Source organism: Physella acuta, unplaced genomic scaffold (assembly GCF_028476545.2).
Source record: "Physella acuta isolate Inbredline_101_S28 unplaced genomic scaffold, ASM2847654v3 ptg000240l, whole genome shotgun sequence".
Taxonomy (NCBI): Eukaryota; Metazoa; Mollusca; class Gastropoda; family Physidae; genus Physella; species Physella acuta.
The window spans coordinates 646,742-710,000 of record NW_026731759.1 but is presented as its reverse complement, the minus strand read 5'-3'; the positions used below and the strand labels follow the sequence as shown (position 1 = coordinate 710,000).

The following is a 63,259-nucleotide window of genomic DNA, read 5'->3' as shown; positions in this document are numbered from 1 at the left end:
ACTCATGTCCTAACTCTGTACCTGATTCATGTCCTAAGTCTGTATCTTACTCATGTCCTAAGTCTGTACCTGACTCATGTCCTAAGTCTGTACCTGACTCATGTCCTAAGTCTGTATCTGACTCATGTCCTAACTCTGTACCTGATTCATGTCCTAAGTCTGTACATGACTCATGTCCTAAGTCTGTATCTGACTCATGTCCTAAGTCTGTATCTGACTCATGTCCTAAGTCTGTATCTGACTCATGTCCTAAGTCTGTATCTGACTCATGTCCTAAGTCTGTATCTGACTCATGTCCTAAGTCTGTATCTGACTCATGTCCTAAGTCTGTATCTGACTCATGTCCTAAGTCTGTATCTGACTCATGTCCTAAGTCTGTATCTGACTCATGTCCTAAGTCTGTATCTGACTCATGTCCTAAGTCTGTATCTGACTCATGTCCTAAGTCTGTATCTGACTCATGTCCTAAGTCTGTATCTTACTGTGGCTAGTGAAAGAAAAGGTGGCTGTGGATACTGCTGACTACCTTTTCATATGACGTGATAAGAAACAAAACGAACACTACGTCACTTCCTTTTGGAATTGACCCTTGGAATTTTTTTAGCCAATAATAATGACTCTCTAGCCGTTCACTATTATCCAGCCTATCGTTACCTTTTTAGGATAAAAATCGTTGTAGAAATTTTTCCTGAAATATTTGAGATATTTTTCTTTGACAGTCGGCTCGTCGTCTGCGGGATCTGCAATAACACAGGCGTCAATCATGCTGCAGTAGCTCTTGTCGTCTGACCAGCTGTTGAGTGGGATGCCCCAAAACCCTTTGTAGCTTTTCGTTGGACATGGGCCGTTAGGGCATCTAAAGAATAAATGTGATGTAAATGTTAATGTTAGACGTGAGCCGTTAAGGCATCTAAAGTGTAAATGTGATGTAAATGTTAATGTTAGACGTGAGCCGTTAGGGCATCTAAAGTGTAAATGTGATGTAAATGTTAATGTTAGACGTGAGCCGTTAGGGCACCTAAAGTGTAAATGTGATGTAAATGTTAATGTTAGACATGGGCCGTTAGGGCACCTAAAGTGTTAATGTGATGTAAATGCTACTGTTGGGCATTTGTCCGTTAGCGTAACTACAAGAAATATTACGGCTGTACACTTACTTCTCCGGGGGTATGGGAAAATCGTATGTGTACGGCCAGACGTGAGATCGACCCTTGTAGTTCTCCATGTTAGAAACACTAGCGTCGTACTTAAATTTTGTAGCATTCAGTACCTGAACATTTAAATTTTGTAGCATTCAGTACCTGAACATTTAAATTTTGTAGCATTCAACACCTGAACATTTAAATGTTGTAGCATTCAGCACCTGAACATTTAAATTTTGTAGCATTCAGTATCTGAACATTTACATTTTGTAGCATTCAGTACCTGAACATTTAAATTTTGTAGCATTCAGCACCTGAACATTTAAATTTTGTAGCATTCAGCACCTGAACATTTAAATTTTGTAGCATTCAGTACCTGAACATTTAAATTTTGTAGCATTCAGCACCTGAACATTTAAATTTTTTAGCATTCAGTACCTGAACATTTAAATTTTGTAGCATTCAGCACCTGAACATTTAAATTTTGTAGCATTCAGTACCTGAACATTTAAATTTTGTAGCATTCAGCACCTGAACGATTAAATTTTGTAGCATTCAGCACCTGAATATTTAAATTTTGTAGCATTCAGCACCTGAACATTTAAATTTTGTAACAACTGGAAAACATCAAGTTACTTAAAGTAAGGTGCAAACTTACCTCAAACATCAAGTTACTTAATTTAAGGTAAGGGGCTCGGAAGCCAACAACCTTGAGGGGGTCGACCTGAGAGTTTTGTTGCAGCAAGTTTCTTACTCCCACAATCTGTCCGGGGGGAAAAAGGGGGTTGTTACTGTGGTGTTGGTAGGGATGTGGTTGTTACTGTGGTGTTGGTAGGGATGTGGTTTTTACTGTGGTGTTGGTAGGGATGTGGTTGTTACTGTGGTGTTGGTAGGGATGTGGTTTTTACTGTGGTGTTGGTAGGGATGTGGTTGTTACTGTGGTGTTGGTAGGGATGTGGTTGTTACTGTGGTATTGGTAGGGATGTGGTTGTTGCTGTGGTGTTGGTAGGGATGTGGTTGTTACTGTGGTGTTGGTAGGGATGTGGTTGTTACTGTGGTGTTGGTAGGGATGTGGTTGTTACTGTGGTGTTGGTAGGGATGTGGTTGTTACTGTGGTGTTGGTAGGGATGTGGTTGTTACTGTGGTAAGAATGTGGTTGTTACTGTGGTGTTGGTAGGGATGTGGCTGTTACTGTGGTGTTGGTAGGGATGTGGTTGTTACTGGGGTGTTGGTAGGGATGTGGTTGTTACTGGGGTGTTGGTAGGGATGTGGTTGTTACTGGGGTGTTGGTAGGGATGTGGTTGTTACTGTGGTGTTGGTAGGGATGTGGTTGTTACTGGGGTGTTGGTAGGGATGTAGTTGTTACTGGGGTGTTGGTAGGGATGTAGTTGTTACTGGGGTGTTGGTAGGGATGTGGTTGTTACTGTGGTAAGGATGTGGTTGTTACTGTGGTGTTGGTAGGGATGTGGCTGTTACTGTGGTGTTGGTAGGGATGTGGTTGTTACTGGGGTGTTGGTAGGGATGTGGTTGTTACTGGGGTGTTGGTAGGGATGTGGTTGTTACTGGGGTGTTGGTAGGGATGTGGTTGTTACTGTGGTGTTGGTAGGGATGTGGTTGTTACTGGGGTGTTGGTAGGGATGTGGTTGTTACTGTGGTGTTGGTAGGGATGTAGTTGTTACTGGGGTGTTGGTAGGGATGTAGTTGTTACTGGGGTGTTGGTAGGGATGTGGTTGTTACTGTGGTAAGGATGTGGTTGTTACTGTGGTGTTGGTAGGGATGTGGCTGTTACTGTGGTGTTGGTAGGGATGTGGTTGTTACTGGGGTGTTGGTAGGGATGTGGTTGTTACTGGGGTGTTGGTAGGGATGTGGTTGTTACTGGGGTGTTGGTAGGGATGTGGTTGTTACTGGGGTGTTGGTAGGGATGTAGTTGTTACTGGGGTGTTGGTAGGGATGTGGTTGTTACTGGGGTGTTGGTAGGGATGTAGTTGTTACTGGGGTGTTGGTAGGGATGTGGTTGTTACTGGGGTGTTGGTAGGGATGTGGTTGTTACTGTGGTAAGGATGTGGTTGTTACTGGGGTGTTGGTAGGGATGTGGTTGTTACTGTGGTGTTGGTAGGGATGTGGTTGTTACTGGGGTGTTGGTAGGGATGTGGTTGTTACTGTGGTGTTGGTAGGGATGTGGTTGTTACTGTGGTGTTGGTAGGGATGTGGTTTTTTGAGAAACAATTATTGTTATAAGTGTAGCTGTGACTGATGGTGTAACAATAGTTGGTTGTTTGATGGTTGTAAATGATGTTGTTACTGATGGTGTTACGTTAGCAATACAAGCCACAAGAAATGAAAGAACCTCTTCCTCGTATGTCTGGAAACTGCCGCCGTCTGCCAAAATGTGATGCATGGTGTGGGAAGCGAACTCGTTGCCTTTATCGTACAGCTGTTTGACCACGCCGAAGTCCGTGTAGTCAGTGGAAAGAAAAAATGTCGCCCTGGTTTCAAATCAACAACAAATTACGTTAGAAATGTTACATTTGTGCTAGCTCCAGCAATGTAGTGGAATCATGTTATGGGGATAACGGCAATAAAATCGTGAGATGAAAAACGACAACTGAAATAATAACGATCTTTGGTAGCCCTCAACACAAATGATCTTTGGTAGCCCTCAACAAAAATGATCTTTGCTGACATACTTAATGGGGCAGCTGTTGGGATTGCTGAGGTTGTACGTGGTGTCGATCAGAAGCTTCTTGTAGTAGTCGTTATTGAAAGCGTTGGTAACAGCGTCGTCAAAAGACAACATCACCATCATCGGAGTTTTCTCTCGCTCCATGTCAGGCGTAGCTCCAAAACAGAAGCAATTGGGTAACTGGCAGGTCTGCTTGTTACATTCTGAAAATCAATGGTTATTGGGGAAATGTATTTATGCTACAGAAAATGTTTCTTTTTATCATCATTAAATATTTGCTGTAATTTTGTTTTGTACTGCCACTAACATGTCAGGTTTGAATGAGACAAAGGGAAGTAACCAAGAACATACCTGTAGATGATGAGGCAGATATTGGCTGTTTTTGCGATTGAGCTACTGATGGTAGCAGTGGCTGTGGGGTTGACGTTGGTGGGGGTTGTGGAGTTGACGTTGGTGGGGGTTGTGGGGTTGACGTTAGTGGCTGCCTGGTTGTTGATGCTGGTGCATTAAGGGTTGGCCACATGGTTGTTGGTTTGGTTGGTTGTGCCGTTGTTGTTGGTTGGGCTGTGCTTGTCCATGGTGCAGGTTGTGGTTGCACTTGTTGGGTTGACTGCTGTAGAACTGGGGTTGCAGTGGTTGCTGACGCGGGCTGTGTGCCTAAGGTAGGGCGTATGGTGGAGGTTTGGGGTTGTAAGAAGCATTTGGGTGGCCCCTCATAGCACTGTATGATGTTTATATCAAACCTGAAGTTAGAAGTAGATTATGTATTCTCTTATAAACTTGAGTCACAAGCATCAACTGCAAGCATTTCCTACTATACAATTATACAACCTAGCCTGAATACTACACAACGTTTCATAAAGCAACGCGCACATAGAAAGGGGTCGTCCATAAATGACGTCACACTCGTAGGGGGGAGGGGGGGGGGGCGTAATTTTGTGACGGTGTGTGATGGGAGGGGTGCGACGTCACACTTTTGCATTATAAAAAAGCAATGTTAGAAACGAATTTTAGACGTTATTTCGCGTTTTAGAAAACTGATTTAATAAAATGTAATATGAATTGATTAAAAATACTCTATTTTGACAGAGTTCAGACAAGATTTTGGGAAAAAATATCGATGTTTTAAAAAAAATTCAACTGCAGTTTTGAGGGGGGGGGGGGGGGGGGTTATAGGCTGAAGTGAGACGTCATTTTAGGGGGTTGGCTTTTTGTGAGGATGTGTGACGGAGAGGAGGGGGGAGGTGACGTCATTTATGGATGACCCCTAACGTGTATATTACAAAAGCTTAAAACTAGAAGATTTCAGCAGCAAACTAATTTTACAATTGTAATAATGTACTTACTTCATATTGTTCAGGCACTGATAAGCAATAAACCTAGAATTTAAGCAATGCAAGAACCGAGATCCATAATCTTGATCGGTTTCATTGAGCCAAGGTCGAATGGGTTCACAGACGCGATCTCCCTCCTTGATGACAACAGGCGGGTTGAGAGGCAGCAGACAGTCGCTGCGGACCAGGTGTAGCCCGGCACATACCAGAACAATGGCCACAACAGCAGACGTGGGCATGGCTGCTTTAGGGACAGAACTTTACACGTGAATTTATGTGTGGGCCTAAATTATTCATGTGTAAATGTCTGTCTGTGTGGGTCTCCGTTTGTCCATGATGTAATAATTACTTTAAATATTTTAAAGAACATGATAGAACAGAAGAGAACAGAACACAAAACAGAGCGCAAAATAACACATCACACAAAACACAACAGTTGGAAACACAAGAATACAATAAACAAAAAGACAACACGGTCCATTTTTTGTATCCAGAAAAGTCAATGTAATCATATTAAATTTGTGATTTTTTTTTAGCGCAATTTCCATTCTGGAGAATTGCGTTTATTAACTCGTCTTTTCTGGGAATGAATGGATGAATGGATGGATGGATGTGTGTCCGCAGCTTTAAGTCGTATCTCCTCCTCAACGAAGCAATATCGAAGACTAGTTCCAAAAGCAATTATGTTAAGCAAGTTACGAGGGTGAACATAGGCCATAAAAATTCCGGGTTTCTTTCATGGATTTCCCGAAAAAGCCAAAAAAACTCGACAAAATGCAGTTTTTGGCCCATATCTCGGCAACAAGACCACTTAGCGACTTAAAACATGTACCAATCGATTTCTGCCATAATTTAGAACAATATTGCCGAAACAAGTTTTCAAAAATATCCTTTCGTTTGGTTACAAAAAAATTTTTGAATTAATTAAAATTTGGACCGAATTAGTAGGCATTTTATGCAACCACACCACACGCGTCATCACGTTCAATAGCTGCGCCATCACGTTCAATGGCTGCGACGTCACGTTCGGTAGCTGGGCGCGCAATGGTTTTTAGTCATGTTACTCTATTGTAAATAAAACATGTAAAATACTGAATTTTTTTTTAAATAAAAAACGTTTTAATAACTAACCAATGGTTTTACTAACCCTGCTCTTGATTTACGCTACGACAGAGCTATTTTTAGATAACACAAGGAAATTGCGCTAAAATTGTCACTAGACTTTTTTTAATTACTTATTTTAATGTGGCAACAAAAAAATATAATTACTTCTGTAAAAATTAAAGCCGTTTGGGAACCATCGATTACATTAATTTTTATACTTTTGTATCGAATATAAGCCGTTGAAAAGCCGTTTAGAATTATTTTATCAATTCAAATATTTTCAAAAATAGCCCTTAACCTATTGAAGTCAACCGGAATGGCCAGGGAGAGTAAAACAATAGAAGTCAGAACAACTGTTTACCATGAAAAAATACACACTAGTAATTTATGTTGTATAGCGTAGTATAGTATTTATATAAATAATATAACATCTCCTATCACCTAAACATCCTGACTCTAGTAATCCAAATTAAAAATTAAAGTGTTTCCAAAAATTTACTATTATATTACTAATAATTATTTCTTTGACTATTTCAATCCTTAATGAAACCGGAAGTAATTTTGTACTTATATGACACAAATGTTATAAAAAATTCAATTTTGGTTGAAAAATGTGCTTTCTGGTAAGGGGTCGTCCATAAATGACGTCACATTTGTAGGGGGGAGGGGGGTCTGTAATTTTGTGACGGTGTGTGATGAGGGGGAGGGGGGTTCAGATTGTTGGACGTCACACTTTTGCATTATAAATAAACCGGGAGTGATCTCCCCTAAACTTTCTCGAATATTCTTATATAAAATAACAGGGGATGGGAACTCGGGCTATAGACATGATTTTTAATCCATTTTAAATACTTTGAGTTTTAAAAATAGAATAAAATCTCGTAGACAAATTAATTGCACACCAAGTGAACGCCCATTAAAAAGCGCATAATAGTGCGCAATATTATTAGTACTTTTAAAATTTACATTAGTTTTTTGAGAAATCGGAAGTAGCGTAAATTACTACTTCCGGTCAACGGAAATTACTCAAAATTTAACAGAAGTTAGAGAATTAGATCTTTTACTTACATGTGAAATTTCATTTATCTATCTGAAATAGTACTCAAGTTATAGGGTTTTAATAAAATTCAGAGTAGGAAAAATACCACTTCCGGTTATCGGAAATCGCTCAAAAGTTGATACGGATCTACGATTTTGATAAAATACTTATATATCAAATTTCATCAACCTAGCTGTAACGGTACTCAAGTTATCCTGTTTACACACGGACAGACAGACAGACACACACACACACACAGAAACACAGACATACGGACAAGATTGCAAAATTATGTTTTTCCGTATCGGTGAGGTGTAAAACGTCGAGATTTGTAAAAATCTCTATTTTTTTTTTGCACGTTTACAATACTTTCTCTATACTTCGTATATACGAGAAAGTAAAAAGCAATGTTAGAAAACGAATTTAGCCGTTATTTCGCGTTTTAGAAAACTGTTTTAATAAATTGTAATAGGAATTGATCAAAATACTCTATGTTGACAGAGTATAGACAAGATTTTGGAAAAATATCGATGTTTTAAGAAAAATTCAACAGCAATTTTGAGGGGTGTTGTAGGCTGAGGTGTGACGTCATTTTAGGGGAGTCTGGCTTTTTGTGACGACGTGTGACGGAGGGGAGGGGGAGGTAAAAATCGTCAAAAAACGCGTTTCGTAATTTATGGATGACCCCTAACAAAAATTTAGAACCATTTGGAACCAGCTTTTTTACTTTCTTGTATAGGAAGTGTAGAGAAAATATTGTAATCGTGCAAAAAACAAATCGAGATTTTTGCAAATATCGCCGTTTTACACCTCCCTGAGTCGGAAAAACATAGTTTTGCAATCTTGTCCGTATGTCTGTGTGTGTATGTGTGTGTGTGTCTGTAAACACGATAACCTGAAATAAGGGAGGGGGGCGTTTTAATAATTTTTAATAAGTTTTTGCCTAGTGTGCTGAATTTCCTGGCGCCGGCACTGTTTCCAGCATGACGGTGATTTTAATTTTTTAAAATACTTTCTCGAATATTCTTATATAAAATAACAGGGGATGGGAACTCGGGCTATAGACATGATTTTTAATCCATTTTAAATACTTTGAGTTTTAAAAATAGAATAAAATCTCGTAGACAAATTAATTGCACACCAAGTGAACGCCCATTAAAAAGCGCATAATAGTGCGCAATATTATTAGTACTTTTAAAATTTACATTAGTTTTTTGAGAAATCGGAAGTAGCGTAAATTACTACTTCCGGTCAACGGAAATTACTCAAAATTTAACAGAAGTTAGAGAATTAGATCTTTTACTTACATGTGAAATTTCATTTATCTATCTGAAATAGTACTCAAGTTATAGGGTTTTGAAAAATTCAGAGTGTTAGCTACTTCAATTGTTATAGCTTTTCTTATTGCAAAAAAAAATTATAATTCTGTAGTATAATGACTGACGTGTTTCGTTTCTCCTCCCTATTTTATAAAAATTGTGAACTAAATTTTCCGATGTATTTAATTTAATATTTCCCCAATTTGCGGAAAACTGTAACACACCCAGTGCGTGTTTATCTTGACCCATATTAACGCTCCTGGAGTTGTGTGACAATGTTATTTTTATGTACCTTTTTTACTTTCTCGTATATACGTAGTATAGAGAAAGAATTGTAATCGTGCAAAAAAAAAATCGAGATTTTTACAAATCTCGACGTTTTACACCTCACTGATACGGAAAAACATAATTTTGCAATCTTGTCCGTATGTCTGTGTGTGTGTGTGTGTCTGTGTGTGTGTCTGTCCGTGTGTAAACACGATAACTTGAGTACCGTTACAGCTAGGTTGATGAAATTTCATATATAAGTATTTTATCAAAATCGTAGATCCGTATCAACTTTTGAGCGATTTCCGATAACCGGAAGTGGTACTTTTCCTACTTTGAATTTTTTAAAAGCCTATAACTTGAGTACTATTTCAGATAGATAAATGAAATTTCACATGTAAGTAAAAGATCTAATTCTCTACCTTCTGTTAAATTTTGAGTAATTTCCGTTGACTGGAAGTAGTAATTTACGCTACTTCCGATTTCTCAAAAAACTAATGTAAATTTTAAAAGTACTAATAATATTGCGCACTATTATGCGCTTTTTTTATTTGCGTTCACTTGGTGTGCAATTAATTTGTCTACGAGATTTTATTCTATTTTTAAAACTTTAAGTATTTAAAATGGATTAAAAATCATGTCTATAGCCCGAGTTTCCATCCCCTGTTATTTTATATAAGAATATTCGAGAAAGTTTAGGGGAGATCACTCCCGGTTTATTTATTTCAGAAATGTCCCCAATTAATAGTTGCATAAGGTTTCTAAAACTGCCCACCTAAAATACTGGTAACAAGATGTCTTAGAACGACCAGCGAGTGATTCAAATGAATCTCCGAAAATGCGCCATTCTCCTAAAATGATCCTATCTGGAGCGACCCCTCCTATTGCTCCCCCTCTCAGCTTACACCTCTGATACTAAGGCAACTCAACTACTTACAATTTTAAAATCAAAAACTGTAAATTAAGAAATTTTTATAATTTCATTGCAATTTTTCCAAAGAAATAACCGATGCATGGAAAGGAAAAAACATTTAAAGAACGACTTCTAAAAGAAGTTAGTTGTATGATAAGAAAGCTAACGTTTAAAGAACGACTTCTAAAAGACGTTAGTTGTATGATAGGAAAGCTAACGTTTAAAGAACGACTTCTAAAAGACGTTAGTTGTATGATAAGAAAGCTAACGTTTAAAGAACGACTTCTAAAAGACGTTAGTTGTATGATAGGAAAGCTAACGTTTAAAGAACGACTTCTAAAAGACGTTAGTTGTATGATAGGAAAGCTAACGTTTAAAGAACGACTTCTAAAAGACGTTAGTTGTATGATAGGAAAGCTAACGTTTAAAGAACTTCTAAAAGACGTTAGTTGTATGATAGGAAAGCTAACTTTGGTATCAGTCATCTTGATATAACTTGATATAACATGACTAAGAAATTTTGTGTTATTTTTAATATATGTTGCAAAATATCGTAAACTGTAAAGCTAAGGGAAAATTTTCATTTTGCTCAGCATTAAATTTTTTAGCAAATTTGAAATGAAAAATTCCTGAAACGTTAAAAATGATAGTTTACATAAAAAGACAAATCACATTCGGAACCATGAGATGACAAGAGGAGGCAAAACCTACCTGGTTATTGGATTCAGTTCGTCACACTGGGGACTGCTGTAGTCGACCCGATAGGTATGGGCAGTCACACGCCCAGATCACCTGATCCTGATTTCTATCGCTCGATCCTATTTTAGAATTTAACGGCAAACTGAGGGCGAAAACTTGAAATAATCTGATAGCTAGTCCTGCGTGGCTGGGGGCGTTTGAAATGTTCGAGTCTCAGCGTTTTCAAGTCCTTTATGATTATCATCTCATTATCATTTGTCACACTCAATTTACAATACCTAAGGAACAAAAAACGTTATAGGGAAAAGTCATATTATACATATATATATATATATATATATATATATATATATATATATATATATATATATATATATATATATATATATATATATATGTGCTATAACAAAGGTAATGATGAAGCATTGTCTTTTAAGTGATGAAATGATGTTCTGGTACGTGTGCCCAGTCTACTGGTTCTTCACGTATTACTTGACACTAGACATGGACGCATCAACCGATAAGTCGAACAGAAACATCTGTGTTTATCTTTGATATCTTTGATCTCAGTTTAGGTTCATCAGGACTGCCCAGCCTTTTTACTGCCTCGGGTCATATATTTTGTATTTAAAAAATCAGGTGGGTTGATGCGTTATTTGTCATTTAAAAAATGTCCAGGTGGGCTGGCGTGTTATTTGTCATTAGAAAATGTACAGGTGGGTTGATGCGTTATTTGTCATTAAAAAAATGTACAGGTGGGTTGATGCGTTATTTGTAATTAAAAAATGTCCAGGTGGGTTGATGCGTTATTTGTCATTAAAAAATGTCCAGGTGGGTTGATGCGTTATTTGTCATTAAAAAAATGTCCAGGTGGGTTGATGCGTTATTTGTAATTAAAAAATGTCCAGGTGGGATGATGCGTTATTTGTAATTAAAAAATGTCCAGGTGGGTTGATGCGTTATTTGTCATTAAAAAATGTCCAGGTGGGTTGATGCGTTATTTGTCATTAAAAAAATGTACAGGTGGGTTGATGCGTTATTTGTAATTAAAAAATGTCCAGGTGGGATGATGCGTTATTTGTCATTAAAAAATGTCCAGGTGGGATGATGCGTTATTTGTAATTAAAAAATGTCCAGGTGGGATGATGCGTTATTTGTAATTAAAAAATGTCCTGGTGGGATGATGCGTTATTTGTCATTAAAAAAATGTCCAGGTGGGTTGATGCGTTATTTGTAATTAAAAAATGTCCAGGTGGGATGATGCGTTATTTGTCATTAAAAAATGTCCAGGTGGGATGATGCGTTATTTGTCATTAAAAAAATGTCCAGGTGGGTTGATGCGTTATTTGTCATTAAAAAAATGTACAGGTGGGTTGATGCGTTATTTGTCATTAGAAAATGTCCAGGTGGGGTGTTGCTCTGACCACACAAGGCAACGTTATCATTCACATCTAAAGGGAAAAAAAATTGAAAAAAATTAACACTGACATGTAGTGCCATCCGCGTGGTAAACAACACACTAACATTTAAGCTATCCAGTCTAGTATGATCAGTGACGAATTTACTTATATATTTTACTTTTATTCTTTGTAAGAAACTTCATTTACGCGAATAGGCCTTAGTGCCTAGTATTATTTCAAATTATTTTTTTTTATCCCGAATTAGGGGTCGTCCATAAATGACGTCACCCTCGTAGGGGGAGGGGGTCCGTAATTTTGTGACGATGTGTGATGAAGGAGGGGGGGGGTAGAAAACGAGTTTCAACCATTATTTCGTGTTTTAGAAAACGATTTTAATAAATTGTAATAGAAATTGATCAAAAATACTCTATTTTGACAGAGTTCTGACAAGGTTTTGGGAAAATATAGATGTTTTAAGAAAAATTCAACTGCAATTTTGAGGGGGGGGGGTTGTAGGCTGAGGTGTGACGTTATTTAAGGGGGGGGGGGTCTGGTTTATGTGACGACGTGTGACTGAGGGAGGGGGGAGGTAAAAATCGTTTTAAAAAGCGTGACGTCATTTATGGATGACCCTTTAGCCAATTTCCTAGCTAAATAATCAAAGATTAATATAAAATAATTAAGGCCTGAAATAGTTGTTTAGTGTGGGTATATATATATATATATATATATATATATATATATATATATATATATATATATATATATATATATATATATATATATATATATATATATATATATATATATATATATATATATATATATATATATATATATATTCTAGATTCTAGATGTAGAATTTACGTTAAGTCTAGATCTAGATGTAGAGTTTTTGCTGTAACTCTAGATCTAGAACCTAGATAGATAAATCCCATGTATTCTCGAATTAGATGATCATTGAAGCTATAGAGCAAAGATTTATATCAAATATTTAAGAATTAACATAGTTTAATAAAGAAACTCAATAATTTATAGTGGTTTTATATTGGTTTTTATTTTGAACTAATTAATTTTGGTTTGACCTAGATTCTAGATTTTAGATCTAGAAATCTAGGAATGACTTTATCTGCGTCCGATAGTTGATCTCTTGATCTAGAGAAATTAATTGTATATTAAAATTAGAAGAGAAATTTAAAATTGATAATTGTGTTGGAACCTAATACCAATAGCAAACGGACGCATCGTTATAACTATAGCTTTATAATGCATTACACTTTTGAATGGGCAACAGAATCTTCGATGGAAACCGCCATTATTGTTATAATGGGTCGTGATGAAACATCCTTGATCTAATGGGTCGTGATGAAACATCCTTGATCTAATGGGTTGTATCTAGTGTGCTGTAATAAAACATCCTTGATCTAATGGGTCGTGATGAAACATCCTTGATTTAATGGGTTGTATATAGTGGGTCGTGATGAAACATCCTTGATCTAGTGTGCTGTAATGAAACATCCTTGATCAAATGGGTCGTGATGAAACATCTTTGACACAACAGAGGCAGCCTTGAGCGTATCAATAGATTTATATCCAATTTGCATATAGGTCGATCTTTATCGCTGTTTTAGCCATTGGTTTCACTCGGTATTTTAGCTCAGGTACCTTTTTAAAAAAAATATTTTAACACTTCAAGCTACAAGAGACATATATGTCCCAGAATTTTAAATTAACACAATGAAATTGAAAATTTGAATGTGTTTAAAATCATTCAAAGTGTCATAGACATAATAGAAAAAAGTCTGCATAATGTTAACCATTTGCTAAGGGGGTCATCCATAAATGACGTCACGCTTTTTTTTTGACGATTTTTACCCCCCCCCCCCCCCCTCCCCTCCATCACACGTCGTCACAAAAAGCCAGACACCCCCCCCCCCCTAAAATGCCGTCACACCAGCCTACAATAACCCTCAAAATTGCAGTTGAATTTTTTTTTAAACATCGATATTTTTCCAAAATCTTGTCTGAAATATTTCAAAATAGAGTATTTTAATCAATTCCTATTACAATTTATTAAAAGTTTTCTAAAACGCAAAATAACGTCTAAAATTCGTTTTCCAAAATTGCATTTTGATAATGCAAAAGTGTGACGTCGCACCATCTGAACCGCCCCCCCCCCCTCCTCTCCCCCATCACAAAATTACGGACCCCCTCTCCCCCCTACGAGTGTGACGTCATTTATGGACGACCCCCAATGTATTAAGTTGAACCGTTGTGTTTCTGTGTTGTTTCTGTATTATTCCTCATGGATGGCCAGATGTCATCTGTACGTCTGGTGCCTGTGTTGGCGCACATAGTACCAGAGGCGCAGCGACCAGTCCCGTCGAACATGTGATTCTAAAAATTAACCTACAAATTAACTACTATTCTTCATTATCACGTTTCGTTACATAAATACAATAAACATCCGAGTCAAACCATTAAACAAAAAACCGCTTGTTGCTTACTTTCACTCTCCTGGTAGGCTGTCCTATATTATATAATATTACTATTCCGTACTAGGTTTATTTGGTGCGCAATAGTTTTTAGTCACGAAACTCTATTGTAATAAAAAAAAAACTCTAAGTACAAAAAAATGCATAAAAAACGTTTTAATTTTTATAACACTAAAAAAGGAGAATAGAAATGATTTTCTTTAAACTGATAACAATACACTACAATTTAAATAATTATAAAGAAAAGCGTGGGTCACTATATCCTATACCAGTGGTTCCCAAACTTTTTAGAGTGGCGACCCCCTTTTATAAAAAAGTAAGTGACCTGAATCCCCATAGAATTAAAAAGCCGAAATTAGTATGAAAATTAATAAGCACTAAAATAAGGATTTAAGTAGACTTTCAATATGAACTACTGATGATAACTGTTTTAATACCATGAGTAAAATTGATTGCTATTTACTAAACATTAGCGGTTACTGTAATATAGTGAGACTTGTGAAGCCAAGTGAACTCACTCTTCTTGTATTAGTATTATATTTATACTGTTATCTTGAGTGATGTCCCTTACATGTATATATATCTTTGTCTCTCGTCACTTCCGCTCTCTCTCGTTCCATCATGTAGTTGAGGCCAATAAACGTTTTATATACAATCACATGCTTCTATCGTCAATCCATTACATCTGGCGACGAGGATAAATAATCCACTAGAAAGAGCATATGCTTACTTAAAAAGGAGCTTGCTAGAGCATATTGGCTAAGTATTTCTAGAATAATGGCGCTGTATGGCCAAATAAAAGAATTTGATTCGAATGATGAAACCATTCATGATTATCTAGATAGGTTAAGCTTTTACCTTGAAGCTAGCGACGTGATGATAGAAGCCAAAAAGAGAGCTGTTTTGTTAACAGTCATAGGGCCTCAACAATTTAGGCTACTAAAGGACTTATGCGCACCAGCTAGTCCAGATACCAAGAGCTTTAACGAGCTGAGCAAATTGCTAACAGACCACCATGCGCCTGCCCCATCAAAGTTTCTATGTAGAGCTAGATTTGACGGTAGGACTCGTCAACCAAACGAGTCAATATCAGAATATGTTGCTGCTTTACGTCATCTAAGTAAATTTTGTGAATTCGGCGATACGCTGTCTGACAGACTATGTGAAAAGTTTGTGACAGGTGTAAACAGCCCTGATGTTCAAAGAAAGTTGCTTCTCGAGACAGATCTAACATTGGAAAAAGCAATACAACTCGCAACTTCATTCCAGCAGTCATCCGAGGCGGCAAAATCTCTAACGCCTTCAGGGATCCATGCAGTAAACAGCAGGTTAGTCAACAAACACCAACCCCATCAGAGCATTTCAACTTATGCTAAACAGCCTGCACGTTCAAATCCTAGATCTAAATCTAGTAATAATTATCAAAAATGTCATCGATGCAAAGGTCCCCATGCATCTCATCGATGCAAGTTCAAGTCAGCTACTTGTCATAAGTGCAGTAAGCAAGGTCACATTGCCAAGGCCTGCTTTGCAAAGTCTTCGTCTGTTGCTAAATCTAGCCAGTCAAGACAGTACCGCAACCAAAGGCAGCACTATGTTAACTCTCACCAAGACTACCTAATCCAACCAATGAACCACTCTACCTGTGAAAATGCTCAAACTGATTCGCAGCCGGATTTCAACCTGTTCTCTGTGAAATCAATAAGTCATGCTCCCATCAATTTACTAGTTAATATCAACGGTAAGAGCATCAGCTTCCAACTTGACACTGGAGCATCTCTAACAGTCATCGCAAAGAAAGACTTTGACGCTGTCACAGGAGGATCAGTGCCTCTACAACCATGTCACAAGTGTCTAACAACATACACTGGTGACAATATTCCGGTAATAGGAGAGTGTATGGTTCATGTAGGTTATAATGGTCAAAGTGTTAAACTTCCTCTTCTTGTGGTTGAAGGAAATGGACCACCATTACTAGGTAGGAACTGGTTAAGTGATCTTAAGTTAAATTGGGAGAGTATATTTTCAGTGATCAAAGCAAGAGAATCTAGTCTTACTTCAATAGATAAAGTTATATCTAAAAATAAATGTGTTTTTGGTAATCCTGGATTACTAAATGATAGAACAGTGAAGTTAAGCATTAAAGACACAAATCCAAGATACTGCAAAGCTAGAGTTCCACCTTATGCAATGAGGAATAAAATTGAAAATGAGCTAAGTAGATTGGAATCTAATGGCATCATAAAGAAGGTAGACTATTCTGATTGGGCAACGCCCATTGTGCCAGTGTTAAAGAAGGATGGTTCTATAAGAATTTGTGGAGACTATAAAGCTACTCTGAATAAGCAAATAGAGCTAAATAGGTACCCTATTCCTAACATTGAGGAAATTTCTTTGAATTTGGCAGGAGGAGACAAATTCACTGAATTAGACTTTAGTCATGCTTACACTCAACTAGAACTGCATCCAGATTCAAAAGTCTATTCGACAATAAACACACATAAAGGACTCTACAAATATGAAAGACTATGTTTTGGTATATCATCCAGCCCTGGAATTTTCCAAGCTGTCATGGACAGTATTTTTAAGGATATTCCAAATGTTTGTGTTTACTTTGACAATGTGTACATAACTGGTAAGAATGACACTGAACATCTTAAAACACTTGATAAAGTCTTGAAAATAGTTGGTGAAAAAGGTTTAAAGATAAACAAAGATAAATGTCAATTCATGCTGACAGAAATTAGTTTTCTTGGTTATAATTTAAGCAAGCAAGGTCTCAGACCTCAACCAGAGAAAACAAAAGCCATTAAAGAAGCACCCAAACCTGAAAATACCCAACAACTAAGAGCTTTTTTGGGCTTGATAAATTACTATGCAAAGTTCATAGGGAATCTGTCTGGTAAACTATCACCACTGTACAAGCTGCTGCAGAAAAATGCAACTTGGCACTGGGGTAAACAACAAGAAGCTGCTTTTAATACAGCAAAAGAAGCTTTGTCTTCTGACACCTTACTAACTCACTATGACCCAGGGAAAATACTTATATTAACATGTGATGCTTCACCAGATGGTGTAGGAGCAGTCTTATCCCACATAGATGAAAAGGGTGACAGACCCATTGCTTTTGCCAGTAGATCTTTGAACCAGGCTGAGAAAAATTATTCTCAGTTAGATAGGGAAGGCTTAGGCATCATTTTTGGTGTTAAGAAATTTCATAAGTTTCTGTTTGGTAGGAAGTTCACCATCTTTACAGATCATAAACCATTGCTAGGTTTATTTGGAGAAAACAAAACCCTACCTGAGCATGCCTCACCAAGAATTCAAAGATGGGCTATCACACTAACTGCATACAATTATGAATTGAAATACAAACCTGGATCTGAGAATAGTGCAGATAGTCTTAGTAGATTACCTTTAAAAAACCAAAGCCTTAGCTATGTACCAGAAGATGTATTTGTTCTCTTCACTATCATGGATAACTCCAATGTAAATGTGAATGATATTAAAAGAGAAACACAAAAAGATGAGTGCTTAATAAAAGTATATGAGTACTGTAAGAATGGTTGGCCTGAAGAGTCTGTGAATGATGAATTAAGGCCATATAAAATAAGAAAAACAGAATTAAGTCTAAAAGATGGAGAAGATGCAGTCCATTATCAGTCAGAGTTGCCTAAACAAAGTATTTGTAACTTAATAAATGATTATGGTGATATGGCAAATTTCAAATGCTTTAAATAAGAAGGAATGTGATCATCAAACAACTTTGCTAACATCATTAGCACTTACAGAAACTAAAAGGGTAACATCAAAAGAAAAAAGATTTTTGCCATTTAATACACCCACTTCAAATACTGGATCACAGTTGCAAATTGATATGGTCCAGGATATTACTTTAAACAGTATTTTTGGTTACCAGGAAAGCACTATCAGATTACCTGAGAAAATTGATCAATCAAAGAAATCTATGTCAGTCAAGGATCTGAATAACAGCATAATACTTCCAGATGCCAATTCAAAAATAGTTCCATTAAATCATGACAAAACATGCATTGAAAGAGAATTTGGTGTTAATGAGAATGTGTATCTGAGAAATTATGGGAGAAAGGAAAAATGGATACCAGGTCAAATTGTTCAATGTACAGGACCTGTGTCTTATAAAGTAAAAACAAATGATGGACTTATTGTCCGTAGACATGCAGACCAGTTAAAAATAACTTGTGCAGATAATACGTGTAAATCTGTAAATCCCACCAAATCTGATCAGTTCACACCAACTCAGTTTGTTCCACAACCAAGTTCTGTTGATATGAGTGAACCAAGTAGTCTGGAGTCAGAAAATGTAAATTCTGGAATTAATGATTTTGATCCTAGACCTTCTGAGATAGAGAATCCAGATGGTCAGAATCTTGAGTCACCAAATCAAAAGCCACTGAGAAGGTCAAGCAGGACAATCAAAGTCCCAAATAAGTTAGACCTATGATTTTAAAGGTCAAAAGGACTTTGACATCATTGTTTTGTATTTTAATTATGTTGTAACATATTGTGCATTGTTTGTAAGGATGTAATCTACCATAGTGTTCATGTTACAATATAATTGGTGATTTTAGGATACTGTAAATTGTTCTATTGAGAGATGTGTTGTGTTTACTAAGGGTAAAGGGATGTAATATAGTGAGACTTGTGAAGTCAAGGGAACTCACTCATCTTGTATTAGTATTATATTTATACTGTTATCTTGAGTGATGTCCCTTACATGTATATATATCTTTGTCTCTCGTCACTTCCGCTCTCTCTCGTTCCATCATGTAGTTGAGGCCAATAAACGTTTTATATACAATCACATGCTTCTATCGTCAATCTATTACAGTTACATTTTTTTAATGCCAACCTTTGTCATTATCAACATTCAATTTATTTCTTAATTTTGTTTTAATCGGAGAATAGTGTTGAAAATCTATTCTCGAAAAGTCAATCAATTTTACGTTTGGGTATGAATGTTGAATAATACTACACCGAAATTGTGTGTGCAGTTTTTCGTCTTACGCGGAATCATTCTGCAGATCAAAGAATTCATCTTGTAATTCATCGGGAATGCTGGCAACGTCAAGGCAAGAAGAGAATGGGTAATGCGTCAATGCTCATCATTTTTCAGCCCAGAGAAAAAGCGCTGCAGTTCGTTTTCAAGAGATTCAAAATTTTAATTATCTCACAATAAGATTCATTTTTTCTTAAATTTACAATATTTCCAAAATTTATTTTCTTCGCCGATTTTGCAGCGTTGATAAAAATGCCCCGAGATTATCATGGAAAGTAATAATCTTCGTTCATTTTCCCTGAAGCTTCAGGTTAAGCTTATGTTGATGTTCGAATATATCTGCTAGGTATGATACTCTCTCCAACCACTCTATGTCGTTTTAAGTATACCAAAAGGTCTTGTTTCCTTTGCACTTCCAAGAACAATTTGATTTCAGTTTTCAATTTAACAACACGATTCACAACATTTCGTTTGACAGCCAGCGTACTGTAATGTAGAAAAGCAGAACCTCGTGATCTTTATTTGTCTTTGCTCAGTTCTTTCAAGGCTCCAGCTCCAGATTTAATATAATTTACGACTTTTACTAGCAATGGAGTCTTGATGGCGGGGGCAGTGGTTAGGGAGCTTAATATTGAAGCCCGATTTTGACCTAAACATAGATGGCGCACCATCCGTACAAACACCCACAGCCGTTTTAACCCATTTTAATCCTCCAGTTTTAAAAAAACCAATTTATTTTCTCCATGCTATCTTCACAAAATAGCAACTCTTCTTTCCTATCATCTGAATGAATATAGACAAAGACAAGCAACTGCGAACACGAACTCACGTCTGTTGATTTATTAACTTGGAAAGCAAACAATGGTGAAAGCTTGATTTCAATAAAAATGTGTTATTTAACATCTACGGACATGTCTGCTATAAGCCGCTGAATAGTATTATTAGGCTGAGATATTTGTTGCATCTTTACTGCACTGGAATCCCCAAGAATTGACTTCATCATCTTCAACATGCAGGGTTTGATGAGATTTTCTCCTATTGTGTTTTTTTTTTTTTTGCTTGGTATTTTCTATCGTGACTTCATTTGATGCTTGCACTAATGCTGTGTTCCTTGGTGAAAACTTCATGTTCGATCAAGTCTCTGACGTTTGCAACTAGATTCATGCCGACGAAAAAACACGTCTCAAATGACGTTTTAGTTTTGAAGATTTCATAAACTCGTGACTGAGAACAACTTTGTACAGTACTCATAGCTTCTTCTTTATTCCATTTCTAGTGATGTTAGTGAAGCCGAATTTCAGATATTCTTAATATTTATGTTTTACATTACTAAGGTTCAGTCTACCAGTTGGCGACCCCCCAGAAAGCCCTTCGCGACCCCCAGTTTGGGAACCCGTGTACTATACTATATTGGATACCTTTACTAATATTTAGAAAGAGACCCTCGCTTTTCTTTATAGTTATTTAAATAGTAGAGTATTATTAAATATTTATAGAAAATGATTGATGTTTTTTCCTTTTACTGCATTATTCATAAAAGCTTGTTATTAAAACGTTTTTATGCTTTTTTTTTCAATGTTAGGGTATGAAAAATTCACAATGGCAGCTTGAGAGTTTTCTGACTAACTTGTATTTGTACTAAAAAGATTTAACACCTAGATCTACAGGGTTTTAAAATAAAATTGACCATTTCACAGACCACAACATAAACAAATTTGCAAGTAAAGAAATGTTAAGTCCAAAAGATCCATCTCAGGTAAAAACTACTATTTTGCCACCTAGTGAGGTAAAAACAAGCATTTAGCTACTATGTAGGCTACAGGCCACCACTGACAACATGTCATGGTGTTGTAGAGGAGTTGTGACAAAAACAAGTGCTTAAAATGTGCTCAATCTTTATTTACCCAGAGGATGAAATCTGGAAATGAAGAAATATACACACAAATCAAACCAAAAAAAATTTACTAAAATTATACAGACAATCCCTCTCACGTTTTTGCCTGCCATAATTTAACAAAAATTGTTAAAATTTGCATTACTTTTAATTTGTATACATTACAAACAAGTGTAACATATCTTTGTATGAAAATGAGCATTGAAACAAAAAAACTGATCCACCATTCCAATATTTAGACTAACAATGTACTCCATTCAGTTGACTTTTTATGATTTTAAAAAAAGTTTTCAATGAATTAAAAAAAAAAAAAAGATGTGTAGTTATGAACAGTCTTGCCACCAAGTAAGTTGGAAAAACCAGATAAGATGCTTGCAATTGAATCAAAATAATTTAGATATCTAAGCTTTACCTACAAACTAATGGCAAAAATTCTCAGCGCTTAACAAAATCTTCAAAGCTATTAAAACATATTGATCCTACTTGCTGCTAGTAGAAAACATCCTCTTTTCAAATGTTCTTATATAAAACAATCAATGGTATGAAACTGTCTGCTTAAAAAATCTTGTCTATACAAACATAAAGGGTGAAATTAATTTTGAAATAAAAGAGTTCTCCACAAATAGTGTTGTTGAAGAGTAAACTTAATCATACCATGATAGTAAAACTAATGAATTTATGTCATTCAAATTGGTGCTATCTTTCCAGGCAAAAAAAAATATTTATTATAATATCAATAAAGCTATTTAAAAAATGTTGAAATGAAACATTACTGTTAGGTCTGTACTAAATGTACATGTAAGAGAACTGGAACATATATATACAAAATATTTCCAATGCAGTACAGTTATGAGAATATCTAGTTTGTGATTAAACTCAAACATTTTTTAAAGAATGTAAGTTGTCACAGATATCACTCAAATGATACACAGATGAATCACAAACACTTCACATATTTACAACTCTTTCCAGTTAATATGCAAGTTTCTGTTTTAACAGTCAAATCTAAGTGGTGAGAGGACAAACTGAACTACAATCTAGCTTATTGGACAATTTAGGTACAAAAACAGCAATAATCCTGTTTTTATATTCAAACAAACAGGAATTGAAAATTAGCATACAATTGTTTACATAATATACGGTTACTAAGAAGATTCAAACAGTGATAAAAATAAAGTTATTTATTTTTTTGAGGTGACAAATACAAAGCTTATCAAATAATTTACAATTAGTCTTGACAAAAACTAATGATCACACATTCATACAGACTAATACAAGTTTCATTTTTTAATGACTGTTTTTCCAAGTCTAAATTTATAGGTTTGGTATAAACACAACATGGGGAAAAAAACAATGTGTTAAAAACTAAGACAGATTCACTCTCAGTGACTATTGAGTCCACTTGATTTGGCATGCAGCTGAGTCCACTGGCGAGCTAAAAATAGAATAAATGAATGCCAATAGAATACTGTAGCAATGATTTTTCAAACAATTTTATTCCAAACTTTCAACCAAATTGACATCATTGAACAACAAATACTGCTAAAGGGGTGTTGCATATACTACTTGAATGTCTCCAAAGCCAATTTTTATATTCGTCACACATAAAAATATTACGTTCCCATTTTGAGATACACCGGGAGTAATCTCCCCTAAACTTTCTCGAATATTCTTATATAACACTACGTGGGATGGCAACTCGGAATATAGACATGATTTTTAATTACTTAAACTTTTAAAAATAGAATAGAATCTCATAGAAAAAAGAATTGTGCACCAAGTGAACACCAAATAAAGATGTGGATAATAGTGCGCAATATTATTAGTACTTTATAAATTTACATGCGCTTTTTGAGAAATCGGAAGTAGCGTAAATTACTACTCTGTTCAACAGAAATTATTCAAAATTTGACAGAAGGTAGAGAATTAGATCCTTTACAGACTTTACTTACATATGAAATTTCATTTATCTATCTGAAATAGTACTCAAGTTATAGGATTTTGAAAAATTCAAAGTAGAAAAAGTACCACTTCCGGTTATCGGAAATCGCTCAAAAGTTGATACGGATCTATGATTTTGATAAAATACTTATATTTTCATCAACCTAGCTGTAACGGTACTCAAGTTATCGTGTTTACAAACACACACACACAGACAAGATTGCAAAATTATGTTTTTCCGTATCAGTGAGGTGTAAAACGTGGAGATTTGTAAAAATCTCGATTTTTTTTTTTTGCACGATTACAAGACTTTCTCTATACTTCGTATATACAAGAAAGTAAAAAGAAATTGAAATGATTTGATCAGAAGTTCTTTTGGTTATGTCCCTTGAATATTTTTTTTTTTAAAAAGGGTGAGGGACCCTCTACAATTTTCTAGGAAATCCAAGGTATTTCCAAACATTTTATTTTCAGGTGAAAATTAGACATTTCATAATAGATATTTTAGAACAATTGCAATTGAAGTTAAAAACTGTTTGGCCCTGATATGTTTCTTATTATTTTATTAATCGAATGCTACTATTATACCTTAATAGCCACCTTTCAATTATGTCATTAATGCCTCCAGATGTATAGGATGATGTAGCTAGGCTTTTTCATTTAGGAATGACCATGTTAAAATTACAATCTATATAGTTTTGGATTTTGTGGACCAGTGCTGCATAATCATCACAGATAATTAGCAATAGCAAATAACAGATTTCCATTTCAAATCAGCTGACATGGAGAAGGTGAAAATCTTGATAATCAGCTGGAATACTTTCTGAACTTTTCACAAAAAAGATGGGCATTAGAAAACAATTTTTTAGCAAAGAATTTCCTTTAAACATTAGATTATTAGAATGAATCGAAATTCCATGAATTTCAAGGCAGTGTAAGAAATGTTTTTATTTCATATTACCGCAAGCAATAGTAGTAATAATAACACAGCAATAACTGATAATGACTTAAAAACAAAGGTGCCCAATAATTGTAAGTGAGCGTTGTGACACACTTGACATAAAAAGTTTTATCAATAGATTTTGTTCTTACTATGAGTATGGGTTCTGTTTCAGTAAAGTTAATTTTTCTATTATTGACAATTTCAAGATTCATAATTTCATTCAATTTGCTGATGATTTTTATACAGATAATCAACCTAAAAAATTATATAAAAACGATTAATGTAACATTAGTTATGTACCTTGGTCAATAGCACTCTTTTCATTTGTTTTCCAATGCTCAGCCACACTATTATCTAAAGGATCATCTGGATTAGGAGCACTCAATAAAGCCTGAATGGAAAGTAGAACTGTTCGGATTTGCAATGCTGGACTCCATTTATCTAAAAAAGGAAACATGTGCATCAAGTGAAAATTGTAGAAAAGTTATATTTCTTATTAACGTATTTGACCCCAAAGCAAGGATACAAAAAGTCTTGGTGAAGAAAATATGCAAATGTAAACACTTATCTTTTAATCTAAAAAACTAAACAAATTGCGACAAGCTTATACCTTTAAGTATATCTAGACATATTCTTCCTAATTTGTCAATATTTGGGTGATAAATTTTTGTCATAAATCGGACTTTTGGTGCTGACATGGGATATTCTTCAGGAAGAAAGAGCTCCAATTTGAATAAACCACCTTCATATGGTGACTGTAAAGAAATATTGATACAGATGTAAAAACACAAACATATTCCATGGGATCAGCAAATAATGAGCAGTATGCTTAGTATTTGTAAGGGGAACAGGAATAGTAAAATGATTAGATTTGAAAATGTCAATAGAACACCCCCTACTCAACAACCTTGTCCTGGCCATGCAATATAAACTGAGCAGTGACCAAATTTAATATTATGAAATGTTTTTTTAAACAAATTAAATTTAAAAATTCAATTGATTAACACAAAAAATCTGTTACCTGAGATGGTCCAGCAACCACTACATGAAAATACCTAGCATTCTGTTCATCTGGGATAGCTGTAATTCCAGCAACAGGCTCAGCCATAAGGCGTTGGGTTTCCTATATAAATATGCAAAATTTGTTTTAAAATGCAGTTGTTTCATTCTTAGAAAGCAATCTGTACATTAAGTTTTCATTTTTGATTCTAGACATTCCTGCACTTATACATTTTAGATAAAAAAATAAGCATAAAAAACATTTTAATAATAAGCTTTTAAATGCACTGAAAATGAAATGAATAAATAAAACTTGCTTTCTTTAATAAAAGCATTGGTCTCCGAATAAAATATTTTACGAGCGATTAAAGCTTTCAATATAGAAAGCAAGTTTTATTTAGGTCTATTTTATTTTTTTTATTTCAAGTGCATTCAAAAGCATAGTTTTATAATATTTATTTTCTCCTTTTTATTAATTCCCTCTGAATTTAATGAAGACCACATAAATAATAACTTATCAATAAATATCCTACTGAAAGCTAGATGAGATGTGCTGCAACTTAATGATAGTTGATAGACAGCTACCTTATATGCTGATGTGAACCTACTGTTTTACTTTCCATTGCCTATTATATTTTAATAAGTCAAAAGGATAGCAGTAAAATAGTACTCTATCTGGGTCTTGGGAGAATGAGAGACGCAAAAAGGTCCTTTCACATGACATTTCTTACTCATATTTACCCCCATCTGATTGGTAGGTTTGGTCTGGGTGAAGTAAATTGCTTTGATATCTGCAAAAATGTTATCGCAATCTAATTCCAACCTGTCGATGATATATATGAATTTTGATGCAGACTAATTTTTTAACACTATTTAAATTTGTATTGTTGATGTAGTCCAAAATTGTCGATGATTTTCTTGTAATTCAGCATTTATATCTCGCCATTTTGCAATCAAAACCCACTCAATCTAGTAGGTAGGCTGTCTTAATACTTAATCTAAGTAGTAAGGAGGCCTATTAATAAATAGGGCCGGATGAGAGGACCTCGCGGGCCGCATCCGGCCAGCGGGCCGTAGTTTGGAGACCCCTGGTGTAGACAATAGGAATATGCAAGTGAAATAAAGATCAATAAAAGGAAACAAAAATTAACTTAATTAAGCCCAAGCAAGGCGCGTGGTACTGTTCTACAATGATTGCCACTTTTCAATCTGCATCTCTATGTTGTTATTGATGATTTAAAGATAAAACTTAGCACACAGATGCTTAAGGATGTTGGGAATAGAAATTTACTAGTCAAATACATGCTAGAAGTAAAAGACAATCACAAATAATGAAGTCTAATTAAAGGTGGTGGCACTGAAATTGTGTATGAATAGTACCTGTTTTATATACTAGTACTGGTATACGATATGGTTAAGATTATGTTGAAGTATCTAAATATTAGTAGCATTTGTTATAGGCTACTTTTAATAAGTAGCCAAGGATGGCTAATTAATAAATAGCCTACAGAAACTACACAAGATGTGCCACAACCAAAGTATATACAGCTGACTCAACTGACTGTGCCTTATTTGCTGATCTGAACCTACTACTGTTTAAAAATATATTACAGTTGCTTAGTTTAATTTATTTTTAAGTAAAATTGAAAGTCACAATGTTACTCTTTCTGTTTTCTTTTTTGACTTTAAAAAAAATTTATTACTATTGCTTTAATGACATTGTTCAAAATGTTAATATTTCTGTTTTTGTTCTTTGACTTTATTTTCCATTGTCTCTATAGTCATATCCTTTACGCTAACTCCGCTAACTAATATTTAATTTTAAAGATAATAGGCCTATTCTATAAGAAAGAAATGCCCATATTTATTTTCTTAATCGTTATTCCTCAAACGGTGAAATTTAAGTTTACAACCCATAAGTCATTTTACAACATAAATATCTAAGCTCGATGCAATAAATTATCTATATATATATAATTCTCTTCTGGGAGACGCTAGAAAACAAGCTGTAAGCGCGCTCCCTACCGCCCCCACCCCTACATGGTCTGGTGAGCTGTGGTTCACGCTAAATAAATGTTTACATTCGTGGAGCCAGGTTTAGTGACGGCTATTAGGGGCAGATAATTTAATTTGAAACTATTTTAAACTTAGGGGAGGTAACTAAGAGGAGGCTGCTTTCACTGGGTGGTGGGGGGGGGAGGAGGGGTAGTATCGTCCTTAACGACCTACTGATAGTGTTTTAAAGCAAATATTTTCAGTGGCAGCATTGGTACTGTCGAATTCACAAATTATGAATTACTGAAAAGTAGAAAATAAAACAACTAAATAGCGGCATATGATATGCCGTGGGTCGGCTCATAATAAATATTAGGCCTAGTTCTAGACCTATTAAATTTTTATTAACAATTACTCATTGATTACAGGCTACTAATATTTAATTACCATTATTTAGCCTAATATTAGGTTAATTAATGTTTCTAATTTAAATGGAATTAGTGGAGAAATACCTAGATCTATTCTTTCTATGAGCCTTGGCTATTTATTTTATTTAGGCCTATTATTTACCCTATTGAATATAAATAATAAGATTATTAATAACTGCGGCCTATTAATAAAGTTTTACTGCTTTAAATTTTATTTAATCCATAGAAAACTATTTAATAAGCTTAGATCTTGCCAATTTAATAAACAGTAATATCAAATGTGCACATTTTTATTTATTATTTCATGCCTAGGGCCTATAGGTCGTCATGTAAATTCTAACTCAGCAACCATTAGGCTATTAAATTGCGTAGATCCACAACACTTCACAGAAAATGCCATATCTCATGTAGCTTGGATGGCAAGATGGCGGTTAATCAAAAAGCCTATAGAATCTGGACCTATTAGATCTAGAGTAAAGTGTCGCATGCTGTCAAACCACTGCTGCTGCCACCCTCCTGTTTTTCGCTTCGTATAATAATTGTTTGGATGTTTTATAGAAACTACTGATACCTGCTTTACGCATGCCCTAATATGGCTATTCACAGTCGACTGGGAATAGACACTTCAATCAAAAAATAAGGGGAAAAAAATTGTTGCAAGGAGGATCGTCACTTAGACAAGAATATCTAAAATCTATGCATAGGAATACAAAATGACCCTTAGGGCCTACATATTAGAGTAGAATGGCAGCAGAGTAACACAGTACTTTCGGTTTGTTTTTATGTGAAACGGTAACAAAATAGTGCCCAATGAAAATCGGGAGTTCGAATTTTTTTTGCTATGTCATATGTGACTAAATCTATGTGTGATCGCTTGTGATACTTTATTTTTTTTTCCAGGTTTAGCCAAGCTTTTAATAGTCTTAAAAAAGTAGAAGTTTTGTTCATAATTCTAATCTAGATTCTCAAGTCAGCCCCATAGCTGGAGAACATAACTCCGATTTTTTTGACTTCACACAAAGTAAAGCTTCTAGATCTTCTCTCTAGCTAGTGACTCTAGATTCTAGATTTCTACATAACTAACGGAGGCGAGCGAATTGACGAGAATTCTTCCATCATGTTGACATGGAATAAAAACGTGCTTTTTTAGATTTATCAAACAAAGTAGGCCTAGGCCTAAAGCAACCGAATAAAAAAAAAATAAAGGTAATCTATCGTTTTGGGTACGTAAAATCGCCCGCAGCCCTTAATGTACGAAAACGTTAGCTCATTGTCAAGGCTTTAATAGAGGTGTATTGTCATATGTTTGTGTCAAATATTATAGATAAATGAATTAGGCCTATAAACCTAAATCAATGGCTAAATATATCGATAGGCCTATAGGCCAGAAATTAACTTTAAACAGCAGTGTCTGAGAGCAAGATTTGCTATATAAACAGCAGCCATTTGTAAAATAGAGTGGCTTACCCCTGAATCTGGCGCTATCTATATATATAATTCTCTTCTGGGAGCCGCTAGAAAACAAGCTGTAAATCGCGCTCCCTACCACTCCCACCCCTACATGGTCTTAGTGAGCTGTGTTCACTCTAAATGTTTACAAGCAGAGCCAGGTTTAGTGACGACTATTAGGGGCAGATAATTTAGTTTGAAACGTTTTTAAACGTAGGGGGGGAGGGGGTTATGGCCCTTAACGAGCTATTTATAGTGTTTTAAATATTTTCAGTGGCAGCGTTGGTACTGTCGAATTCACAAATTATGAATTACTGAAAAGTAGAAAAAACAACTAGGCCTAAATAGCGGCGTATGTTATGCCGCGGGCCGGCTCGTAAGCTTATAAAAATAAAACTTAGGCAAGATGGCTGCTATAGTAAATGAGCATGGTTGCATCTGTTGGAAACATCGCTAGTCTTCATTTATTACGGAAAAGTTTTAATTCAATTGTTTAAAAACAGGTAGGCCTACATAAATGAAACAAGGAAACATTTTTATATTTTAAAAAACATAAATCCTCCTCAAAATGTGAAATAATTATTAAAATTTAAGGAGTCACCTGTTTTTCACATTACAAGTCGCGGGTGATTTTACGTACCTAAAACGATAGATTACCAAAATAAAAACTGATGCCTAAAATTAAAATTAGGCCTAATTCAGAAATTTTAGACCTAGGCTATAGGCCTATTTTTTAATTTTTTAGAATCAATGCTATAAAAGTTGCAAATTCAGAGAACTTGAAAATATTTTGTTGAGTTCAGTTGAAGAATCTGGAATCTACTCAATCTAGATTTCTAGATCTAGAAATCTAGCTCTCTCGTCTCTAGATCTAGAATCTAGATCTAGTCTAGATTCTAGATCTAGATCTAGATCTAGAGTAGAAATTAGCAGTAGCCTCTAGATCTATCTGCTGCATAAAACAGACTCTGAGAATTCTTTAAAATGTATCAGTTAAAGATTTAATAGTTGAAAAACCTTGATTATTCTTCGAGGTAACCCCGCCATTCCAAAAATGAAAATGAAATCAGCAATAAGGAAATCTGTGGTATGTAGCAAAAACACACAGGAAATTCCAAAATGGACGATAACGGGGAATCCAGATTATTGAGATCTACGATCTGAATCTAAAAACCAAGTTTTCGAACTCACAATAAATAGATTTGATATTATTTCATTTTAAAGGTTAAAATATTTATTACTTTACAAGAATGTAAATAGTATCCTGAAATATGTTATATTCAAGTTGGTAACATAATTTTGTATTTTAAAAGCTATAGAATCTAGTGAGTATAGTCTAAACTTTATATCCCAAATATTTGTCTATGTATTTGGTGACAAAAAACTCATTATAAAAAAATTAAAAATAAACATAGAAATATGGTGTTTATATAACTTTATTTGATTAATTTTTACATCATACATATATATTTTTTAATCTAAATCAAATTTTATTAAATAAAAAGTTTGAAAATTTAAAAGCCTAAACCTGTTTTAAAGTGCTAAATCTGGCTCCCCGGCCTTTTTCTTTTTACTTATTGTTAGTCTACTGCAGGATCATTGTCTCAAGCCTAAGTCTCTATCTACTCTCATTCCTCAACATAAATAGCTTTAAAACGTAATAACCACAATACCCGACATAAACAAAATATTAAAGTTGTAGTGTAATGATATCAGTCCACCGGATGTGGAGGGGTGGGAAGGAGAGTTGATTTCAGGCATCTCTTCCGAAGCACATCTACACCCATCCCCTCCCCATGAACGAAATAGAATAGGTATATACAATGTTTTCTTCTGTCTGGCTTCGTCTGTTTGCCATGAGCTTTCCATTGAGCACATTAGTCGACTCCAGTGTTTCTTCCAGACTTTTTTCTCCGCGGGGGGGGGGGGGGGGGGGTGTCAACATTTTCCATCTAATGGTACGGGGTCGTCCATAAATGACGTCACACTCGTAGGGGGAGGTGGGGGGGGGGGGGGGGGGGTCGGTAATTTTGTGACGATGTGTGATGAGGGAGAGGGGGGGGGGGGGGTTCAGATGGTGCGACGTCACACTTTTGCATTATAAAAAAGAAATGTTAGAAAACGAATTTTAGACATTATTTCTCGTTTTAGATAACTGTTTTAATAAATTGTAATAGGAATTGATTAAAATACTCTATTTTGACAGATTTCAGACAAGATTTAAAAAAAAAATATCGATGTTTTAAAAAAAATTCAACTGCAATTTTGAGGGAGGGTTGCAGGCTGAGGTGTGACGTCATTTTAGGGGGGGGGGTCTGGCTTTTTGTGACGACGTGTGACGGGGGGGAAAGGGGGGGGGGGGGGAAATCGTCAAAAAAGCGTGACGTCATTTATGGATGACCCCCCTACCTGACTCACATAATTTAGTGATGTAGCATCTAATGGTACGTGACTCAGGTAACTTTGTGATGTAGCATCTAATGGTACCTGACTCAGGTAACTTTGTGATGTAGCATCTAATGGTACCTGACTCAGGTAACTTTGTGATGTAGCATCTAATGGTACGCGACTCAGGTAACTTTGTGATGTAGCATCTAATGGTACCTGACTCAGGTAACTTTGTGATGTAGCATCTAATGGTACCTGACTCACGTAACTTTGTACCTAGTTAGAAGTTAGAGCAAGGGATAACCAAGGCGGCTGGACATATCCCCCTGCATGCATGGTCGTTGAAACAGATGAAAGTCATCTTCCCCTTGTGTCTTAGACATGGACTGGGATAAATGATATTATGATCGGTGGTCTGTATCTTAGTGGTGTAACATCAGTGGTCTGTATGTTAGTGGTGTAACATCAGTGGTCTGTATCTTAGTGGTGTAACATTAGTGGTCTGTATCTTAGTGGTGTAACATTAGTGGTCTATATGTTAGTGGTGTAACATTAGTGGTCTGTATCTTAGTGGTGTAACATCAGTGGTCTGTATTTCAGTGGTGTAACATTAGTGGTCTGTATCTTAGTGGTGTAACATTAGTGGTCTGTATCTTAGTGGTGTAACATCAGTGGTCTATATGTTAGTGGTGTAACATTAATGGTCTGTATCTTAGTGGTGTAACATTAGTGGTCTGTATCTTAGTGGTGTAACATCAGTGGTCTATATGTTAGTGGTGTAACATTAATGGTCTGTATCTTAGTGGTGTAACATTAGTGGTCTGTATCTTAGTGGTGTAACATCAGTGGTCTATATGTTAGTGGTGTAACATTAATGGTCAGTATTTTAGTGGTGTAACATCGGTGGTCTGTATCTTAGTGGTGTAACATCGGTGGTCTGTCTTACGTTTTCAAAGACGTAGACTCAAATGGTAAAACTGATTTACTTCTGCGCAAATGGTATTTGTTGTAATTTGAGGAGTTAAGGCAGATAAGCAGACTCAGTGCGACGGACCAATTTAGATAAATTTAGTTAGGCATACGAAGATGTGCAATCTTTTGTTTTTCTCACGTGGGTAGTTGGGGTTAAATGCGTTTCTTATAACGACTTTAATGGCGGGCTATCAACGAGAGACCATTACCTTATATCGGCATCAACAGTAAAGTTCGGTTATAGAGGCAGAAAAAAAAAGTGCATGCGTGTTGATTGTGTATGACAATTTATGACTGAGAGCATAGTGGCGCATATTTCAGTTCCCCTACGTGTATTCTTGTAAACGCATCACAGTTAGCGTTTTAGACTTACAATGCCACAATAAATTTCATACAAAATGCTTCTACATTTCATACAAAAGCTAGGTTTATGAAACAAAATGCTTCTCCATTTCATACAAAAGCTAGGTTTATGAAACAAAATGTTTCTCCATTTCATACAAAAGCTAGGTTTTGAAACAAAATGCTTCTCCATTTCATACAAAAGCTAGGTTTATGAAACATGCTTCTACATTTTATATAAAAGCTAGGTTTGTGAAACAAAATGCTTCTCCATTTCATTCAAAAGCTAGGTTTTGAAACAAAATGCTTCTCCATTTCATACAAAAGCTAGGTTTATGAAACATGCTTCCTCATTTCATACAAAAGCTAGGTTTATGAAACAAAACGCTTCTACCTTTCATACAAAAGCTGTAAGGTGTAAAAAATGTGAGCTGTACATTGTAAGATGTGATGTTATCAAATGTAAGCTGTACACTGTAAGTTTTGAGGTGTATCAAATGTAAGCTGTACAATGTAAGATGTGAGGTGTATCAAATGTACGCTTTAAGATGTGAGGTGTATCAAATGTAAGTTTTACACTGTAAGATGTGAGGTGTATCAAATGTACGCTGTACATTGTAAGATTGTATTTCCTTGAAGCTGGCGGACAAAATAACGTTTTTTACTTGAGGTCAGCTTGCGATGAGATAAGCAACCATCTGATCCATCTTATCCTATGTGCCCGCTAGCGCCAGTTGATACGACCTTTAGACGGACTATAAAAACCAATGCGACCTGCTGGCTGCCAGAACATGACCAAAGTTTGTACTGTGTTTGCTAATTCTTGGTCTCTAGTCTACGAGTACGTGACAACCTGTTTCGATCTTATCCGCCATGAAGCTGTGCAGTATTTTACTGCTGGTGATGGTGGTGTTGCTAGCTATTGATGCTGATGACAAGGTCAAGCCACAAAAGGTCATTCCCAAAAAAAACGCCAAACCACCGAAACATAAAGTGACTTCCACCCAGGCGCCAGTCAAAGACAAGGATTCGAGTGACGAATCAAAAGACGAAAACTTCAAACCAGCGAAGGTAAAGAAGGAAAAAGATAAAAACGACGCAAAACTTAAACAAAGTGTCATTTTAACAACAGCAACTCCACAAGGGGTCAGCAGTAATGACACGGTAACTCCAGTACCTAAAGGCAATAGCACTGTAACTCAGATATCTGATGGTAATAGCACCGTTACTACGTTATCTGAAGGCAATGCCACTGTTACATTGACAACAGTTAATACAACATCTGATGGTAATGTTACCGACCACAAGAGCATGTTACATAATATGTCCATTTCATTTGATGGTACGTCTGAGAACAAGACAGGACAGGAAGCAGTTTGTGCTCCCAACGCCAAAGGTAAATAACGCAATTTTTTTTTCCTAACCTGTTTTACATATTCATTCTCTTTTGATACCCTATGGTTATTGACTAGATTTTAAAATGTTTTTTTTTAATCGAAGCCGCACTGGGAAAACCCTCATATAATAAATAGATTAAAAATTATGAATGTTTATATTTGGAAAGAAAGAATCTAACGTGAGTAGTTTTCTTTAAGATAAGATGGAACTTTTAGCGAAGGACGTCTCAGCGATGTGGGGCTACATTCAAGCTATTAAACAGCCCATAAACCTTCACGTCCACAATGAAGATGGGCACATCCAAGTTGACCACCAGCATAAATGTCACTCTGAATGCAAAGGTAATTCTATTCTAGTGTGTAGCACATTCAAATGGTACAAGTTATGGCGCACTTACCACTTTAAAAAAAAATTTTAACAGAAGTTTGGCAGTTGATTCGCATTAAAAAGATGGCGTTGTTTTGTAAATTAATTTTAAAAATTGACCAATGTACGCTATCTTAATAAAGACTGGATAGGCTTGCTCATGGTTTCTTACAGACAGTTTGCATTTAAAACTTCTGGGAAGGGGGGGTAGTGGTTTTTTTAATTTCGATAAATTTATAGGTGTGATGTAGATGGGGTTGTCTAAAATAGTATCTTTCTCTATCTCTCTCTCCTGCTCTCTCTCTATCTCCCCCTCTCTCTCTCACTTTCTCACTAGCGTCTGGTTTAATGTACGCACAATAAAAAAAAAATAACTTATACACGATTCTCAAGTGATGGTGAACATTATCAGTTACGTCCACTAAATCTATACATAAACCTCTATTCTCAGTTGACGTATGCTCCGTGTAAATTGTCTTGCATCTAGTTAACCCGATAAGACCTTCTGGATTTCATCAATTAGAACTCGACCCCAGCAAGTTTCAAATCGTTGGCCGACCTGTTGTTGCACCTATCCACCCCGGCCATCTATTGTTAAGTTTCAAGCAACCTGTCTCTAGATTCTAATCATCAGGTTCCGTCCAACTTTAGCAAGAACAAGAACTCTTGAGGTAGCTTCCTTTTGGGTTCTCACGCATACGCCTTTCACGCAGTACCCGTTTTAAAACAATAATAAGTGTTGGAGTATCAACTTTTCCTGGTTACAAATCTAAAACGTATTTTCACATTAGATTTTTATTTATTTTTCTGCCTGTCCGTCTATATGTACGTCAACGCGAAAACTTTTGTACCGTGTCAGTTAGGTTGACGAAATTTCATGTATAAGTATTAGTTTTCTATCAAATTTGAGCGATTTCCGGTAAATGGTAGTGGTACACAATCTACTTCCGATTAGTCAAAGGCCAATAACTAAAGCACCGTTTAAATTAGGTGAACGAATTGTGTGTGTGTGTGCGTGTGTTTGTGTGTGTGTGTCTGTGTGTGTCTGTGAACACGATAACTTGAGTACCTTTACAGCTAGGTTGATGAAATTTCATATATATGTCTAAGTATTATATCAAAATTGTAGTTCTGTTTCAACTTTTCAACAATTTCCGTTAAACGAAAGTGGAACTTATTCTACTTTTGGTTTTTCAAAAGCGTATAATTTGAGTACTGTTTCAGATAGATAAATTAAATTTCACATGTAAGTAAAAGATCTAATTCTCTGTCTTCTGCTAAATTTTGAGTAATTTCCTTTAACCGGAATTGGTATTTTGCGCTATTTCCGATATCTCAAAAATACGCATATCTATCTATATATATAATTCTCTTCTGGGATCAGTTAGAAAACAAGCTGCAAGCGCGCCTTTGCAGTCCCCTCTCTTCCTCTCTATCACTACCACCCCCACCCCATCCCCACATGATCTGGTGAGCGGTGTTCACTCTGTTTACATTTTACAATCACAGAGACGGGTTTGGTGACGGCTATTAGGGGCAGATAATTTAGTTTGAAACGATTTTAAACTTAGAGGAGGTAACTAAGAGGAGGCTGCTTTCACGTGGGGGGGGGGGGGGGGGTAGTATTTTTAAGCAAATATTTTCAATGGCAGCATTGGTACTATCGAATTCACAAATTATAAATTACTGAAAAGTAGAGAAAAAAAACAACTAAATAGCGGCGTATGATACGCAGCGGGTCGGCTCGTGAATTTATAAAGTACTAATATTCCGCATTATTATACACACATTCTTTGCTGTTAACCTGATTTTCAATTCCTTTTTATAACATATTCAATTATATTTTAAAAAGTTCAAGTAATTAAAATTTGATTAAAAATCATATCTATATCCCGAGTTACCATCCCACGTAGTCTTATATTAGTATATTCGAGAAAGTTTAAGGGAGATCACTCCCGCTTTATTTTTAAGTATTAAAAATATTAAAAATGAAAACATTTCTATAACCCGATTGCACGGGAAGCGCGCCCTTTTACTGTTGTATAAGAATATTCGAGAAATTATATATATATATATATATATATATATATATATATATATATATAAGGCGGGAGTGTGTGAAGAGGGCTAGACGTGGCCAGAGCGTTGTAACTGACCTAGAGAACTAAAGACCAAACAAATTATTTTTCCTGCTGTCGTCTGACAAACTTTGCGTCAAATAGGACATAATATGAAGAAAACCCGTTTAAAAAAATGTATAATCAAGGACGTTAAGTTAAGTTCTTACTCTTAAGAAAAGCCTGGTGTCATTTATTAACGGCTGCTAAAAAGTTTTCTACATAATTGCTGGAGTTAAAGTTTATCATTTGAAATGTGTTCTGTTTTGTTTTTTAAGATTTTTGTTCCATTTTTCAATAATATAATTTACGTTTAGTTTATCAAGTTTTTTTAAAAATACAGATTAAAGTTAGGGCCTAACCACCTAGGGCCTAACCACCTAGGGCCTAACCACCTAGGGCCTAACCACCTAGGGCCTAACCACCTAGGGCCTAACCACCTAGGGCCTAACCACCTAGGGTTTAGCCAGGGTAGCACTGACGTCCGATGGTTGGTAGCCCTAGATTTAGATTTAGGTTTTTACATCCCAACCCCCGGCAGGGCCTACACATAAGCCTACATGACATGAACATCACTGGCGTCTATCTACCATGGGCTACAAAATGTCGCCCTAGAGAAGCTCCCATATTTCCTATCGCAGCATATCGTGGCAACTCTGTTATCTCTTGGAGAAATATCGTGTTTGGTACCCCCACCACATATATACAATAGCATTATGCTACAGTGTGCTATCTTTAAGTTCGCTTAGATATATTATTTCAATATTAATGTTCGTTATATGCATATTAAACTCAGATATGACCTGTAATATTGACGCTCCCAAATATAAGGAATTTATTTGGTGGGTATTAATGTAAATGTTTTGTTACTTAATGTGCCTTAAAGGATTCTGTTAAATCCATCGCGTCGTGTGCCTACACGTTTCTCGGGTATGGCGCTTGAGGTATTGATACCACAATTTGTTTCTTTTTCAGGAGAGGAAATGATGAAAGGAGATCCAAGGAAGCCTAAAGATGGTGATGGTAGGAAGAACAAAGACATGGACAGGCCTGCTGAAGACGGGAAGTATAGACACGGTCATGAGGGCAGCAAGATCCACAGTACCCGACTCCAGCATGGCCGTCATAGACACCATAGTCATCATACACATCATCATAACAGCAGCACACACGAACATACACACCACAAGCATTCCCATCACGACCATTCCATGCACGACCACATACACCATTCAAAGCACAACCATTCAGATCACAACCATACACGTCATAGTCACAAACATGACCATATACGTCACAGTCACAAACATGACCATACACGTCATAGTCACAAACATGACCATACACGTCATAGCCACAAACATGACCATACACGTCATAGCCACAAACATGACCATACACGTCATAGCCACAAACATTTCAGTGGCCTTGACCTCTCCAAACTTGGTCATCAATCGGGGACACATGTACATATCCACATCCACGTTGAGCCACGCCCACAGCCTAATCAACAGGTTGAGAACTTCGTGAAATCTAACGAGACGCACATTCATCAGATGGGTAGGTTGGTTCATCAGATGGGTAGGTTGTAGGTTCATTAGATGAGTAGGTTGTAGGTTCATCAGATGGGTAGGTTGTAGGTTCAATAGACGGGTAGGTTGTAGGTTCATCAGATGGGTAGGTTGGTTCACCAGACGGGTAGGTTGGTTCATCAGATGGGTAGGTTGTAGCCTCATCAGATGGGTAGGTTGTAGGTTCATCAGACGGGTAGGTTGGTTCATCAGATGAGTAAGTTGTAGGCTCATCAGATGGGTAGGTTGGTTCATCAGATGGGTAGGTTGTAGCCTCATCAGATGGGTAGGTTGTAGGTTCATCAGATGGGTAGGTTGTAGGCTCATCAGATGGGTAGGTTGTAGGCTCATTCAATGGGTAGGTTGTGGGTTCATTAGATGAGTAGGTTGTAGGCTCATCAGATGGGTAGGTTGTAGGTTCATGAGATGGGTAGGTTGTAGGCTCATCAGATGGGTAGGTTGTAGGCTCATTCAATGGGTAGGTTGTGGGTTCATTAGATGAGTAGGTTGTGGGTTCATTAGAAGGGTAGGTTGTGGGTTCATTAGATCGGTAGGTTGTGGGTTCATTAGATGGGTAGGTTGTAGGCTCATCAGATGGGTAGGTTGTAGGTTCATTAGATGAGTAGGTTGTAGGATCATCAGACGGGTAGGTTGTTGGTAGATTGTTGGTTCATGTTAGGGTAGGTTTAGGCAAGTTTGGGATAGATTGTGTTAGTTAGGTTAGGTTCTAATGATTTGTCTTTCGCTGCAATGTTGTGGTTTAATGGAGTGTTTCCCGCTTATCTCTAAGAAAAGCCACTGTTCGCAAGATGTGACGTCAGAACAAGCCCAAACTTTAACTTAACCGGCTCAATATTTTTACGTCAACAAGTAAGTTTTATTTCTTCATTACAAACAATGAAATCGGTCATTAATTTAGTTGATGAAGAACAAATAGCTAAGTATCTCTTCAGTGAAACAAACGCAACACACCTTCACTCCGTTTAGAACAGTCTTATTTCTTTGTGTCTATATGTAGTCACGCTGTATTTCATTACTTTAGAACGGATGAGTTTGTGCTGTTTCTTTTTTTAAATTTGTATGAAACTATGAACAAATATCTGGAGTAAGTCAACATTCTGTTGTACTAGCCAGGACAGAACATGGAGGTGGTGGTGAACATCAAAGGTTTCCCTGTGGCCGAGCAGAACAAAACTTTGGATAACCAAACTCTGTCAGATGGACGGAACAATGAAGGGCTAACCTTGACACAAAAACACGGCATTCACGTGCACGAGTTTGGAGATTTTAGCCAGGGCTGTGCGTCTTTTGGTGGACATTTTAATCCTTTTGGACATTCTCATGGAGGTCGTAATGGTGAGGAGCATGGGTAAGTGTGGTGGTTGTTGTCGTAGTTAAGGTAACTTGGGGTAAGTGTGTTAGTTACTGTCGTAGTTAAGGTAACTTGGGGCAAGTGTGGTAGTTGTTGTCGTAGTAAAGGTAACTTGAGGTAAGTGTGGTAGCTGCTGGCTTAGTTAAGAAAACTTGGGGTAAGTGTGGTAGTTGATGTCGTAGTTAAGGTAACTTGGGGTAAGTGTGTTAGTTGCTGTCGTAGTTAAGGTAACTTGGGGCAAGTGTGGTAGTCATTAGCATTGGTAAGGTAACTTTTAATTTGAATATCGCACTGTTGTACTAATTAGACAACTATTTTATTTATTTTCTAGACACGTCGGTGATTGGGGCAATATTGAGGTGAACAAAAATGGAGATGTCAACAGCACGTTTACTGTTGCGGCAGCTTCTTTGTTTGGTGACAACTCAATTATTGGACGCGGCATTGTGGTAAGTTATGTACTAGCTAAGGGGGACAACTCAATTATTGGACGCGGCATTGTGGTAAGTTATGTACTAGCTAAGGGGGACAACTCAATTATTGGACGCGGCATTGTGGTAAGTTATGTACTAGCTAAGGGGGACAACTCAATTATTGGACGCGGCATTGTGGTAAGTTATTTACCAGCTAAGGGGGACAACTCAATTATTGGATTAGGTATTGTGGTAAGTTATTTACCAGCTAAGGGGGACAACTCAATTATTGGACTGGGTATTGTGGTAAGTTATGTACTAGCTAAGGGGGACAACTCAATTATTGGACGTGGCATTGTGGTAAGTTATGTACCAGCTAAGGGGGACAACTCAATTATTGGATTGGGAATAGTGGTAACTTATGTACTAGCTAAGGGGGACAACTGAATTATTGGACGCGGCATTGTGGTAAGTTATGTACCAGCTAAGGGGGACAACTCAATTATTGGATTGGGAATAGTGGTAACTTATGTACTAGCTAAGGGGGACAACTGAATTATTGGACTGGGTATTGTGGTAAGTTATGTACCAGCTAAGGGGGACAACTCAATTATTGGATTAGGTATTGTGGTAAGTTATTTACCAGCTAAGGGGGACAACTCAATTATTGGACGCGGCATTGTGGTAAGTTATTTACCAGCTAAGGGGGACAACTCAATTATTGGACGCGGCATTGTGGTAAGTTATGTACTAGCTAAGGGGGACAACTCAATTATTGGACGCGGCATTGTGGTAAGTTATTTACCAGCTAAGGGGGACAACTCAATTATTGGATTGGGTATTGTGGTAAGTTATGTACCAGCTAAGGGGGACAACTCAATTATTGGACTGGGTATTGTGGTAAGTTATTTACCAGCTAAGGGGGACAACTCAATTATTGGACGCGGCATTGTGGTAAGTTATGTACTAGCTAAGGGGGACAACTCAATTATTGGACGCGGCATTGTGGTAAGTTATTTACCAGCTAAGGGGGACAACTCAATTATTGGATTGGGTATTGTGGTAAGTTATGTACCAGCTAAGGGGGACAACTCAATTATTGGATTGGGAATAGTGGTAACTTATGTACTAGCTAAGGGGGACAACTCAATTATTGGACTGGGTATTGTGGTAAGTTATTTACCAGCTAAGGGGGACAACTCAATTATTGGATTGGGAATAGTGGTAACTTATGTACTAGCTAAGGGGGACAACTCAATTATTGGACTGGGTATTGTGGTAAGTTATGTACCAGCTAAGGGGGACAACTCAATTATTGGACGCGGCATTGTGGTAAGTTATTTACCAGCTAAGGGGGACAACTCAATTATTGGATTGGGTATTGTGGTAAGTTATGTACCAGCTAAGGGGACAACTCAATTATTGGACGCGGCATTGTGGTAAGTTATGTACCAGCTAAGGGGGACAACTCAATTATTGGATTGGGAATAGTGGTAACTTATGTACTAGCTAAGGGGGACAACTGAATTATTGGACTGGGTATTGTGGTAAGTTATGTACCAGCTAAGGGGGACAACTCAATTATTGGACGCGGCATTATGGTAAGTTATTTACCAGCTAAGGGGGACAACTCAATTATTGGATTGGGTATTGTGGTAAGTTATTTACCAGCTAAGGGGGACAACTCAATTATTGGACTGGGTATTGTGGTAAGTTATGTACTAGCTAAGGGGGACAACTCAATTATTGGACGCGGCATTGTGGTAAGTTATTTACCAGCTAAGGGGGACAACTCAATTATTGGACTAGGTATTGTGGTAAGTTATTTACCAGCTAAGGGGGACAACTCAATTATTGGATTAGGTATTATGGTAAGTTATTTACCAGCTAAGGGGGACAACTCAATTATTGGATTAGGTATTGTGGTAAGTTATTTACCAGCTAAGGGGGACAACTCAATTATTGGATTAGGTATTGTGGTAAGTTATGTACTAGCTAAGGGGGACAACTCAATTATTGGACTGGGTATTGTGGTAAGTTATGTACCAGCTAAGGGGGACAACTCAATTATTGGATTGGGTATTGTGGTAAGTTACTGTAATGATTTTTATGATTAGACTTGATAGGCACATTTCAAATTTAAAAATTTTGTCAAAAACAACGGACAATTGCATTTTTTAATGTAGTTTTTTTAAGCAGAGTAACAATACATTTTATTTTAATAAAATCATAACTTTACCACACGTGTACTGCGATATATTTGCTTTGATTTGTCCGTTTGCGACTTTTTGCCACTGCCAAAATCTTTTTTTTTCTTTGTACGAAGATCCACGCCAAAGAAGATGACCTTGGCCTTGGCCACAGTGAGGCGAGTAGAACAACTGGAGATGCAGGCGGCAGGATCGGTTGTTGTGTTGTAGCTTGGATGAGACCAACATGATCAGACGACGCAACCAACCGACCGTGACAAAATAAATCTTCAGACACCTCAACCTGAGACAAATAGAAATCAAACTGATGATCATTATAACACCTACGCCATGCTATCTTTTTAACTTAAAAAAATGATGTTTCAGTAAGGAAATTGTAATAGCATTGGTCTTAACAATTTATGATTTTTATAACACAACCGTTTAACTAGCTTAAAGCTTAAAAAACGTTTTCTTGTAAATATTTAAACTATTTGAAAATTAAAAAAAAACATTTCTGCTGTATTTCACTTCACTATACACATTAGTACCTGCTTCACTTTGTATATTAGTACAGACAAACAAGCGCTGAGAAGAAACTAAAAACGTATAAAAAGAGTTTTTTTCTAACCTCAAATTACATCTCACAGTGCTACTTCAATTGTCAGTTGATACTTTTAACGACTGATATTAACTTACCATTCGAGTTGGTTAAACGTTAATTTTTTCTCAATAATCTCCACCTGAAACCTATCATTCGAGTTGGTTAAACGTTAATTTTTTCTCAATAATCTCCACCTAAAACCTACCATTCGAGTTGGTTAAACGTTAATTTTTTCTCAATAATCTCCACCTGAAACCTATCATTCGAGTTGGTTAAACGTTAATTTTTTCTCAATAATCTCCACCTAAAGCCTACTATTCCAGTTGGTTAAACGTTAATTATTTTTATAAGTAATGGGAAGTGAGGGACATAATAAAGATTTGCATAGCACAAAAGTAATTGGTGAACCTGAACCAAATGGTCCAGCTCATTGGCCTGGTGAAATCGTATTGGTCAGTTTGACCGTGCTGTGCATTTATCTCACCAGCATCAAACTGCCCCCCCCCCCCCCATACACACACACACAGCGTCCTTGTTATCATTTGTTAAATTTAAACCAAAATAAATCAAGTGTATTTCATTCAGTAAAAACAAAGCGTGTCTGTCTTATGTGTTCAAATGTGTGGTTTTCTTTTCTTTTTTTTTTAACTTGTATACAAAAGTTCTTGATATATAAATAGGAATAAATATGAAATCACATAAAAATGTGGCTGTCATTTTGTACAGGAGCAACGTTCACATGAAATGACATGAAATTTGGATGTCATTTTGTACAGAAGCAACGTTCACATGAAATGACATGAAATGTGGCTGTCATTTTGTACAGAAGCAACGTTCACATGAAATGACATGAAATGTGGCTGTCATTTTGTACTGAAGCAACGTTCACATGAAATGACATGAAATGTGGCTGTCATTTTGTACAGAAGCAACGTTCACATGAAATGACATGAAATGTGGCTGTCATTTTGTACTGAAGCAACGTTCACATGAAATGACATGAAATGTGGCTGTCATTTTGTAAAGGAGCAACGTTCACATGAAATGACATGAAATGTGAATGTCATTTTGTACAGGAGCAACGTTCACATGAAATGACATGAAATGTGGCTGTCATTTTGTACAGAAGCAACGTTCACATGAAATGACATGAAATGTGGCTGTCATTTTGTACAGGAGCAACGTTCACATGAAATGACATGAAATGTGGCTGTCATTTTGTACAGGAGCAACGTTCACATGAAATGACATGAAATGTGGCTGTCATTTTGTACAGAAGCAACGTTCACATGAAATGACATGAAATGTGGCTGTCATTTTGTACAGAAGCAACGTTCACATGAAATGACATGAAATGTGGCTGTCATTTTGTACAGAAGCAACGTTCACATGAAATGACATGAAATGTGGCTGTCATTTTGTACAGGAGCAACGTTCACATGAAATGACATGAAATGTGGCTGTCATTTTGTACAGGAGCAACGTTCACATGAAATGACATGAAATGTGGCTGTCATTTTGTACAGAAGCAACGTTCACATGAAATGACATGAAATGTGGCTGTCATTTTGTACAGAAGCAACGTTCACATGAAATGACATGAAATGTGGCTGTCATTTTGTACAGAAGCAACGTTCACATGAAATGACATGAAATGTGAATGTCATTTTGTACAGGAGCAACGTTCACATGAAATGACATGAAATGTGAATGTCATTTTGTACAGGAGCAACGTTCACATGAAACGACTCTAGAGGCGCCAAAATGGGTTAGAAAAAAATTAGCTGCAGTTTTGAATTAAAAATATAAAAACATATGGGGGGGGCGCCGGGAGTTTGTGCATAACTAGAAAAATACATATAAACCTTTACCTTGTATGTAAGATAACATTTTTTCTCCTCCAAAATATCTAAAATATATCAACGAAAATAGTCCAGATGCTATATATACTGTCAAGATGCTATACATACTACTGTACTGTATTTGTTTTCTACAGCTTAATGTCCCGTCCCTGATCTACGCGTAGATTACCCGATCTAAAATCAATGGTGATTGCCATAAAACCTTTTCAACGATTGGTTGTCGTCACTTTTATCGGAAAATTGTCTTTGGTTTCACTCAAACTTTTTGATTGCTATGTGAAGCTAGAGTGTTTTTATTTACTTGACCAACTGTTTTAATACCCAGACTGTTACACTGAGCAAGTTTTTTTTTTTTTATATGCAACTGAAGTGTTTATTTCACTTAAAGTAGCTTTAGAAGGATCTCAATTTACAATATATTGTGACGTCACAGAGATAGGTTTCCTTGATGTGTACACTTTTTATTTCTAACTAGGTAAGATGGCTGTCCTCTATAGCTAACACAAACTGTCCTCTATAGCTAACACAAACTGTCCTCTATAGCTAACACACACTGTCCTCTATAGCTAACACAAACTGTCCTCTATAGCTAACACAAACTGTCCTCTATAGCTAACACACACTGTCCTCTATAGCTATCACACACTGTCCTCTATAGCTAACACAAACTGTCCTCTATAGCTAACACACACTCTCCTCTATAGCTAACACACACTGTCCTCTATAGCTAACACACTGTCCTCTATAGCTAACACACACTGTCCTCTATAGCTAACACACACTGTCCTCTATAGCTAATACACACTGTCCTCTATAGCTAACACACTCTGTCCTTATTGTCCTCTCTACACACACACTGTCCTCTCTCCACACACACAGTCCTCTATAGCTAACACACACTGTCCTCTATAGCTAACACACACTCTCCTCTATAGCTAATACACACTCTCCTCTATAGCTAACACACTCTGTCCTCTATAGCTAACACACACTGTCTTCTATAGCTAACACACACTGTCCTCTATAGCTAACACACACTGTCCTCTATAGCTAACACACTCTGTCCTCTATAGCTAACACACTGTCCTCTATAGCTAACACACACTGTCCTCTATAGCTAACACACACTCTCCTCTATAGCTAACACACTCTGTCCTCTATAGCTAACACACTCTGTCCTCTATAGCTAACACACACTGTCCTCTATAGCTAACACACTCTGTCCTCTATAGCTAACACACTGTCCTCTATAGTTAACACACTGTCCTCTATAGCTAACACACACTGTCCTCTATAGCTAACACACACTCTCCTCTATAGCTAACACACTCTGTCCTCTATAGCTAACACACACTGTCCTCTATAGCTAACACACTCTGTCCTCTATAGCTAACACACTGTCCTCTATAGTTAACACACTGTCCTCTATAGCTAACACACACAGTCCTCTATAGCTAACACACACTGTCCTCTATAGCTAACACACACTGTCCTCTATAGCTAACACACACTGTCCTCTATAGCTAACACACTGTCCTCTATAGTTAACACACTGTCCTCTATAGCTAACACACACTGTCCTCTATAGCTAATACACACTGTCCTCTATAGCTAACAAACACTGTCCTCTATAGCTAACACACACTGTCCTCTATAGCTAACACACACTGTCCTCTATAGCTAACACACACTGTCCTTATTGTCCTCTCTACACACACACTGTCCTCTCTACACACACACATTGTCCTCTCTACACACACACAGTCCTCTATAGCTAACACACACTGTCCTATATAGCTAACACACACTGTCCTCTATAGCTAACACACACTGTCCTCTATAGCTAACACACACTCTCCTCTATAGCTAACACACACTCTCCTCTATAGCTAACACACACTATCCTCTATAGCTAACACACTCTGTCCTCTATAGCTAACACACACTGTCCTCTAAAGCTAACACACACTGTCCTCTATTAGCTAACACACTCTCCTCTATAGCTAACACACACTGTCCTCTATAGCTAACACACACTGTCCTCTATAGCTAACACACACTGTCCTCTATAGCTAACACACACTGTCCTCTATAGCTAACACACTCTGTCCTCTATAGCTAACACACACTGTCCTCTAAAGCTAACACACACTGTCCTCTATTAGCTAACACACTCTCCTCTATAGCTAACACACACTGTCCTCTATAGCTAACACACACTGTCCTCTATAGCTAACACACACTGTCCTCTATAGCTAACACACACTGTCCTCTATTAGCTAACACACTATTCTCTATAGCTAACACACACTGTCCTCTATAGCTAACACACACTGTCCTCTATTAGCTAACACACTCTCCTCTATACCTTACACACACTGTCCTCTATAGCTAACACACACTGTCCTCTATTGCTAACACACACTGTCCTCTATAGCTAACACACACTGTCCTCTATAGCTAACACACACTGTCCTCTATAGCTAACACACACTGTCCTCTATAGCTAACACACTGTCCTCTATAGCTAACACACACTGTCCTCTATAGCTAACACACACTGTCCTCTATAGCTAACACACACTGTCCTCTATAGCTAACACACACTGTCCTCTATAGCTAACACACACTGTCCTCTATAGCTAACACACACTGTCCTCTATAGCTAACACACACTGTCCTCTATAGCTAACACACACTCTCCTCTATAGCTAACACACTGTCCTCTATAGCTAACACACTGTCCTCTATAGCTAACACACACACTGTCTTCTATAGCTAACACACACTGTCCTCTATAGCTAACACACACTGTCCTCTATAGCTAACACACACTCTCCTCTATAGCTAACACACTGTCCTCTATAGCTAACACACTGTCCTCTATAGCTAACACACACACTGTCCTTATTGTCCTCTCTACACACACTGTCTTCTCTACACACATACACATTGTCCTCTCTACACACACATTGTCCTCTCTACACTCATACACATAGTCCTCTCTACACACACACTGTCTTCTCTACACACATACACATTGTCCTCTCTACACACACATTGTCCTCTCTACACACACACATAGTCCTCTACACACACACACACATGGTCCTCTCTACACACACATTGTCCTCTCTACACACATACACATAGTCCTCTCTACACACACACTGTCTTCTCTACACACAGACACATTGTCCTCTCTACACACACATTGTCCTCTCTACACACACATTGTCCTCTCTACACACACATTGTCCTCTCTACACACACACACACATAGTCCTCTACACGCACACACACATGGTCCTCTCTACACACACATTGTCCTCTCTACACACACACATTGTCCTCTCTACACACAAACAATAATATCTACTTTACACACACACACACACCTTCACGCGTAGTTCATTAAATTTTTCAACCAAGATGGGCGCTACGTGCTACTTTCATTATATCGTATTAATTCTAATTACAAAATAAACCTCTCATTTACGTGTGTGTTGGTATATAAACACTGTATATGGGTGGTTTATGTATATAAAAAATTATCCTTTATGTGTTTAATTCACTTTATTTTGGAAGGGCGCTTCTCGGCCTTGTGGCATTTGTAAATACAAATATTTCTCATGGTCTAGTGTTCTAACCACTATTTTGTCACTATGCCAGTTTATTGATACTGCACTCCCCCCAAGAAATTAATTTATTACAGTAGAAACAGCCGGCAGTAATAAATGTCTGTATATTTTCTCCACAGTGTATCAAACAATCGCATCCATTGTGTGTCCATCTGTTTTAAATTTATGACCGCGTGTTATCAATGTGTTATGACTACACATCGATGCTACATTGAACTGTTTTATCTACTGGGACCTTATCTCTGATAAAAACATTAGCCTGCGTGGCGTGGCTAGGGTTAGAGTGGTCCGTATTATTATGCTTTGGGTGGGGGGCGTCCGTCTCGGGCGCCGATCTTAGAGGGCACTAGAAGGTTCGGGGAAAAATTCATTTTAAACTTTGTTGCTATTGAATTATCCACAAAGTTAAGAAAAGCCTGCTACAAAACTTTACATGCTGATAATAATGTTGCTACCATAGCGTGTAACAGTAAAATATATACCATTAAGAAACAGTTTCTTTTAATACGGTTCACCTATAGGGGGGGGGGTAAATCTTATAACACGTAGAATAGAGTAAATCAGAATTATCTAGACTGGATTGAGGAGTAGATAAATCTTTTAATACCTAGACTAGAAACCAATTATATTAACATGTATTGTACGACTACGTGTCAGTAAAAAAAATATATACCATAAAGAATAAATGACCACTAAAACCCGCTCTACCAACTTTTTCCAGGATTCGCCAATGCAGATCGGGAGAATCTACACCTCATTGGTGAAAAGATAAATCTTTCAACTTTTGAAGAAGTAAACCAATATTAACCACCCTCTAATAGTGCAATTAGCACATAGTTTCGGATATAGTTCCGGCTATAGTTACGGCTATAGCTACGGCTATAGTTACGGCTGTAGCTATGGCTAAAGTTACGGCTATAGCTATGGTTATAGCTACGGCTATAGTTACCGCTATAGTTACGGCTACTAGCCCTCAAAACCAAGTTTAACTCCGACCACGGTACAACTTGATGACTGCAATACTTAGGGTCAATCTAACTGAGAATCCAAAACTGTAATATACTTGTTCCAAAATTGTTCTAAAGACACGACCAAAAGTGGACCAAATAAGCTTACATCTTCTACAAACCACCGTCTTCGATTTCAGCTTACTTTTTAAAAATGGATTTGCTTCCATAGCCTTTGTCCAACCAAGAACAAACTACACGGCAGCATTTGTTTGATTTTGGAGTTGTCAATCCTAGTTGAGTGGCTGTCCCCGGCTATAGAGCTTCGTCTGCCCCGGGGTCTGAAATCAAAATGTTTCGGTTTAGCAACCACGAGCTCTACCGACCCGACCACGCCGACTCCTAAAATTTTCTGATTTTTATTCCATTTTGACTCCCAAAGAGCATAGGCAACACTTCATGAACTAACACGGTTCATTTTTAAAGCTTAAACCCTGACAATTCACCCCCACCCCCACCCCCACCACCCCCACCACATCTCTTTCTAACGATTCTTAAATAACTGTTTTGGTCTCCACCTCTTTACCCGTGGATTCCAGACTCGCAACTATCTAGTGGTGTTGTCTTTCTGATGGTGTGCCCTATCCACTACCTTTTCGCGTTAACTGTCTTTCTGATGGTCTGCCCTTATTTCATTCTCCACTGTTTGTCTAGCCCCGAGCCACTCAGTATCACAGTATATTTAGTCCACAACCAGTTTAAAAATGTCCATAAGTAACTTTTTTTCTACGAAAGCCATCACGATTCCCTGGTGATAAAATTTTATTATGAATTGATAAATTAATACTGAAAATGTAGAGGGAATTGCTTTATTTTTTTAGAAATTTTAGGCTTTTTAAAATTGTTTTTAGTGTAAAAAATAGGAGGTCAGAAAAATATCATTTCTGTGTAATTTGTAGAGTCAATTAACAAATACCGTAGACATTCCTGCTTTCCAATGGTGCCCAATAAATCATGATGAATGACATCGAATTTTTCGTAGCAAACGTGTAAGATTGAAGGGGTGGGGAAATTTTTTTTTTCATATAGTTATAAAATGCATAATTAACTCATTTAAAAACTGCCATTTCCGTTTTTGTTTTCTTAAAATTTAAAATGGACAAAGAATCCAAAAGTCCATAAAACTCATTATGATATAATATAAATCAGGATTTTAAATAATTGTAATCATTTTCTCCTGAGCATATCCCCTCAAATGATTGGTCAACTAATGTAAATTATTACGGTAACCTCTCAACTGGGACCACTAATTAACCAACTCCAGCCACACTACTGAGAATCATCTTCCTTCCGTATTTATCCCAGAATATCAACAGCGGCAAAATGTGCCTTGACGTGCCGCCTGTGTTCAATTGAAACAGAGCAGTCATAAATGTTGACACAACCTCACTAGAAGTGCCATGGTCCAAATTTGCCAAGATAGTCAATCGTTGAACTGTCAGCTCGATGATTGCAGTTATAATGTGTGCACAAAGACAGACCCAATCAGAATTCTACCAAGCTTCTTACAGGGCCTACATCCAAAACACGAACAGTCATGTGTCTGACGACTGCTAATAGTCGCGTGCAATGTTTCTGTTACTGTGGGAATGGGGGGTATGTCGATAACGAAAGCTACTGTGTAGTTTAATGAGAGTTACTGGTAGGATTGACAGTTTTACACTCTTTCTATTTGTTAATATTGAGCTGTCCTGAAGTAACATTAATATTAAAATACATGACGTCTAAGCTAGCGTTAGTAAAATGAAAATACTTTAGTGAACTGTTTGAAATGTGAACACAAGTTGATAGTTCGTGGTCTACCAAGATTTATTTAGATGACTTAAATAAAAGTCCAAGTAAAGTTTAAAAAATGGTAAAAAAAATAAATTAAAAAAAACAAACAGTTTATAATAACAAGCTCTTATAATTGCATTAAAAGGAAAAAATAAATATAAAGAAAAATTAATTAAACATTTAATCAAATGTGTTTATGTCACATTAGATTGTTATTGGGTTTTGATCTACATGTCAAGTTTGAAACAAATTTATTCGAAAGTTTAGACTCGTGAAGGACAAAGCAATGAGACGAAATACAAAAGGCATAATGAATCAAGTTAAATAATAGCTTGCACTTATGTCATAAAAACGTTTATTAAAACACGCTCTATAAATAAATATGATGCATCACTTTTTATTTAAATATACAGAAGAGCTTAATTAAGTCGTTATTATATGTATTGAATTCGCTTGTTAACATTTTATGAGTGATCCACGCTTTTCTTTATAACAGTGGTGCATAATTCTATATTATAATTTTAAGAGGATTATTTTTCTCTTATTTTGCGAAGATTTCAAGGTTTTAGTTGATTTGGTCACAGTGGACTTTAACCATAGTAGGCTTTTGACCGCAGTGGGCTTTTGACCACATTGGGCTTTTGACCGCAGTGGGCTTTTGACCACATTGGGCTTTTGACCACATTGGGCTTTTGACCACATTGGGCTTTTGACCACATTGGGCTTTTGACCGCAGTGGGCTTTTGACCACATTGGGCTTTTGACCGCAGTGGGCTTTTGACCACATTGGGCTTTTGACCACATTGGGCTTTTGACCACATTGGGCTTTTGACCGCAGTGGGCTTTTGACCACATTGGGCTTTTGACCACATTGGGCTTTTGACCACATTGGGCTTTTGACCACATTGGGCTTTTGACCACATTGGGCTTTTGACCGCAGTGGGCTTTTGACCACATTGGGCTTTTGACCACATTGGGCTTTTGACCACATTGGGCTTTTGACCTAAAAGGGCTTTTGACCACATTGGGCTTTTGATCGCAGTGGGCTTTTGACCACATTGGGCTTTTGACCACATTGGGTTTTTGACCGCAGTGGGCTTTTGATCGCAGTGGGCTTTTGACCACATAGGGCTTTTGACCACATTGGGCTTTTGACCACATTGGGTTTTTGACCGCAGTGGGCTTTTGACCACATTGGGCTTTTGACCACATTGGGTTTTTGACCGCAGTGGGCTTTTGACCACATTGGGCTTTTGATCGCAGTGGGCTTTTGACCACATTGGGCTTTTGACCACATTGGGCTTTTGACCACATTGGGCTTTTGACCACATTGGGCTTTTGACCGCAGTGGGCTTTTGACCACAGTAGGCTTTTGACCACAGTGGGCTTCTGACCACAGTGGGCTTTTGACCACATTGGGGTTTTGACCACTGTGGGCTTTTGACCACAGTGGGCTTTTGACCACAGGTGCTTTGACTAGATCGGGTTCAGGTGCTATTGTACACTGATGTCCAATCGTTATTTGGGTTTTCCTATTATGTGATATACAAAAGTACTAACATAAGTACTAACAAAAGTACTGACAAAATTAATAACAAAAGTAATAACGGCAGTTATATCATGATAAGAGATGCTAACATCGTATCGACTTCCACATCACAACTTCAATGATGTATATCATCTGCCTTAGTCTAGAGTAATTATAGCAAAATTAGAGTAAAAGAAGTATTTTGGCATGTGTTCCCTAAAATACTGAGCCATTACAAATACATGGAACCCATCTCCTCCCGTCTGTAGACTGGGGGGGGGGGGGAGATCTTGTTTATGGCGGTCCAGTGTGTCGTTAGTGTGTGATTGGAGGGGTGGGGCCCGGGTACTTGCTGATAGCGTTAAGTAATCCAAAGTTCTAATGACGCCAGCGTGTCAGTCCCAGGTAGTCCGCCAATAAACGGTCAGCTCGATATGTTCCTGCCCGACCAGAAGCCCAGCTGGCCGCTTCTTGTGTCCGCGACTGGCTCTCTAGTGTAACATGCATCTCTAGCCTAAGGAATCCAACTGTGTGTCTACATTGTGATGAGCTCATCAAACACTTCAGTCACGGATATGGATGATTTCAGCTTATATGTAGATCAGACGTACAATGTAAAATCTAGCAAGTTTATGTTTGTCATATTTTGGTGTCCAATTCTATCTGTAGGTAGATAGAAGAGGATACACGTGAAAGAGGATTTTATTTTCACCAATCTGGTCCCCTGATGTACGGACATTGTACGTTTATTCATCACAGCCATGGAGAGAAAAGAAAGTAAGATTACTAGTCCCTTAGTTCAGGTATATATATATATATATATATATATATATATATATATATATATATATATATATATATATATATATGCATATACATATATATATATACATATATATACATGTATATATATACATAGATATACATATATATATATATATATATATATATATATATATATATATATATATATATATATATATATATATATATACATGTATAAAAGCCTTTATGTCCTAGAAACTGTTTTTATTATATATAAAAATTATATATATATATATATATATATATATATATATATATATTATACAGATAGAAAGATTTTATATTGTATATATATATATATATATATATATATATATATATATATATATATATATAATATGTATTTATATAATATGTATATATATATATGTATGTGTGGGTGGGTGTGAGTGTGTGTGTGTGTGTGTACACGCCACTGTATTTACAACTCATTTTGTTTTAAGTGATTGAGGTGATATTTTAACATGTTAATTTTTGTTATACAACACTAAAAACACTGTGTCGAAGCATAAAATTGAGCAACAAAAATTAAAATGTGGAGTTAATTCTTGCGTCCACCCTCTACAACGACATATGAGAGCTCAATATTTCCCTAAAGACTCGACTGGTGGGTCCCACCTAAGACCGTCATACCTGTGTATGAACAGCTCCCATATGTTTGCTTTGTACCGTTTCGTCCAAATACCGAGAAGTGAATTGCTATTGATTAAAAGAACATGGGAAAACTGTTGACAATAACAAGCTTTTAAATGCTTTAAAAAGAAGTATATTTTGATATTTAATTAATTTACAGTTCTAATATCCTGAACTTTATATAGGTTTTGTTTTACGCTATTTAGTATATGAAATCTTGCAAATGTTACGTATAAATTATTGTATTTTAACCCCCCCCCCCCCCTCCCCGAATATAATTATCATCTTTCCTTTTTTGCCCAAGACACATAGGGCCGCCTAAGAAAGCTCCCTCCACTTTTGTCGGTCATCGACAATGTTCCTGGCAGTCCCCCATGACATTCCTGCCACTGCCACATCATATAAAGTTATGTAATTATTTCGTTTACCACCATTTTTACGTTACAAAAATACAAACTCTTAAACACCACCCCCCCCCCCCTTTTACAAACTTGCACACACACACATACACACACACAAACACATGCATAGAACATAGAACTACAGAGAGTTTTGAACATTATTTTAAATTAACAGCTACTAGCACATAAAAAAAAGTTACTAGTACATCAAATAACAGTTATTAGCACATTAAATAATAGTTACTAGTTCATCGAATAAAAGTTACTAGTACATCGAATAACAGTTATTAGCACATTAAATAACACTAGTACATCGAATAAAAGTTACTAGTACATCAAATAACAGTTATTAGCACATTAAATAACACTAGTACATCGAATAAAAGTTACTAGTACATCAAATAACAGTTATTAGCACATTAAATAACACTAGTACATCGAATAAAAGTTACTAGTATATTAAATAACGGTTAGTATAGTTACTAGCACATCATATAACAGTTACTAGCACATCAAACAACAGTTACTAGCACATCAAACAACAGTTACTAGCACATCATATAACAGTTACTAGCACATCAAACAACAGTTACTAGCACATTATATAACAGTTACTAGCACATCAAACAACAGTTACTAGCACATCAAACAACAGTTACTAGTACATCAAATAACAGTTACTTTGTCATGTACACGATGTGCCCAATTTATGTCACTTTGTCACGTTTAGAGAATCAACAGAATAGTTAAATGAGAATCACTCCCACCAATTCACTATGAGTTATCAAGAAAATGTCGTGAATTAAAATTATAATTAATCAGGTCCCATTTTGTTATTTTACCCTATGAGACCCCACGTCGTTGTACCGCTGTCATTGTGATTGTTGTTTACATTGTTGAACCTTTCCACTATTGTCCCCAGATCGAGGCTTGCTGTGTTTCTCACCACGCCGCATCAGGCCCATGAAATGTATCGTCATAGGAATTGTTCTGGTGAACGCCCTGCTCCTCGCTTTGTCCATCGGCTGGAAGTCTGCGGACACGGTGTCTGGTTTTGATGCCATCCCCGGGGAGGGGCGCCTGTCTGTTGATGCCACCAAACTTGCTGCCACTGAGACTCAGAGACCGGCCCTAAGAGTCCAGTACACAAAGACCCGACGGGTGAGTCCAGTGTCCCACACACACAGAGAAGAGAATCAAAAGACAGCCTGTGGCTACAGAACCACGGCGTATTTGTTTGATCGGCCAGTTGTATTAGACCAGCCGCCGTTTTTAGAACACACCAAACAGATGAGTTGCTTCGAGCAAGGAAACATCGCGGCATTTGGGGGTCGTTTTGTTATGTTCGTTAACGCTCTAGTTAACCCCGACAAGGTGGAGAACACAAGAAAAGGTGGGGAGAAGATGGAGGAAGTTTGGGATCAGAAAGAAGAAGACGAGTACTTCCGGCTCCTCCCCGGCTTCTTCCGTGTACCGTGCACGTCTAAACCTGTGATTGAGTTTGAGCCACCCGACCACCTGGTCCACTGGATGGAGATGCTGGCCTGCTATAAAACCAACGAGACCGACCTGCTGAGTTTCCCCAAAGTTTCCAGCGTCACCCTGGCCGTGCAGCGCTACGAGTACGTCAACCTTTACCACACCATGACAGATTTCTACAACGCCTTTGTCCTCATGTTGATCTTCGGCGTAGCGCCCTCGAAGCTCAACATTCTGTTTGTTGACGCCCACCCTGTTGGCACCCTTGACGACGTGTGGTCGACACTTTTCGGGCGGTACATCAGAGCCGGGCGGTTAGAAAGTCCAACTTTGTTTACAAATCTTCTCTGGGCACAGCTTGGGTATTTTAGTCCACTAAACGACCACAACAGTTTACAAGTTCCGTATTTAAATGAATTCCGTGAATTTTTCTTGATCCAACATAACATCTCCACGTCCCACGTCATCAACTGCAACCGTCTGAATGTGGTGGTCATCTGGCGACACGACTACGTGGCCCACCCACGCAACAAGCAGGGCACCGTCGTCCGGAAGTTTGAGAACGAGGAGGAAATGATCGAGTCCATCAAGAAAACTCTGGGGCGGGGGTCGAATGTTCGAGGCCTCCAGCTGGACGCCCTGCCCATGAAGGAACAGCTTGAGATCATCGCGAGCTGCGACATCCTTGTAGGCATGCACGGGGCGGGTCTCTCACACATCCTGTTTCTCCCCAGTACCAGCGGGGTCATAGAGCTCAAGCCAAACTACTCGAACCCCGCCCTCATACACTTTGAAGCGTTTGCACGCTGGAGAAAAATCGTGTACTCAATTTGGATAAACAGCGATCCCTTAAATGAAAGAGAGTCTTTTAAAACCTATATACCTGGTGACGTGATACAGCTAGAGGTCGAGAACATTTATTCCAAGATTTGTAGAAACGTTCATAACTATAGAGACCATTAGAATTGTAGAGATCAGTTGAATTATATGATCATAAAAATTGTAAGGGTCATTTGAATAAATAAAACGGAAATTATTAGCATAGCAAATAAAGGGATCATTAGAAAAATAAATTTTGTAGGAATTTTTAACTGAACAAAATAGAACTTTAACTTACCAATTATAGGGAACAAAAACTTAACAATGTTAGGGAACAAAAACGAATCAACTATCGTGAACACAAACTTAACATCTAGGCGAAAGGAAACATAAACATTTTTAGGGATTACAAACTTACCAATGATAGGGAACTAAAGCTCATTCAAGATTGCAGCATATGTGGTTGACTGCTGAATTGTTATATGTTGATTGTTTTATCAGCTGATTTATGTTGTCATGTGTACAAGATGCCAGGTACACAAATCTTTCAAGCAAATGTCTGACATACTATCTGTATTATTTGACCACAGTATATATATATATATATATATATATATATATATATATATATATATATATATATATATATATATATATATATATATATATATATATATATATATATATATATATATATATATATATGGGGAATCATTAGCATGTGTGAATGTATATTCGTGTATGTCCTGTGATTGAGATCCAGTAAGAACTGTACGGACCACGTACACTTCCACAGTTCACTATTCAAATCTACGAGGCACGTTTAGAGTTGCCTTTTGTTAATGATAAGGGTTTATTAAAGAAAATAGTTAGCTATGTGCCTTTAAAAAATGTCCATCTGAAAATGACAGATATCCATATATTTAACTGTTACATTTATATATTTCGTATTGTTACAAGGAGAACAATTTGATTATGTTCAACAAACTACTCTGTTATATTTTATATGTTATTTTACATGTATTTTTCACAAGTATTCCATGTTTAGTTAATACATTTGCGCATATGCTCTTGTGCGGGTTGATAAATATATATATATATATATATATATATATATATATATATATATATATATATATATATATATATATTGTGTGTGATTTTCACACTGTTGTCTGTTGTGTTATAAATTCACCTATGTATGATGATTTATCTCACCGTGATAAAACAACACTTGAAATTTATCAAGTCCTTGTTATAGAAATGTTACAGAAAACATATTTTTAAAGTCTTGTTGTGATCATTTCTGAAAAGTGAAGTTAAAACAGTCTGGTTCTAGGGAAGCCATATATATATATATATATATATATATATATATATATATATATATATATATATATATATATATATATATATATATATATATATATATATATATCCAATAGATGATTCATTAAGTTTAAAAGACTTTTAAGTAGGCTATATATTGATGATTCCGACAAAGGAAGGTAGACGGACGACAACACCAAGACGTAAACTTGCCAACTGGAGAGAAAACAATGCTACACCCAGCTGTATTAATATATGACTATAGATAAACATCGGCACTAAAGCATTGGGGTGGGGGGGGGGGGGGATGACACGACTGCTAAATTTACAGAGTGAAAAACTTTTGATTGAATATTTTCAATAACTGACACGTCAATCGGCGACCGGGATAATTGTGACACAACATCCAATAATTTTACTATGAAAACTATGGTTTTCCCACATAAATTTGTAGGTGGATTAATATAATCATATAATCTGAGCACAAATTGATGTCATTAGGCAAAATGGGGACAGGGGGGTGACTCCAATCGGAACTTTCACAGAAAAAAAAATTATTGATAGTAAAGAAATGCGCGATCCACCGAAGTGGATTAGGGTGACATCACATTTGAAAACTTAGACGTAACTGTTATGTAACTTACCAATACCACATTCCCTATCCACAGCCTCCAAGAAAAGTTGGCTTCGGTAATTTCGCCTTATATCGATACTCTTGTACTAGTTTTTGTATTGATTTGTAAAGCATATGTTTTTTAAATATTTATTTTAAGAGAGCCATTTCAGCTCTAGTCTAATAAAGAGAACTAATATGTTCGTAATTCTAAAAAAAAAGATTGACCTTTGGGTTTTATCATTTTTTTTATTGCAACCTGTTGGTTTAGTTCACAATATATTTAGCACAATCTATGAAAGGACCTTTGTATGGACGACTATTTGTGAAGCCTACAGATGCGACATTTTAACCCCTACCCATCCACGTTAAATTCTTTAATCTAGCTAGTTCCAGTTTTCATGAAAAACTTTAAAAAGTTCCATGAACTGAGAAGTCTCTAATGTAATTTTTAAACACAGCATTTGTTTTTATCATTTCACTAAACTAAATAATTTCACGTGTGATATACGATGGCTAAAATAAATGTATGTTTTTTTTCACTCATGTTTTCATTTTCATTAATATTTTGTAATGAGTAAATTCAAATTTTGTTTTTATTCTCTTCATTATTTTAAATTTTGTTTCAAAATTACATTAGTTTTGTAATGTATAAATAGTCGGTCATTAAATGAGTTGTCTAATGTTTTGAAACAATTAACTCATGGTTAAATCAGTTTAGTTTTTAGTTTAGCTTGTATGTTGTTTTTTTTTGGGGGGGGGGGGGTTTGTTTGTTTTATATTGTTGTTTTTTTCTGCGATGAAGTAGGTTGAATAAGTAATCATTTGATTTAAAATGCATTATTTACATAAAGGTGAAGAGTTTCTAAGAGATTCAAAAGTCAGAAATATACTTGTTTCCCATACCCAATAGGGCCTAATACATCTCCATTATAGCGTTTCCTGTAACTGTTCCTTCTCCCGACCCCCCCCCCCCCCCCCGACCCCCAAATTCTCTCTTCCCCTCCTCCTCCGGTCACAAAATTCCAACAATCTGTAAAACAATGTATCAACTGTAGCCTACACACGTCAGGTTGTACAACTGTAGCCTACACGTTAGGTTGTACAACTGTAGTCTACACACGTTAGGTTGTTCAACTGTAGCCTATACACGTTAGGTTGTACAACTGTAGCCTACACACGTCAGGTTGTACAACTGTAGCCTACACACGTTAGGTTGTACAACTGTAGCCTACACACGTCAGGTTGTACAACTGTAGCCTACACGTTAGGTTGTACAACTGTAGTCTATACAAGTTAGGTTGTATCAACTGTAGCCTACACACGTTAGGTTGTACAATTGTAGCCTACACTAGTTAGGTTGTACAACTGTAGCCTACACACGTTAGGTTGTACAACTGTAGCCTACACACGTTAGGTTGTACAACTGTAGCCTACACACGTCAGGTTGTACAACTGTAGCCTACACAAGTCAGGTTGTACAACTGTAGCCTACACACGTCAGGTTGTTCAATTGTAGCCTACACAAGTTATTAAACAAATAACTGCTAATGTAAACTAAATGTTTATCAGTGTTGTAAATTCATGCCACCACACATTGTTATGCCCCTTTGCTGGTATCTATGAACAATTAAGAGTGGGCTACAGCTAATAGCAATCTCTTTTGAAGTTAGATTTAAATTAGAGCTTTAATTATTTAAGAATTCATCCTATTGATCTGAGATTGATTGAACCATCACTGTCGAGACCAAAAAAATCAAATTGATTGAAAGAGTGTACACATGAAATATTGACTTTATGACTTCCGTTAGGCTTTTTAGGCCTAAAAAAACTAGAAAAGACATATACAAAAATTGAATACTAGGGTTAAGAAGCGGTTCACTGCTATACTTTATGTACATATTTATTAATCTATTAAAACATTCTGTCATAGTGTTGATATATATATATGACCGTACTAAGCGGTAGAGTAAGACAGACATTAAGACTGTAAAAATAGTGACTGAATTAATCCGTACTGACGGATTAAAGTTAAAAACATTTGGAAAACACCGATTGCACTCATTTTCGTATTTTTTAATAGCGAATAAGCCGTTAAAAATAGCGATATTAATTGAGCTTTAATCATTAACGCAAATGGATTATAATCACTCGGGCAAAACACAGAGCTTACATGGATAAAACAATGGGATAAATCAGTAGTGATAAAACAATGGGATAAATCAGTACGGGGATAAAACAATGGGATAAATCCGTACGGGGATAAAACAATGGGATAAATCAGTACGGGGATAAAACAATGGGATAAATCAGTAGTGATAAAACAATGGGATAAATCAGTACGGGGATAAAACAATGGGATAAATCAGTACGGGATAAAACAATGGGATAAATCAGTACGGGGATAAAACAATGGGATAAATCAGTACGGGGATAAAACAATGGGATAAATCAGTACGGGGATAAAACAATAGGATAAATCAGTGTACGGGGATAAAACAATGGGATAAATCAGTACTGGAAATAAAACAATGGGATAAATCAGTACGGGGATAAAACAATGGGATAAATCAGTACGGTGATAAAATAATGGGATAAATCAGTACGGGGATAAAACAATGAGATAAATCAGTACGGGGATAAAACAATGGGATAAATCAGTAGTGATAAAACAATGGGATAAATCAGTACGGGGATAAAACAATGGGATAAATCAGTACGGGGATAAAACAATGGGATAAATCAGTACGGGGATAAAACAATGGGATAAAACATGGAGCAATACGGCAGAGGCGTAGCGAAGGGGGGGGGGCGGTGGGGAACATATGTCCCCGGGCGCCGACCTTAGGGGGCGCCAAAATGGGTTGGAAAAACAAATTGAAAGTTTGAAGGGGGTTGCAAATCAAAAGTTTAAGGGGGTGGGTGTGCAAATCGAAAGTTTGAGGGGGGGTACAAATCGAAAGTTTGTCCCCGGACGCCGGGAAGGGTCGCTACGCCTCTGCAATACGGGGATAAAACTGTGATAAATCAGCACGTGGATAAAACTCTTTACGTGGATAAAACTCTTTACGTGGATAAAACTCTTTACGTTGATAAAAATCTTTACGTGGATAAAACTCTTTACGTGAATAAAACTCTTTACGTGAATAAAACTCTTTACGTGAATAAAACTCTTTACGTGGATAAAACTCTTTACGTGGATAAAACTCTTTACGTGGATAAAACTCTTTACGTGGATAAAACTCTTTACGTGGATAAAACTCTTTACGTGGATAAAAATCTTTACGTGGATAAAACTCTTTACGTGGATAAAACTCTTTACGTGAATAAAACTCTTTACGTGGATAAAACTCTTTACGTGGATAAAACTCTTTACGTGGATAAAACTCTTTACGTGGATAAAACTCTTTACGGGGATAAAACTCTTTACGTGGATAAAACTCTTTACGTGGATAAAACTCTTTACGTGGATAAAACTCTTTACGTGGATAAAACTCTTTACGTGGATAAAACTCTTTACGTGGATAAAACTCTTTACGTGGATAAAACTCTTTACGTGGATAAAACTCTTTACGTGGATAAAAATCTTTACGTGGATAAAACTCTTTACGTTGATAAAAATCTTTACGTGGATAAAACTCTTTACGTGAATAAAACTCTTTACGTGGATAAAACTCTTTACGTGGATAAAACTCTTTACGTGAATAAAACTCTTTACGTGAATAAAACTCTTTACGGGGATAAAACTCTTTACGTGGATAAAACTCTTTACGTGGATAAAACTCTTTACGTGAATAAAACTCTTTACGTGAATAAAACTCTTTACGGGGATAAAACTCTTTACGTGGATAAAACTCTTTACGTGGATAAAACTCTTTACGGGGATAAAACTCTTTACGGGGATAAAACTCTTTACGTGGATAAAACTCTTTACGGGGATAAAACTCTTTACGGGGATAAAACTCTTTACGGGGATAAAACTCTTTACGGGGATAAAACTCTTTACGGGGATAAAACTCTTTACGGGGATAAAACTCTTTACGGGGATAAAACTCTTTACGTGGATAAAACTCTTTACGTTGATAAAACTCTTTACGTTGATAAAACTCTTTACGTGAATAAAACTCTTTACGTGGATAAAGCTCGGGGCAGTACGGGGATAAAACACGGAGATTAAATATTGATACATTTGACTTGTTGAAGTGTACGGTCCCGTAGAGAACAATCGATATCTCCGAACCATGAAATCGATGATAAGACTCAACAAATAGCATCAATAATTTAAAGTTGTGCAGGATTCAAAGTGGAAAGTAGCTGGCGCAGGTTAAACACAAATACCCATGTGCACACAAATAGGCTAATTATAGCTCACTCACACACTCCATGCTTTTGACCTCGACCTCACCCTTTCCCACTAAGAGAATGACCCATTATAGATGTGGACGAATATCTATACACACATGTATACGCACAGCTAACCTGACGCTTAAGGTTTCAGTAACGCCTCACAACTCAATCGGTGTTCCTGTCTT

At 36.7% G+C, this 63,259-nt stretch overlaps 4 protein-coding genes across 7 annotated transcripts in view; 2 read left to right on the top strand and 2 right to left on the bottom strand.

Annotated features, from left to right (window-relative positions):
* Nucleotides 1-10,610, bottom strand: part of LOC131938293 (chitin deacetylase 8) — an 11,362-nt gene extending 752 nt beyond the window's left edge. Inside the window, exons 1-8 of one of the 2 annotated variants that reach the window (XM_059296285.1) lie at nt 10,513-10,610; nt 5,172-5,400; nt 4,177-4,568; nt 3,830-4,028; nt 3,490-3,628; nt 1,801-1,905; nt 1,158-1,270; nt 655-856 (exon numbers count right to left, since the gene is read on the bottom strand). In XM_059296285.1, the coding sequence (XP_059152268.1) occupies nt 655-856; nt 1,158-1,270; nt 1,801-1,905; nt 3,490-3,628; nt 3,830-4,028; nt 4,177-4,568; nt 5,172-5,398 (1,377 nt within the window). In that variant the 5' untranslated portion in view covers nt 5,399-5,400; nt 10,513-10,610. Of the gene's footprint in view, nt 1-654; nt 857-1,157; nt 1,271-1,800; nt 1,906-3,489; nt 3,629-3,829; nt 4,029-4,176; nt 4,569-5,171; nt 5,404-10,512 lie in introns of both variants that reach the window. The other variant, XM_059296284.1, reaches the window with a different exon arrangement.
* Nucleotides 10,611-21,311: 10,701 nt separating this feature from the next.
* Nucleotides 21,312-30,233, bottom strand: LOC131938268 (ubiquitin-conjugating enzyme E2 N). Its single transcript, XM_059296224.1, has 5 exons — nt 30,100-30,233; nt 25,233-25,334; nt 24,822-24,966; nt 24,512-24,652; nt 21,312-22,762 (listed from the first exon to the last, which is right to left on the bottom strand). The coding sequence occupies exons 1-5, from the start codon at nt 30,127-30,129 to the stop codon at nt 22,710-22,712; spliced, it is 471 nt and encodes a 156-aa protein (XP_059152207.1). The 5' UTR covers nt 30,130-30,233; the 3' UTR covers nt 21,312-22,709.
* A 3,248-nt stretch (nt 30,234-33,481) lies between these two features.
* Nucleotides 33,482-43,415, top strand: LOC131938260 (LIM domain-containing protein A). Its single transcript, XM_059296199.1, has 7 exons — nt 33,482-34,180; nt 34,380-34,523; nt 37,641-38,225; nt 39,027-39,106; nt 39,367-39,605; nt 39,940-40,057; nt 42,348-43,415. Exons 1-7 carry the CDS (start codon nt 33,658-33,660, stop codon nt 42,459-42,461), a joined length of 1,803 nt encoding a protein of 600 aa, XP_059152182.1. The 5' UTR covers nt 33,482-33,657; the 3' UTR covers nt 42,462-43,415.
* Nucleotides 43,416-45,082: 1,667 nt separating this feature from the next.
* Nucleotides 45,083-57,390, top strand: LOC131938261 (uncharacterized). 3 transcript variants are annotated; one of them, XM_059296202.1, is made up of 3 exons: nt 45,083-45,151; nt 53,298-53,405; nt 55,410-57,390. In XM_059296202.1, the coding sequence occupies exons 2-3, from the start codon at nt 53,390-53,392 to the stop codon at nt 56,927-56,929; spliced, it is 1,536 nt and encodes a 511-aa protein (XP_059152185.1). In that variant the 5' UTR covers nt 45,083-45,151; nt 53,298-53,389; the 3' UTR covers nt 56,930-57,390. The 3 variants fall into 3 exon arrangements, with proteins under 3 accessions (XP_059152185.1, XP_059152184.1, XP_059152183.1); XM_059296201.1 differs by lacking the exon at nt 45,083-45,151 and adding an exon at nt 50,806-50,920; XM_059296200.1 differs by lacking the exon at nt 45,083-45,151 and adding an exon at nt 50,811-50,966.
* Nucleotides 57,391-63,259: the final 5,869 nt, after the last annotated feature.

Bases quoted from the DNA above. Each gene is read 5' to 3' on its own strand.
- LOC131938260 (XM_059296199.1), top strand. From the start codon at position 33,658: ATGAAGCTGTGCAGTATTTTACTGCTGGTGATGGTGGTGTTGCTAGCT. The intron at 34,524-37,640 runs GTAATTCTATTC...TTTCTTTTTCAG, and splicing joins ATGTCACTCTGAATGCAAAG to GAGAGGAAATGATGAAAGGA. The intron at 38,226-39,026 runs GTAGGTTGGTTC...CTTATCTCTAAG, and splicing joins GACGCACATTCATCAGATGG to AAAAGCCACTGTTCGCAAGA.
- LOC131938268 (XM_059296224.1), bottom strand. From the start codon at position 30,129: ATGGCGGGGTTACCTCGAAGAATAATCAAG. The intron at 24,967-25,232 runs GTAACAGATTTT...ATTTCTTTACAG, and splicing joins TGGTTGCTGGACCATCTCAG to TCACCATATGAAGGTGGTTT. The intron at 22,763-24,511 runs GTACATAACTAA...TTCTATTTTTAG, and splicing joins AAAGAGTGCTATTGACCAAG to CTCGCCAGTGGACTCAGCTG.